Below are 72089 nucleotides of genomic sequence, written 5' to 3' on the forward strand. Positions count from 1 at the left end.
TGACATCCTACGTGCAATATTTCATAAATAATGCATCAACAACTAACATAATTCTAACAGACCTTTAGCATCGCTACGAGTGAGAAAGTCTCATCATAGTCAACTGTTTGATCTTGTCGAAAACATCTTTGTGACAAGTCGAGCTTTTCTTAATAGTGACTTATCACCATCATCGTCTGTTTTCCTTTAAAGATCCATCTTTACTCAATAGTCCTATGACCATCAAGTAATTCTTCCAAAGTCTACACTTTGTTTTCATACATGGATCCTCTCTCGGATTTCATGGCTTCCAGCCATTTGTCGGAATCTGGGCCCACCATCGCTTTCTCCATAACTCGTAGGTTCATTGTTGCTCAACAACATGACCTCCAAGACAGGGTTACCGTACTACTCTCCAGCAGTACGCGACCTTGTCGACCTACGAGGTTTGTAGTAACTTGATTCGAAGCTCAATGATCACCATCATCATCTTCCACTTCAATTGGTGTAGGCGCCACAGGAACAACTTCCTGCGCCCTGCTACACACTGGTTGAAGTGATGGTTCAATAACCTCATCAAGTTCTACTACCCTCCCACTCAATTCTTTCGAGAGAAACCTTTCCTCGAGAAAGGATCCGTTTCTAGAAACAAACACTTTGCTTTCGGATCTGAGATAGGAGATGTACCCAACTGTTTTGGATACCCTATGAAGAAGCATTTATCCGCTTTGGGTTCGAGCTTATCAGACTGAAACTTTTTCACATAAGTGTCGAAACCCCAAACTTTCAGGAAACGACAGTTTAGATTTCTCTAAACCTCAGTCTATACTGTGTCATCTCAACGGAAATACGCGGTGCCCTATTTAAAGTGAGTGCGGTTGTCTCTAATGCAAAACCCATAAACGATAGTGGTAATTCGATAAGAGACATCATAGTATGCACCATACCAAATAGTGCGTGGCTATGACGTTCAGACACATCATCACACTATGATGTTCCAGGTGGCATGAACTGCGAAACAATTTCCACATTGTCTTAACTGCGTACCAAAAACCCGTAACTCAGATTTTCATTTCCATGATCATATCGTAGACAGTTTATCCTCTTGTTACGATGAACTTCAGTCTGAAACGGAATTGAACTTTTCAACATTTCAGACTTGTGATTCATTAAGTAAATACTCCTGTATCTACTCAAATCGTCAGTGAAGTAAGAACATAATGATATCCACTGCGTGCCTCAGCACCCATTGGACTGCATACATCAAAATGTATCACTTCCAACAAGTTACTATCTTATTTCATCTCAATGAAAACAAGGCCTTGCTCATGTGGTATGATTTGCATGTCACTAGTGATTCGAAATCAGGTGAGTACAAAGATCCATCAGCATGGAGCCTCTTCATGCAATTTATACTAACATGACTCAAGCGGCAGTGCCACAAGTAAGTGGTACTATCATCATTAACTCGTATCTTTTGGCACCAATATCATGAACATGTGTAACACTACGATCGAGATTCAATAAACCATTGAAGGTGAATATTCAAGAAAATAGAGTAACCATTATTCTCCTTAAATGAATAATCGTATTGCAATAAACACGATACAATCATGTTCATGCTTAACGCAAGCACCAAATAACAATTATTTAGGTTTAACACCAATCCCGATGGTAGAGGGAGCGTGCGACGTTTGATCATATCAACCTTGGAAACACTTCCAACACGTATCGTCACCTCGCCTTTAGCTAGTCTCCGTTTATGCCGTAGCTTTCATTTCGTGTTACTAATCACTTAGCAACCGAACCGGCATCCAATACCCTCATGCTACTAGGAGTACTAGTAAAGTACACATCAACATCATGTATATCAAATACACTTCTTTCGACTTTTGCCAGCCTTCTTATCTACCAAGTATCTAGAGTTGCTCCGCCTCAGTGACTGTTCCCCTCATTACAGAAGCACTTAGTCTCGGGTTTGGGTTTAATCTTGGGTCTCTTCATTAGTGCAGCAACTGTTTTGCCGTTTCACGAAGTATCCCTTCTAGCCCTTGCCTTTCTTGAAACTTAGTGGTTTTACAAACCATCAACTATTGACGCTCCTTCTTGATTTCTACTTTCGCAGTGTCAAACATCACGAATCGCTCAAGGATCATTGTATCTATCCTTGATATGTTATAGTTCATCACGAAGCTCTCACAGCTTGGTGGCAGTGACTTTTGGAGAACCATCACTATGTCATCTGGAAGATTAACTCCCACTTGATTCAAGTGTTTGTCGTACTCAGACAATCTGAGCACACGCTCAACGATTGAGCTTTTCTCATTTACTTTGTGGACAAAGAATCTTGTTGGAGGTCTCGTACCTCTTAACAAGGGCACAAGCATGAAATCACAATTTCATCTCTTTAGAACATCACTTATGTTCCGTGACGTTTCAAAACGTCTTCGGCGCCTTGCTTCTGAGCCATTAAGTATTTTGCACTGAACTATCATGTAGTCATCAGAAACGTGTATGTCGGATGTTCACAGCATCCACAGACGACGCTCGAGGTGCAGCACACCAAGTGGTGCATTAAGGACATAAGCCTTCTGCGCAGCAACGAGGACAATCCTCTGCAAAGTTTGCTACTATCAACTTTCAACTAAATTTTCTCTAGGAACATATAAAAACAGTAGAGCTATAGCGCAAGCTACATCGTAATTCGCAAAGACCATTAGACTATGTTCATGACAATTAGTTCAATTAATCATATTACTTAAGAACTCCCACTCAAAAAGTACATCTCTCTAGTCATTTGAGTGGTACATGATCCAAATCCACTATCTCAAGTCCGATCATCACGTGAGTCGAGAATAGTTTCAGTGGTAAGCATCTCTATGCTAATCATATCAACTATACGATTCATGCTCGACCTTTCGGTCTCATGTGTTCCGAGGCCATGTCTGCACATGCTAGGCTCGTCAAGCTTAACCCGAGTGTTCTGCTTGTGCAACTGTTTTGCACCCGTTGTATGTGAACGTTGAGTCTATCACACCCGATCATCACGTGGTGTCTCGAAACGAAGAACTGTCGCAACGGTGCACAGTCGGGGAGAACACAATTTCGTCTTGAAATTTTAGTGAGAGATCACCTCATAATGCTACCGTCGTTCTAAGCAAAATAAGGTGCATAAAAGGATTAACATCACATGCAATTCATAAGTGACATGATATGGCCATCATCACGTGCTTCTTGATCTCCATCACCAAAGCACCGGCACGATCTTCTTGTCACCGGCGCCACACCAAGATCATCCATCAACGTGTTGCCATCGGGGTTGTCGTGCTACTTATGCTATTACTACTAAAGCTACATCCTAGCAAAATAGTAAACGCATCTGCAAGCACAAACGTTAGTATAAAGACAACCCTATGGCTCCTGCCGGTTGCCGTACCATCGACGTGCAAGTCGATATTTCTATTACAACATGATCATCTCATACATCCAATATATCACATCACATCGTTGGCCATATCACATCACAATCATACCCTGCAAAAACAAGTTAGACGTCCTCTAATTTTGTTGTTGCATGTTTTACGTGGTGACCGAGGGTATCTAGTAGGATCGCATCTTACTTACGCAAACACCACAACGGAGATATATGAGTTGCTATTTAACCTCATCCAAGGACCTCCTCGGTCAAATCCGATTCAACTAAAGTTGGAGAAACAGTCACTTGCCAGTCATCTTTGAGCAAAGGGGGTTACTCGTAATGATGAAACCAGTCTCTCGTAAGCGTACGAGTAATGTCGGTCCAAGCCGCTTCAATCCAACAATACCGCGGAATCAAGAAAAGACTAAGGAGGGCAGCAAAACGCACATCACCGCCCACAAAAACTTTTGTGTTCTACTCGAGAAGACATCTACGCATGAACCTAGCTCATGATGCCACTGTTGGGGAACGTCGCATGGGAAACAAAAATTTTCCTACGCGCACGAAGACCTATCATGGTGATGTCCATCTACGAGAGGGGATGAGTGATCTACGTACCCTTGTAGATCGTACAGCAGAAGCGATTAGAGATCGCGGTTGATGTAGTGGAACGTCCTCACGTCCCTCGATCCGCCCCGCGAACAATCCCGCGATCAGTCCCACGATCTAGTACCGAACGGACGGCACCTCCGCGTTCAGCACACGTACAACTCGACGATGATCTCGGCCTTCTTGATCCAGCAAGAGAGACGGAGAGGTAGAAGAGTTCTCCGGCAGCGTGACGGCGCTCCGGAGGTTGGTGATGATCTCGTCTCAGCAGGGCTCCGCCCGAGCTCCGCAGAAACGCGATCTAGAGGAAAAACTATGGAGGTATGTGGTCGGGCAGCCGTGAGAAAGTCGTCTCAAATCAGCCCTAAAACCTCCATATATATAGGTGGGAGGGAGGGGAGGAGGCAGCCTCAAAACCTAAAGGTTTGGCCGAAATTGGAGGTGGAGGAGTCCTACTCCAATCCTACTTGGAGTAGGATTCCACCTTCCCACTTGGAAACTCTTTCCACCTTGTGTTTTTTCCTTCTCAAACCTTATGGGCCTTAGTGGGAACTTATTCCAGCCCACTAGGGGCTGGTTTATCTCTTCCCATAGCCCATGAGACCCCTTGGGGCGTGACACCCCTCCCGATGGTCCCCGGCACCCCTCCCGGCACTCCCGGTACACTACCGATGAGCCCGAAACTTTTCCGGTAATGCACGAAAACCTTCCGGTAAACAAATGAGGTCATCCTATATATCAATCTTCGTTTCCGGACCATTGCAGAAACCCTCGTGACGTCCGTGATCTCATCCGGGACTCCGAACAACATTCGGTAACCAACCATATAACTCAAATACGCATAAAACAACGTCGAACCTTAAGTGTGCAGACCCTGCGGGTTCGAGAACTATGTAGACATGACCCGAGAGACTCCTCGGTCAATATCCAATAGCGGGACCTGGATGCCCATATTGGATCCTGCATATTCTACGAAGATCTTATCGGTTGAACCTCAGTGCCAAGGATTCATATAATCCCGTATGTCATTCCCTTTGTCCTTCGGTATGTTACTTGCCCGAGATTCGATCGTCAGTATCCGTATACCTATTTCAATCTCGTTTACTGGCAAGTCTCTTTACTCGTTCCGTAATACAAGATCCCGCAACTTACACTAAGTTACATTGCTTGCAAGGCTTGTGTGTGATGTTGTATTACCGAGTGGGCCCCGAGATACCTCTCCGTTCACACGGAGTGACAAATCCCAGTCTTGATCCATACTAACTCAACTAACACCTTCGGAGATACCTGTAGAGCATCTTTATAGTCACCCAGTTACGTTGCGACGTTTGATACACACAAAGCATTCCTCCGGTGTCAGTGAGTTATATGATCTCATGGTCATAGGAATAAATACTTGACACGCAGAAAACAGTAGCAACAAAATGACACGATCAACATGCTACGTCTATTAGTTTGGGTCTAGTCCATCACATGATTCTCCTAATGATGTGATCCCGTTATCAAGTGACAACACTTGCCTATGGCCAGGAAACCTTGACCATCTTTGATCAACGAGCTAGTCAACTAGAGGCTTACTAGGGACAGTGTTTTGTCTATGTATCCACACAAGTATTGTGTTTCCAATCAATACAATTATAGCATGGATAATAAACGATTATCATGAACTAAGAAATATAATAATAACTAATTTATTATTGCCTCTAGGGCATATTTCCAACAGAACGTTCTTAAGAATAGAATGCTCCACGTCAGCCGCTTCAGCTTCGGCGTCAAAGCAAAAATCTGCGACAATAGGATAAACAGACAATAAGCGCCGAGTGTTACGCGCATAGCACAACCACTCGGAAAAAGAAGGACTTACCAGCCAGACGCGTCATCATCTGCCGAGCCCAGTCGCTGACATATTTCTCTTGTGCTCTGCATCATTTGTTCAGCACATCCATCTGACTCATCAGCGCAGTCCTCTGTTTCCCCATCTTTTCCACTTCCTCAGTCAACACCTTGTTCACTTCACGCACCTGCTCCAATGACCTCTCCCATTCCGCCGGAGCATCCTTCATGCCGGCCATTGCACGGATGGCCGCATCAAGTTCACCAGCGAATTGATTCCTCTTCGCCTTGAGAGTCTCATAGGCCGTCCCCATTTCACAAGTTTTCTGGCAACAAGAAACAAGGGACAATCAGAAAGTTCAACAGTTAACAGTCTAAGTTCTTCAGACCCCCGCCGACGCAAGAAGTCGACAGCGGTCTCGGGGACTACACCGAGTGGGTTCACTAAGAGTGACCCCACTGGCATGCACCTCAAGCAGGCCTGCCCTATTGAGATGCATGTTATCACCTATGCCTCCGAGGCCAATACTACCCGACCTGAGTACAACTTACTCTTGGGGACTCTTACCGTAAGTGCACTCCGACTGCAACAACTACTCGCACTCGGTAATCCTATCTACAGACACAACCAAACTCAAGGCAAAATGTATAAAGACAACTGTCGGTGCAAGCACTCGACAGAAGTCCCGGGGACTACACCCACTAGGTTCACCCAGGGTGAACCCATTGCAAACAACAGCTGCTATTCAAGAACACCCAGTGGGTTACAGGGGAAAAGTAAATACTTACTAGACCACTTACTCGGATATCATCGCGCAGCTCCAAGCTCCGCTGGTACAAGGCCGCAATGGAGTCATAGGCTCTCTTGGCTTCTCCAGTCATCAGCTCCGCCTGCACCATAGCCCCCTTGGCCGCTCCCACCTGCTCCTCCGGAAGACGCTGGATGCTGAATTCAGCATTCGACGAACCTGGAATCGTCGGAGGTTCCTGAGGCATCCCAAGGTCCGCCCCAGTCGGCCCCTCCTCCACCAGCACTGGTTCAGTCGGTGGCGGCGCCTCTGTCGGCAGCACGTCGGCAGCGAGAGCGGCAGCCGGAGGAGCAGCCTCAAGAACAGGCTCCACAGTTGAGTCGGCTCTCCCCTGCTCGCCCTCATCCAGGCAGATCGCCCTTGACAGGCCGAATGACACGAGGTCTCAGAAAAAGAAAGAAGCACCTGGCTGGGACGCGATAGTATAAAACACTCGACGTTTCTACAACGCACCTGGCTGAGACGAGACGACGTTGTCCGTGTCCATGGGGTCGTCTTCCTGACGCGCCGGAGAGGTGGCAGAAGTAGCGACCCTGTCGAGTGAGATCCATTCGGCCAGTAAACAAAAGTTCACTCGGATATGAGAAAGAACTGAAAGCTGAGTACACTTACGTGGAGGTGACGGGGACAGCGACCCTCATTCGCGGCAGAGCCTTCCGAGGTTTAGGCCCACTCGGCTTGGGCGCCTTAGAAGATTGGCCCGCGGGCTCAGCGGCGGCATCCCTGGTCCTCTTAGTGCTTCGAACACTCGGGGCCACTGGAGCAGTAGGCGGAGCACTCGAAGACGCGGGAGGAGCTGAGGGGACAGCGGGCTCGTGTCGGCGCTTGGTCCGATGCTCCAGTTGCGGAGGTGGCGAGTCCTGCTCCTCGTCTTCTTCCTCTTCCTCGCTGTTCTCCTCCTCCGATTCTCCGCTGTCGGAGACGTACTCGGCGCTCTCCACACTGCCCTCCTGGCTGCCTTCCTCCTCTTCGTCCTCCGGATTCCCATTCGAGACGGGGGAGAACCAGTTGGTCCACGCCTGCATAAATTTCAGTCGGAAACATTGGACATCACACGGAGATATAAACAAACCACAGGAATTAAGACAGTTCAATGCACTCGACAAGTGCCACTCACCTGATTCGGTGGAGGATGATCCGCGCTGTAAGGCTTCACTCGCCGAGCTCCTTTGGGGTTCTCGCAGGGACCCGTGATTTGGAGCACCCACGAGGTCACCCTCTCCTCAGGCACGCCCACCACGTTGGTCCGAGTGGAGTCTTCGGGCCCCGTGTAATGCCACATGGCATGGTCGCGAGCCTGCAGAGGCTGGATCCGCCGACCAAGGAAGACTTCGAGCAGGTCTATACCGGTGACCCCCCTCCTGACGACGTCCACGAGTGCCTCAACCAAGGGCTGGAGGTCGTTCTTCTCCGCCTTCGAGAGCGCGAGCTGCTTAGGCGGGGCAGGCCGATCTAGACTAAAAGGAGGCAGCCCAGTCGACGCATTCGGACAGGCGATATCCTGGCAGTAGAACCACGTCGACTGCCAGTTCCTAACCGACTCACTTAACTGGAGAGCGGGATAGCTACTCCGACTCTTCTTCTGGAATCCTAAACCCCCGCAGAGCTAGAGGAGGTGCGTCTTATCATCCGACTGGCTAAGTCGTTTGATGGTTTGGGATCAGGCGGAGAAGATGTGTTTGAACAAACCCCAATGGGGAGGGCAGCCGATGAAACACTCGCACAAAACTATAAAGGCAGAAAGATGGGCGATGGCGTTCGAAGGAAAATGGTGAAGTTGGGCCCCGAAGTGATTCATGATGCCCTTGAAGAAAGGATGCGGGGGCAGAGAAAAACCTCGGTGGACATGGCTGAGGAGCAGGACGCGCTCCCCCTCCCGAGGCGCCGGCTCGACCTCGTCCTCCGCCGGTAGTCTCCAGGACTTATGCACGAGCATTCCGTGCTCCACCAGCTGCAGCAGATCTCCCTCCGTCACCGTGGAGGGGAGGAAGTCTCCTTGGATCCACCCCGCCGGCAGCGGCCGCTGCTGCCGCTGAGCAGGCGCCGCCGCCTTGCCCTTCTTCTTCCTCGCCTCCATCTTGCTGGTCTGACCCTTGGTCATGGAGGCGATGGCGAACCCTCGAGAGGAAGGAGAAGAAAGGAGTGTAGGAGCGTTGGAGGTGGCAAGGAAGACGGAGCAGGCGAGGGCGAAAGATTCGGCGAGCGTAACGAAGAGGCCTCGCCGCCCGGATTTAAATAAGGTTCCGACTGGGTCACTCGCGGGTGGCCCCAAAACCTTATCCGCCCGACCGGCCACGGCGATATCAGTGGAGGAGTTGAAGGCACGAAAATCGAGGCGTCAGGCGCTACTCGAGTGCGCTGGTGTCATCCTCGCTGAGCGTGCGGAACCCGAAATTTGAGATCCCGGAAAATCCGCCGCTGTCAGTTGACCGGTCGCGTCAAAAGATGTCGTAGAAACACTCGGCTCCCGACAGTCTGTTTCGCAAGCGCTTCCACTCGGATCGTTGGTCAGAAAAGATAAAATGGATAGAGGCAAGCAACGCCCAAGCCGAATCTAATCCAGTCGGATCCGAACTTCAAGCACCGCTTCGTCGTTTCAACCCCAATCCATTCGGGGACTAATGATGGGGTCATAGTCCTAGGATAGGGTCATAGGCCTGCCATACAGGTCCTACCCAAGGACTACCCCACACAAAGGACAGGGCCCCAAGTCTGCCCCGACTGAATTAAGGAGTCCCCATCATCCAGTCGGTAACAGGTCCTGAATCATCCAGTCGGAGACTAGCATTCGGAGGATACCAGGCTAACCGACTGGCTACACTCGGTACATCGTAACCTCTCTGGAGGGAAACTGCCGTACGTTTTCGGGTGTATTTTTTAGCATTTAGGGCATACATTACCTGTAACGTACGCATTCAAACCCCGTTACTCCACCCCTGTACCGGAACCGTTGCGGAGGGCAGCGCACTCTATATAAGCCGCCCTCCTCCACTGGTAGAGGGGTTAGCAAATCATTGTATTCCATATTACACTCGACAACAAGCTCCGAGAGCACTGAGACGTAGGGCTGTTACCTCCACCACAGAGGGGCCTGAACTCATACAACCTTGCCGTAGCTAGGACTCTGCCCATCTCATTCGTACCCTACACATCTACTATCAGGCTTATACCCACGACAGGAACCTCTTCTTATATACTTATGCCTTTTGATTTATCCAATGCACCAACTACCTTTCAAAGATGCATGACTGCTATATTCCCTGACTTTTATGAAAAGATTGTTGAGGTTTTCATGGACGATTTTTCAAATTTATGGGACTTATTTTGACGGTTGCTTGATAAACCTTGATCGCGTTTTGCACAGATGTGAAGAAACTAATCTTGTCTTGAATTGGGAGAAGTGCCACTTTATGGTGGATGAAGGTATAATACCCGGGCATAAAATTTCATGCTAGTTGATGCAATAGAGAAAATGCCATGTCCAAAATATATCAAAGGTATAAGAAGTTTCCACGGTCATGTTAGTTTTTATAGGCGTTTCATTAAAGATTTCTCAAAGATTTCTTAACCACTAAGTAATCTTCTTCAAAAAAATATTCCTTTTGTTTTTATGGTGATTGTGTAGAAGCCTTTGAAATACTTACGAAAGCCTTGATTTCCGCACCTATTGTCCAACCATCCGATTGGAATCTACCATTTGAAATTATGTGTGATGCTAGTTATTATGCCGTTGGTGCTGTTCTAGGGCAAAGAGTAGACAATAAGTTGAATTATATTCATCATGCTAATAAGACCCTAAACAATGCTCAAAGAAATTACGCTACCACTTAGATGGAATTTCTAGGAGTCGTGTTTGCACGTGATAAGTTTAGACCTTACATTGTTGATTCCAAACTTACTATTCACACTGTTCATGCTGCTATAAAATACCTTATGGAAAAGAAAGATACTAAACCTAAACTTATTAGGTGGGTGTTGTTACTTCAAGAGTTTCACTTGCATATCCTTGATAGGAAGGGAGCTGAAAACCATGTAGCAGATAACTTGTCCAGGATGGAAAATGTTCTTGATGACCCAGTGCATATTGACGATAGTTTTCTTGATGAACAACTTGCTGCTATAAACACTTCACATGATACTCCTTTGTATGCAGATTATGCTAACTATATTTTCACTAAATATATACCACCTAATTTCACCAATCAATAAAATAAAATAAATTCATTTATTATTTGCGACATTACTTTTGGGATGACCCACATCTTTATAAAGAAGGGGTGGATGATGTTATTATACATTGTGTGCCTCAGGATGAACATGGACAGATCCTATGGAAGTGCCACTCCGGAGCTTACGAAGGACACCATGCTAGTGACAGAACTGCACACAAGGAATTACAATCCGATTTTTTTACTGTCTACTCTTTTTAAAGATGCTCGTAAGTATGCCCTTTCCTGTAATGAATGTCAAAGAGTTGGTAACATTGATAGACGCCAGGAAATGCCTATGAATTATTCACTTGCTATTGAACCATTTGATGTTTGGGGCTTTGGTTATATGGGAGGTTTTCCTTCTTCTAATGGGTATACTCATATTCTAGTTTCTGTTGATGACGTTACTAAGTTGGTAGAAGCTATTCCAACTAGTAGCACTGATCATAATAGTTCTATTATAATGCTTAAAGCGATTATCTTTCCAAGGTTTGCAGTCCCTAGATATTTAATGACTGATGGTGGTTCACATTTTGTTCATCGTGCTTTCCGTGAACTGCTAACTAAATATGATCTTAACCATAGGATTGCATCATCTTATCATCCTCAGTCTAGTGGCCAAGTTGAATTAATCAATTGAGAAATCAAATTAAATTTGCAGAAGACTGTCAATAGATCTAGACAGAGCTGGTGTTAGAAACTTGATGATTCTTTATGGGCTTATAGAAGTGCTTATAAAAATCCCATGGGAATGTCCCCCTATAATATGGTCTATGGAAAAACCTGTCATTTACCTCTAGAGTTAGAACATAAAGTGTCGTGGTTTTGTCATGGCAGATGTCCTCGTGAGATAACTTAGGTGTTAGGTCATCACAACTAGGTGACGGCTTGAACGCGGTTGGTTGGAATCGAGAGAAGCGGGTTTTACCTAGGTTTGGCCCCTCCGATGGAGGTAAAAACATATGTCCTGCTTTGTTTTTATTGGTGAAGATCTCGATTACAAGGGTGCATAATTTCTACCTCTGATATCGAGGGTTTCTAATGTCTCTATCTCTAATAAATTGACCTCTCCCTCTTAGGGTGCCTTGCCCCTCCTTATATAACTTGAAGGGGTACGCTTGCATGTAGAGTCCTACTAGGACTAGGACTAGTATCTCTTCTATTACAAGCTGAATCCTAATAAGATCTCTTGCTTCTCTTGTGAGGTAATCTTTTCTATTGTTGGGCATTCTCTATGAGTCGGCCCTTCAGGTCTCTCCATGAGCCGCCTTTCATCGGGTTGCACACTAAGCCTTAAGCTTTGTCGTCCCGCCCGACCCGGTAAGTGAGGTGAACCATGAGCCGCCAAGTGATGGGCCGGATCATACCTCCTGGCCGAGTGAAACCGTGGGGAATATCCCCAACATAAAGATTATTGGGCAATTAAAGAAGTCAACTATGTTTTTAACTTGCTGGTGAAAAGTGACTATCTATTATATTATTAAAATGATAGTAAAGTAATGGCTTAGATCTTACGATAGAAAACGGGGTAGAAATGACGGTTGTGATTTGAATGAAAGAAGTATGCACACATATTTCCTTAACTCATATGTTTCTAACCGGACACCGCGATTTTGCATAAAAGAAGTCATAAGGCCCCTCCGAGTGCTCCACCTTGTCCACGTGCTAAGACTGCCACATAGGTAAAAAATCTGATGTGGCATGGTATTTAAGAGGAGAGAGATGGATATGGTGACCCCAGGAAGAAACGGTGCCAAGCGCGTGAACCTAGGCAAAATACTTAAATGAAAGAAAGCCCATCAATGCATGAAGAACTTTAGTAGCTAAATCATTAAATAAAATATGCTTAGCTACAACAAGTTAGAGGGTGCTTGGATACGTTTTAGTCCCGTGACTAAAAGTAATGAGACTAAAACTTGCTAGCCTCACCCATGCTTGGATCCAAATACTAAAGAGACTAAAATCAAGTTAATGGACATTTATTATCCTTCAAACCCTCCAATCCAGAACTTGCTTGGGGAGTTAAATGAAGAGAGAGATGACTAATGCACATTTTAATAGGGGTACCCTTGACTAAAATATTTTAGCCTCAAGACTAGTTTTAGCCTCTCTTTAGTCAGGGGTGCTTGGAACTTTAGCCTCTTAAAGAGACTAGTTTTAGTCAGACTAGTTTTAGTCCCTTGGATCCAAGCACCCACTTAAGCATCTATGCATTGAAGGTTTTGGTTGCTAAACTTTTAATTGTGCTTACCTCCTCTTAACATCAATGCATTAGAATGCATACGCCTCCATCCAGCGTAGGAAAGAGATGAGTCAGAGTAGGAGCCAATCCGATTTGTGCAGGCTAATTACTATTGACTTTGTCACGCAAAATTAAGAAAAGGCAGCGACCATTAACTTTTTTTTGCTCTCGGCTATGTGCACATGGGTCAATTTGTCACATAGTTTATCATTCGTGTGATGGATTATGAGCATGTACTTGAAAGAGCTAAGAAAATCTGGCTACACAATTAAAAATAATACATGAAAAAATTGAATAATTAATAACATGATAAAAGCACATCCAAATGTGTTTATTTTTACGGGAACACATACAAAGGCGTTTAACACTACATAACAATTAGAAGCAACACACTATGAAATGTTAGTGAACAAAATTCATGAACAGATGTTTATATCTAAATATGAAAAGACATATAATTAATTATAGAAAAATCAAAATGGATGAATCTATAAATATATCTATCTATTATATTATTAAAATGATAGAAAACGAACGGACAAGATTTAACTAGCAAAGAAGAATGGTTGAGATTTATGAATCTAAACATCTGTGCATAAAAGTCAAAATGTTTTTTCCAAGTGAAATTATATTATAGTGCTGTTGGAGTTGGGAAGGTCCACAAATACAATCCTATTACCCCTTTACACAAATTGATTAAGGAGCTGCACAAAGGTTTGGACAGAAAAACCTATTTTACACATAATTAGACTTCTTGGGTTTGTCATGCTTACACCAATGAGTGGCAAAAATTATTGGAAGAAAAAAAGAGGAGACACCCATAAGCAATCGACAGAATCCTCTACTTATCTGATCGAATTGTTTGTCCTAAAAAAGTAAAGAGATAAATCGTATATTTGCGTTCGTGTCCGATCTCTAAAAGCATCTTCAACAATCCGTATGTTCAATCGTTGGTTGAAGTGTCCACATCAACAACCAACTTCATATCATACAAGCTCTTCAATGGAGTGTATGTTAATCGTATGTAAAATAACTAAGCGGATCCACTAAACATGGAAGAAATAACCATGCTTGCCTCGGAGCTTGTGCATGAACCGTTGCTTCAAGTTTATACGATTTCATTCTCTTTCTTCTTTTATTATACGCCATGTCATGAAAATCATCTACGTGGCAATTTTTACCAACGATGATCATCCAGCCATTGAAAATGCCCTAAAGCGCTATAATTCGGCCAATACAGTGCGATCAGTATAAAAGTTGGTGCATCATTGCATGCAATGAAATCATCCTGATGTCATCAACTCAGTAAATAAATGTCTTCATACATTTATTGTTTTTGATCCGATTGGTACGAACAAGTGCATAGCATAATGTGTGACCCTATTGTGATACTACAACGAATTCACTAGCATAATATAATAATCTAATTACAAATTTTACTTATGAAGTCTTCAACTAAAACAAGGTTACTCGTTCCATTCAGCTAGACGGTAAGATAGTCTTTCATCCAATTTCTTGTTGGTTAACCCTTCGGGATGAAGAGAACGACATTCTCGCCGGACGGTATCTCGACGAAGGGGTTCAGATCTCGGCTGGAACCACTACAAGAAATATGTCAACTAAAGACCTTCAATATTGGTCACTGAATGGTCATTGATTTCCATTTGTGACCTTTTTATGACCAAAAACAAAAGGCCTAAAGCTGAGGGTCTTTAGTGAACTATAACGACCTTTTTTCTGGATTGGTCGTAGGATTTTATGACCAAACAGAAGGTCGTAGGTTTAACGACCAAATGATTTGGTCACTAGAAATCTGCCCACACCACGTCAGAGCCACCGTGGCAGGCTGACGTGGCAGAATTATAACCAAATGAAAAGGTCTTAAATAAGATTCAGCCCGGTCCATTCCGGTCGTCTACATGGGTCGGGCCCAATAATTTGGCCTTTTATTTTCTGGGATAAATCTTTTACTGAGCAGGTTTTTTATTAGTCCACTTTTCTTTTGGGCCTTGGCCTACTCTTTTTACTCCGGTTCTTGTTTGGGCCTTGGCCTACTCTTTTTTAGGCCCAAGCCTTTTTAGACAAATTCTAGTTTGGGCCTTGGCCTACTCTTTTTTAGGCTCAAGCCTTCTTAGTCTATTTCTTGTTTGGGCCTCGGCCTTTTTGCTGTCCAAACTAACTTTAGTGCCCAAACAAAATGGTCCAAACAAAACTTAAATAATTTACAACTTCACAAAATACTTCATCAGGTTCAAATAGAGCAAGACATTGTTTCATCACCAGAATGACCAATCACTTAAATAATTGACAACTTCACAAAAACTCATCACGCATTTCCACCAAGCTCTCAAAGTCCATGCCCAGCGGACTTTCCTGATGGTCCGTTGCAGCCGCCATAGTTGCTTTCTGCCTTGTGACTCTATCAGGTTCATCAGGTTCCAGGATCCTCTTTGTTTGTCCTGGAGGTGGGGCCATCACCCTTCCTGGAGGCATTGCAGCAGATGCTTCTGAGGTCTTCCTCTTCTTGCTGGCTGTCTTCAGTGCCTTGTGGTCGACACGACCACAACCGCTGTCGCCGCCGCTGCGGAAGAGAAGGAGGTGCCTGTGCCGAAGCAGGAGGACACGACCGCAACCGCTGTCGCCGTTGCGGAGGTGCCGAAGCAGGAGGACACGACCTCGAGCGGTGCTGCCGACGATGAGGTGGATTTTTTAGATAGGGTTTTCTGGTTTTTTTATAGTTGATTCGTGCTTGAATGCTACATAGATTTATATATTGAGACTTGGATTTATTTAATTTCAATCTTGATTTGTGCACGTGGATGTGGTAATGCTTCCCGTTCCCCTGCTTTCATAGTTATCGTTGATAAGCAGGAGATTATTTAGATAGGGTTTTCTGCTTTCATATATTTAGAGAGCAGAACCCACTTTGCTTTTGCATGTGTTGGCGAACTTTTGCATTTTGTTGGCTTGAATCAACAGAATCTTTCTCTTATTAGTAAAGATTTCACCTAAGTCATGTGCTTGATATATACGAACACCCATTATTCCTAAATTTCGCCTAGGTCTGCCCCCTCTCTTGCATTTTATTGGGATTATTAGTAAGGATTTAATAAGAGTTAGGTTTTGAATTGGGATCTTGATTGATGCATGTGCTTAGATTTTATTATGTGCCGGATATGTTGATAGATTTGTTGTGGTTATCCCCTCATCGGGGCACGGCAGGGGCTGAGCAGCCCAATAGTGCAATGTTCTACTATATAAAATGCAGAACACAGAGAATCGTCTTATGCAAACAGATAAGAAAACATAATGAAGTGATACTTTGAAATTGCTTGCAGACATCACATTTTGGATGAAAGCGCTCCTTGTAAGAAGTTTTATGGTATGGTGGTTTCCTGACATGGATAATTGCATGTTTTTGTTGGTAAAGTCAATACCAATGCAACATATAGTTACAGTATAGTCATATATGGGCTGATTACAAGCATATAGTTACAGTATAGTCATATATTGGCTGATTACGTCCATGGCCAATTTCATTGTGACATCCAGCATATGTCTTGACAAAAGAAGTGTATACATAACCTATAGTTACAGAGTACAGTTTGATTTTTTGAAAAGACATTTAAATCTTTGTATGAAGGATCGAAAGATTGTATAAGTGAAATGCACAAAGGACAGACCCAGTGCAGAGAATAGGGTGGCTGATGCAGCAGCACTATGAATGTAATTAGAAGCACATTGTTGAATGCTTAACCTTTTGAATACTGTGTTACATAGTTTGTACTAATAGAATTACTTATATTGTAGGAAAAGGAAGCTGCAGGCATGAAGAGGAAGCTCGCTAAGACTGGTTCAAGAGCCCGTATGACTCTGACTATGACAACAACGAACCGTATGAGGTAATCCCAACTATTTTAGTTCAGCGTAAGCACTATATGAATGCATGTTGGTGGGATTTTTAATGAAATTGATGTAGAGAGTGTTTTAATGTTGTTTGTTTAATTAGATTACTGTACATGACTTTTTTCTTTGTTTGTTCATTAAAATTTGGTGTTTGTTCATTGCATCATTCTGAATTAGAAGTGTGTGTTCTAGCTCCATAATGCCTATATGAATGCATAATGTGTGCGCAATTAATTTGTGTGTGCACTATAACTCTGGAGATGACGTGGAGGACGGCAACAAAGAGTCCTTCATTGAGAAGGAAGCCCAGAAGATCAGGGAGAAGGGGAAGGCGGCCTACTTCAAGAGGGGAATGTTCAGATGCCCATACTGCACCACAAAGCCAAAGCCCAGGGATGGTGTTTATGAACACCTGATGTCGCATGCACGCGGTTTATCGCGAAGTGCCGATCAAGACATCAAGACCAGGGCAGAGCATGCAGCCATCCTGAAGGCTCTAGGTCCCATTTAGTCGTCACCCTCTGTGATCCTTGGTTTATCATCGTCGTTGTCTGTTGTACTTTTGCGCACTGTGTTATCGGCCTGTTGTGTTCTGAACTGTGTTAGAATGTCTTATACTTTTGATGTTAATTATGGAAGGATGTTATGGCTGCTTCTATTTTGCTGCTTGATCTATTTTGCTGCTTCTATTTTGCTGCTTCACTGATGTTATGGCAGGATGTTATGGTCGACTGGTTAGCAAGAGGCAACATCTCAATTCAGCTCTCTGATGTAGATAGCAACAACAACAGCAACAACTGTCGATGGGTGAGGTGGCCGTGGCGTCAGCACCAGCACCGCTGGTCACCAGCCTAGTAACGACCATTCATATTGGTCATTATCACCTAGAAATAAGGCAGTGCCAGGTGCTGTCCGCTTTATGACCTTTTCCAGTAAGCAAGTGATGACCTTTCTGATGAAAATGGTCGTTGGTTTTTGGGGCTAGGACCCCTCCAGACAGCTTACGACCAAATGATGTCAAATGGTCATAGATTTATGACCATTCCTTCCAGGGTCAATGACAAAAGGTCGTTAGTTGACATATTTCTTGTAGTGAACTCGTATCCTAGTCGATGGGTATTCTGTTTGCTGTGTGTCTGTTATCGCGTAGGAACATACCGTAGACGAGGATCATCAGGTTTTCGACGTTTCTTCGGAGGAGGAACGGGATAGATCGCCGACGTTGAACCCAGCTTTTGGAGGTGGAAGATTTTGGGCGAATGGGATGGCGGGCGACGTCGATGATGAGATGCTGTCGCCACAGGAGAAGGTCAGGTATGTTCTTGATTATTGATTGGAGACGGGGCAGGTGATGACACCGGCCGTTACTTCTCCGGCCAGCCCAATACCGTCCATAGTCAACTTGCAGGAGCGTAAGCTACAGCGGGATTCTTTTCTTGAGAGATAAAGGAGGCAGGTGACGCCATCAAAGCCTTGGGTCGGGCCGATCCCAAAGTTAAACCTCCCTTCCCTTTCACTTTCGGATTTCTTCAAGCCCGATTGTTGGGTCTCGAGGAAGCAGCTGGCCAAGAAAGATCGTTCTGCTATGCGTTCATCAGGCGCGACAGTTCGTTCGTCTGGCTCGGCGGTATGTGTGCCGTCATCCAGGGAGTCGAGGGCCAGGTTTTTGAAAGCTGCGATCGATGCTAGTGGGCCGGTGGTGTTGTCGAAAGTGGATTCAGATCAATATGGGTATATAGCCCAATCCAAGTGTCCTGGTCCGGTTCCATCTGCTTCTTCCGATCGGGGTATAGATGCGGTCGAGTCCCAGGAATCGATTCCTAGGGTTATCGTGCACAGGGGCTTTCCGCGGCTGGGTGTTGGTCGGGTGGCTCGTGTTCCTCGACTTGTGACAGAGAGCATGTCGGGGAAGGGAGCTCCTCTGGCTGTGCCTCCGCTGGCCAAGGCTCCAGCAGTTAAGCCACCTTCGCAGTCCATGGCGTCGAAACAGCAGGCTTTGCAGCCGGGGAAGGTGACTGCCCAGGGGAGTCGGGCTCCGGCCTTGGTGGCAAAGTCGATGCTGAATCAGCAAAGTGCCGGGGGGACGGTGGGAGATGAGGCGAACCGTATGCAGCCACGAGGTCGTTGGGGAGACGATGGTGTCAACGCGTACGGTCATGTACATCATCGTGGTTCTTCTTCGTCTGGTGGCGGACGGGGGTACTCTTGGTAGGGTCCTCCGGGTAATTTTGTGCCAGGTGTTGCAGGACCATCGCATCACAAGATAGGTGGATTTCGGCAGAATTGGGGTGGTCGTGGCGGTGGTAGGAAGCCTAGACCTCCGCTGCCACCATCTGAAGATCTTGCGCCGCGTGAGCCCAATGTTGTGCAGGCAAAAGGGCAGTCCATGGCGCCTCGTGACGAGCAGCTGCCGGCTAATGGGGGTGTTGCAGAGTTGGTTGATCAAATGCTGGTCAAGGGTAATTCTAATGGTGATAGGCCAACTTAGTGGGCGCGCAAGAAGGAAAAGATGACATGTTATAGATGTGGGGAGAATGGCCACTTTGTGTCCGAATGTACGGCAGAACTATGTGAGTTTTGTCTCAAACCCGTACGTGGTTCGCTTCAGTGTCCTATCACAGTTGGACAAATGCATGTGGTGGCTATTTATTGGGCTTGCTGTCTTTTGAGCCCCCTTCTGTGATGACTGCGGTTCATGCACCGGATGTGGCCCTTACTGGTATGGTTACTGTTGCCAGCAGGTCTATGACTGCGGGCCAGGTGGCGCAGCAACTGCGTGAGTTGGTTTCCGCATCTTTTCGGTGGGAGCCTATTGCGATTGCTGATAATGTGTTCAAGGTGGTTTTCCCTTCTAAGGAAGATTTGGCTCGGTTGTTGAAATTTGGCATGTGCAGAGTGCCAAGCACATGCTGCATCTTAGAGTTTCATTCCTGGAAGAGTGAAGAGCCGCAAGGGGTCCCTCTGAATCAGATTTGGGTGCGTTTTTTGGGAGCTCCGTCTAAGGCTATTAAAGATTTCCATGTTGCTTGGAGCCTTGGGTCTTTTATATGAAATACGGAGAAGGTTGATATGGTGTTCTCTCGAGCCAAAGGTGTTGCATGGATGCTGGTCAGTGTTACTGATATAGGGCTCATGCCGGATGAGGTTCTTTGGGCATTTGCGGGTATGAGGTATACCCTCCGTATTGAGATTGAGATCCCACCGATGTTTGATGAGGAGGTAAAAGATCAAGATGCGGATATGTTTGATGGGGATGGTGAGTCCCGTGCTAAGGAATCAGACAACAAGGTTTTGTCGTCCAACCAGTCTACTATTCCAAAGACTCCTAAGGTATCGGCAGGAGGGGGGCTGGTATATCGGCACCGGTTGCGCAGCTGCGTTTTGGCTCGGTGGAGCCTGCTTCGGCCCCAGCCAGGTTGGCTGCTTCGGCGATAGGGACCGGCCTGGGAGGTCAGGTTTGGTTGTGTATTCTAGGGAAGCAAACTGCTAGTGTGGCGAGGCAGCCATCTTCTCCGGTAGATGGGTTGCCGGCGGTCTCTTTGGACCAATACCTTGCTAAGGCTAAGGGTGAGGTGGATTTGCAGCCGCAGGTCAGGCCATGTGTGGGTTCTCCTTATTGTGTGTCGGCTGAGGTGGGGGTACATATTGATGTCCTTGTTCCTATACAGGTTCCTGCTCAGGAGGGCGGAAGCCAGGGAGGGACTCCGCGTTCAGTTGAGGAGAGGCAAGGTCTGGGTTCTCCTCATTGTGGGACGGCTGATGTGGTGGCGGACGTTGATGTCCTTGCTCACCAGTAGAGGTTCTCGCTCAGGAGGGTGGCAGCCAGGGAGTAACAACACGTTTAGTTGAGGAGGTCATAGCTTTTGGTGGGATTCCAGATCCGTTGACATCAGGGAAGAGAGCCGGCCAGTGGATTCAGGACCAGCCAGATGTGGATGATCTGCAGTTGGGGCGGGCTATGCGTGCCGCAAGGATGAAGGATGCGGAACTCTCGACAGGTATGTCTTTTAATAAAGAAAATTCCATTCTTCATTTTTCTCCACAACAAATTATTGAGAATGCTGCTTCAGATGGAGTATCTTTAGGTAATTCGCATGCTCAAGTTTCGAAATCCATTAATGATCTACTAGATTTAGAGGTAGATAGGGCCCTTGATATTATTCGGAATTTGGCTGCGGTAAAACCTATGAAAGATTCTGAGATTAATGATCTGGGGGGTCTTAATTCATTATGTGATAATTTGATGCCCTTGGAGGAGGCGGACATAGGACAGGATGTTTGTATAGATATGAGTAATAGCAATGAAACTTTTGATCATGCCAAATCAAAGTTACCTGGTTATATGGACCAGGGACTTGGTGAAAAACCTAAACGGTCTGGGAAACGGAAAGTGTATCCGGTTTCGGCGGTCCGAAGGAGTGCTCGGTTTAGATCTGTTAAAAAATTTCATGATGAACGATGAGGGGCATGTTCTGGAATAGCAGAGGTCTACGTGACTTGGCTAAAACTAGATTTCTGGCTGAAGCAACCATAGAGTATCAGCTTGATTTTATTGCAATTATGGAGACCGGAAGAGACAATTTCACTTCTCAGTTCCTAAGTGCTTTATCAGCGGGTATCGATTTTGGTTGGCACGGTCTTCCTCCAAGAGGAAGATCCGGGGGGTCTTACTTGGAGTCCGGTGTGACACACTTCATGTTAGAGAAGTGGTGTTAGGAGACTATGCGGTTAAGTTCAGGATTACATCCAAAGAGGATGGTTTCCAATGGGCTTTGGTAGCTGTATATGGGGCTGCTCAACCAGAATTAAAATCTGAATTTCACGCCGATCTAGTTCGGATTTGAAATGAGAAATTACCGCTCTTAATAGGGGGTGATTTTAATATTATCAGGAGGGCTGATGAGAATAATAATGACAATTTTGATGGTAGATGGACATTCATGTTCAATACTATTATTGAGAGCCTAGACCTTCGGGAGATAGAACTCTTGGTTAGGAAGTTCACATGGGCAAATTCCCTGCCAAATCAAACTTTTGAAAAGTTGGATAGGGTGCTCACAAGTGCTGAATGGGAACATAAGTTTCGTTTAGTGACGGTGTGTGCACTTCAAAGAGCGATCTCAGATCACACGCCACTTTTACTAGACTCTGGCAGTGCGAAGCATTTAGGTAATAAAGATGGGTTCTCCTTTGAGTCTAGTTGGTTCTCAAGGGAGGGTTTCATGGATATGGTTGCCATGGAATGGAAAAAGAACTTGGGAGGGAAGTCCAGTGTGGATCGTTGGCAAAATAAGATTCGTCATCTTCACAGTACCTTCGTGGTTGGTCTAAGAATGTAGCAGGATCATATAAGGATGAGCAGGACAGGCTCATCAAACTTATAGACGATCTTGATCGAAAAGTTGAGACCATCTTGTTGGATGTGAACGAGAGAGAGCTCAAGATCGAGGCTGAGCAGAGGCTCCGTGTACTCCTTAGAGAGGAGGAATTGAAATGGGCAACTAGAGAAAAAGTTCGGGCTATTGTTCAAGGGGATAATAACACCAAATTTTTTCACTTGATTGCAAATGGAAAACATAGGAAAAAAGGATCTTACAGCTTGAGCAGGATGAGGGTACAATTGTAGGTCATGAGAACCTAAAATTGTATATCTCCAATTATTATAAACGTTTGTTTGGTGCTCCCGATCATAGTTTTGTATCAATGGATGAGAAGCAGGTGGTGGATATTCCTCAAGTTGGACAGACTGATAACGAGTTGCTATCCGCCCCTTTCACTGAGAAAGACGTGCTTGAGGCGATTGGGGGCATGAAGAGCGGTAAAGCCCCTGGGCCATGCGGGTTCCCGACGGAGTTTTACAAAATGTGTTGGCATATTATTAAGGAAGATCTTATGACAATGTTTGATAATCTGTTTGTTGGTCGGTTACAACTCTTCCGTTTGAATTTTGGTGCCATAACGTTGTTACCAAAAAAGAAGGGGCGACTCGCATTGAGCAGTTTCGTCCAATCTGTTTGCTGAACGTTAGCTTTAAAATTTTCACAAAGGTGGGAACAGACAGGCTAACTAGGATGGCACATTCTGTAGTGCAGGCTTGGCAAACTTCCTTCATGCCTGGCCGAAATATTCTGGAGGGAGTAGTTGTCTTGCATGAGACTTTACATGAAATCCACTTGAAGAAATTGGATGGGGTTATCTTCAAAGTGGATTTTGGGAAGGCATATGATAAAGTTAAATGGTCCTTCTTGCAACAAACACTGTGTATGAAGAGTTTCGACGAGCTGTGGCGAAAGCATGTTGACTGCTTTACTAAAAGAGGAAGTGTCGGGGTTAAGGTCAATGATGACATAGGACACTTCTTCCATACACTCAAGGGTCTCAGGCAAGGGGATCCGATGTCACCTATCTTATTTAATATTGTTGTTGATATGTTGGCGCTTATGATTAAGTGAGCTAACAAGAAGGATCTTGTAGGGGGACTTATTCCACATCTGGTAGATGGTGGGGTCTCTATTCTACAATATGCCGATGACACTATTCTCTTCATGGAGCATGATTTAAACAAGGCTAGAAATTTGAAACTTATCCTTTGCTTATTTGAGCAGCTATCTGGGCTGAAAATTAATTTTAATAAGAGTGAGTTGTTTTGTTTTGGTGAAGCCAAAAACCAACAAGACACTTACAATCAACTTTTTGGATGTGCAACTGGGAATCTTCCTTTTACGTATTTAGGTATTCCCATTCACCATCGGAAATTATCAAATAAGGAACGGAAATGTATTGAGGACCGATTCGAAAAGAAATTAAGTTGCCGGAATGGAAAGTTATTATCTTATGGAGGAAGGTTGGTTCTTGTTAATTCAGTTTTAACAAGTATGTCTATGTTCCTTCTATCCTTCTTTGAAGTACCTGTAGGGGTACGGAAAAGATTGGATTTCTATCGGTCCCGTTTCTTCTGGCAGAGTGATGAGGGTCGGACGAAATATAGGCTTACTAAATGGGATATTATTTGTCGTCCTAAAGATCAAGGAGGTTTAGGAATTGAAAATTTAGAAACCAAAAATAGATGTCTACTCAGCAAGTGGTTGTTTGGATTATCTAGGGAATCCGAAGGGATGTGGGTATAGATTCTGACGAATAAGTACTTACACTCTAAAACCCTTTCGAAGGTCACAGCTAGACCTATTGATTCCCCCTTCTGGAAGGGTTTGATGCGGGTAAAAACTTCTTTCTTCAACAGAACTAGGTTTATTCTAGGTAATGGTGAATTGACTAGATTTTGGGAAGATTCATGGCTAGGGAATAGTCCTCTAGCTATTCAATACCCGCAGTTGTACCATATTGCTCAACGTCGACAAGCGTCTGTTGTTGCAATATTGCGTGAGGTGCCTCTAATTATTCAATTTCGTCGTTCTTTAGCGGGGGATAGGTGGACTAATTGGTTGCATCTTGTTCGAAGGCTAATGGATGTTAACCTCTCAAATAGACCCGATCGTGTTCTCGGTCAAATCTATGTATGTCGATCTCATAGATTCTTCACCTATTCCTAAATCTGTGCATATCTGGAAGATCAAAGTCCCTCTTAGAATTAAGATCTTTATGTGGTTTGTTCATAAAGAAATTATTCTTACAAAGGATAATCTTGCCAAGCGAAATTGGAATGGTAATCTTAGATGTAGCTTTTGTCCGAGGGAAGAAACTATACAACACCTCTTTCTTGACATAGCTTTCAAAATCAGTCCTCCCAATAGTATTAACTCGTTATTTGGGACGTGGTTAAAGGGAGTGGATGTTCATTCTGCTAAACTTATTCGTGTTGGAACATGTGCTCTTTTGTGGGCTCTTTGGAATAGCAGAAATGACTTAGTTTTTAACAGATTACGCGATATTCACTTTCTGCAGGTTATCTTCAGGGCTACCGCACTGATCCGCACGTGGTCATTACTCACTCCTGTGGCAGCCAGGGAGCTTTTGGATACTAGGTGTGTTCGATGGGAGATGGTAGCACAAGGTATCTTCAACCGGTTTGGATGGCGTCATATTAATTGAATAGGTGTTTAGTCATCTTGATCTTTCCGTCATCCCCAGTTTGGGCGTGTATATCGCCTTGTATCTTTTTGTTTTACCACCTCGTGGCTGCATTATGACTTGTACTATGCCGAATTTAGGATTTATTTAATATATGGCTGCATGCATCACTCGATGCAGAGGCCGGGGCTAAGCCTCCTTTTCGAAAAATAATAATATGGCGCATGGCCGAGGGTAACCATTAGGATGAACATAGATGTCTTTGTCTCCCAAAATAAAATGTGCATGTGTTTGAAGTAAGCGAAAAGAGTTAAAAACAAGTAGAATATAGATGTGATGTTAATCTAATTGTCATTTACGGAGATCACATCGCTAAACAATATGCTAGGGTGGTAAGATTAAAATTATCAAAGAGTATGGGCATATATAAATACCATTTAAGGTGAACATGACATCGTGTAAAAATAATTCATAAATCACTACCAAACATATGAATTTTCAATTATAACGACATAAAATATTGGTTTTTTGTTCATTCTGTAAAGTACATCTAAAAATGATATTTTGGAAAATCCAACACTTTTGTTCATTCTGTAAAGTACATCTAAAATATTAGCATTTGCAAGTAAAAAGATTTTGAAAAAATACGAGCAATTTTTATTTATTTTTGAGCATGAAATATATAGTGACTGAGGACCATCGTAATAAGTAGGAGCTCACGAACAAATACATGCATGAGTTGCATGGATGTATCAACATTGAGGAAATGGGCCGACGAAAGATACGTCACTCACAAAGCTGAAGTCCATAAGAAGAAGTCGTTAAGAGTTAGACGAAGGAGAATAGAAATCCCTAGAGACGCGGAATCATTTAGAGTCGCTCAGTATGAAATGTGTTCCTCCAAATGGTGAGGCGGACTGGGCGAGAATGCAAGATTTAAGGTACAAGAAGTGCCTTGGGCTGAATGAGTTTAAAACAAATTGATGGCAAGTACAAACACAGAAAAATAAGGACTATGGGAGAAACAAAACTATAGGTTAGTATGAAAGCTTAATTTTGCATGGCATTTGTTGTTGATCTTTAATTATAAGAACATATAATATTTTACTAATACCTTTCACGTGTAATATATTTGGAATAAACTCCAACCAAGTAGTGTAAAAATAGAGTATAACTCTATGACAACGCTGATAATGGATAGAGATAATAAAACAAAATAATTTATAAGATGATAAAATGGACAACATGTTATTCTCTAATTCTAAAAAAGTCTTTCATGTCGGGCATACTTAAAAATATGTAAAAATACGAATATAATAATACCTATCACCTCTAGCCGCGCAAATGCGCGGGTCACCCAACTAGTTTTATATTAGTTCATTAGACGAATGGAGGACACAAGATTATAAAAATTCTAATTGTTTAGGGAAAAAGTTAAAAGATGGCATGGCAAGAGAATCCAAAAACGGAAATTCAATATAGGGGACCTAGTTCTTTTGTACAATTCTCGTTTTTGATTTTTTGCATGTAAGATTCTCTCCAAATGGGAAGGCCCTTATGTCATTGAGGAGGTCTATCGCTCTAGTGCCATAAAGAAGGCAAAAGCCTGAGAGTGGTAAATGAGCAAAGATTAAACACTATATCTCAGGTATGCCCCTTAAAGTTGAAACTATCATTATCCAAGTTATGACTCCTGAAGAACACATAAGAGATACCATCTAGAACACCCTAGAACGCTGAAAAGGGTAGGTATGTGATATAGTAAGTATACTGACTCCCAAAATTCCAAAAATATATTTTTTGTTGGTTTTGATATTCTAAGAAATTCCAAAAATAAAAAGGAGTTAGGGGGACCCACGAGGGGATAACGAGCCAATAGGGCGTGGCCTCCCCGTGGGCATGCTTTGTCGCCTCATGGGGCCCTTGTGTGCCTCACTCCATTTTATTCCTAGACACGTATTCTAACCTAGAAAAATCATTATATATACTCTCGTATGTTTTAACCACCACATCGCGAGTTTCTCCTCTGTTCTTGTTTCGAGCTGTTTTCTTGACAGGTTGCCAAAGGAGTGGGAGCTATGTCTTCGTCCTCCTCCAAGAACATTGTGGACAAAGCATTGCTGTTACATATGGAACTGGAACGATAAGGATCTGAGGAAGTTATCTCGGGATAAGCATGTGGGGACTCCATGGAAGTGCTTCCCCCGGCCTCAGAACATGGAACGCTAGGTGGCATATCCAATTCTCCGAATCCTTGCCCACGAGTGGGGAGGATAGCTCAGTTAGCTTAGCAATCGCAAGGTGAATCTATGCCGAGGAGGCCCCTTGGCGGGTTACATGCAAATAACTTCCACAATTTGATTCACAATTATGGAGTTGAGAATATTTGCCACTCGTATATAACGTCCAACTAGGACATCTCTCGTCGAAGTGAAAGTGATGCTGGAAAAAACTCTTGGTGGCCACATAATAAACATATCATGGTGGAAGTACAAAAGAACATTGCAATGATTCAACTGCTACTTCATGATATGAGGAAGTTAAAGGCTGCCCTACTAACCTTTACACATGACAAACCTGCTACAACATCACCACCATCACCCAAGAAGGACATGTGAGTGCATGGGTATTGGCACCACCCTTAGCTTGTTCCAAGCTCGCGAGAGGTGCCCCAGTATCGTATCACAATCACTCTTATCATTACCATCTATCTTAGTCCGATCCTTAGTTATATAGTGATTTGGAGGGGAAAATCATATTTGCTTTGCTTATAATTTTTTGCTTTAAGCTATATCTATCCTTGTAATCGAGTGTGAGAGTTATATAATAAAGATTAGCTGCATTTGTGTGCTTTACTCTCATGCATCTGTCATCATAGCAATGAAATAAAAGATACATAAAATCTCATATGCTCGTCCCGTGGGAAGTAATGACTTCACATATAAAAGATATAAGTGATAAAAGTTGTTGAGTATAAAAAACATAGCATTAGTCATATTTACATACAAATACACTATCTTGGACATCTTTTATGACTATGAGCCACCATCAAATATTATATAATGACCAAGTGTTGATGTTGGACATGGAAGACAAAGTAATGATCATGATAGTTTACATTCACTAGAAGTTATATGGTCTTGGATCCCTTAACTTGTGGTGCTTGCTTTAGATCTTTTGCTAGCCAAAATTTTCTGCACTAAGTAGGGATATACTTGTGCAATCATAACCCCTTAAACCAAGTTTCTTTCCATGAGATTCCATCATACCTACCTTATTGAATAAGATCCTTCAAGTATTTTGTCATCGATGCATCAAGCAATAAAAATTGCTCTTAAATATGTATGATCTTTTATTGCAAGGGAAAATAATCTTTGTATGATCTTGTGATGGAAAATACACAAAAGCGACATAGTACATAATAAAGTTTGTTATCATAAGGGGCAATATAAAGTGACATTCCTTTGCATTAAGAGTTTGCACATCCAAAAACTTAAAAGCACATGAGAACCTCTGCTTCCCTCTACGAAGGGCCTATCTTTTTATCTTCTCGAATACACTTCTGTGCAAGAGTCAATAAAGTTTATCCTTTTTACAACCTATTAACTCTCTAGATAGCAAGCATCATGTGTTGAGGATAGATCTGAATAAATATATGCAGTTGAATGTAGGTGATCATGAAACATTATTATACATTATCCTCGAGGTCAATAAGTTGGGTGCAAAAAACAATCAAGCCCCCATCTTCCATATGTGCCCAAGGGAAACACTAGCTCCAAAAATATGCAATGAGTGTCAGCAATCATAGAAGACTAAATGATAGTTGAGCATGTGAACTTGCTACAATGAAAAACTCTTACATAGACTCTTCCGTGGAATATGATGAATTATGATTGTCTCAATAACTAAGAACTTAGTTTCTTGACTGTCAATTATGATTATGCCTTATACTTCAAATATTGTGGATGGATTAATACTTACTTATGATAAGCTATATGATGAAAAACTTTCTGCTATGTCAATATGCATGATACCCTCATTTCTGTATTCTCTTTTTGTCGACACCTCTATCTCAAATCATGTGGTAATTATTATCTAGTTTGGCTTTCACTTGAGGACAAGCGAGGTCTAAGCTTGGGGGATATCGGGACCCCGATCCTAAGTCATAGGAATCCAGCCTGTAACACATCGCATCTCTTTGCAGTCTCACGCACGGTTAACTCCACGACTGCAGCCTTACCTTAGCCGGGACCGTTTGCGTGTTTTGACTCACGTATGCAATAGTATCGCTCGCATCCCAATGTCAAAGAACCCGGATCGACAAGTCTAGTCACAAACCAAAGTGGCAGTACCGCACAAGGACAGGCATACATGACCCAACAAAGCAGGTGTCGGTCACCAGCGAGTGTAGACGAGTCGTAGCAAGCTACAAGGACTCCATTACATCGCGTGACATTTCCCCAAAGGGGACAGACACAACAGCTAAGAAGGACACATGCCGGTCAACCAATGTGTCCGGAGCAGTAGCGAACTACCAAGGCTCGTTGGATTACAAAGGGGCATTTCCTTGTAAGGAGTGCTACTAAAGTTGACGACTAGGTAATCGAACCCCATACATATCAAGTACGATACACGTACGCATGGCATACCGATATGTATAGATACATCGATGGCATCACAACATAACCATAAACATACAAGCTTTATTTAAGAGGCTCGGAAGAGCCACACACATAATATTACACATTAAGGGTCTCACGACCCATAATAGCAGTCATTCAGTTACAAGCCAGCGGAAGAGTTTAAAACTGTCTGAGTACAGACAGGTGCAACTAGAAGGCACATGGCCTGACTATACTACAGACCCATCGTAGGGCCAGATGTCGGGACCCCGATCCTAAGCCATAGGAATCCAGCCTGTAACACATCGCATCCCTTTGTGGTCTCACGCACGGTTAACTCCACGGCTGCAGCCTTACCTTAGCCGGGACCGTTTGCGTATTTTGACTCACGTATGCGAAGGTGTCGCTAGCAATCCAATGTCAAAGAACCCGGATCGACATGTCTAGTCATAAACCAAAGTGGCAGTACCGCACAAGGACAGGCATACATGACCCAACAAAGTAGGTGTCGGTCATCAGCTAATGTAGACGAGTCGTAGCAAGCTACAAGGACTCCATTACATCGCGTGACATTTCCCCAAAGGGGACAGACACAGCAGCTAAGAAGGACACATGCCGGTCAACCAATGTGTCCGGAGCAGTAGCGAACTACCAAGGCTCATTGGATCACAAAGGGGCATTTCCTTGTAAGGAGTGCTACTAAAGTTCACGACTAGGTAATCGAACCCCATACATACCAAGTACGACACACGTACGCATGGCATACCGATATGTATAGATACATCGATGGCATCACAACATAACCATAAACATACAACCTTTATTTAAGAGGCTCGGAAGAGCCACACACATAATATTACACATTAAGGGTCTCACGACCCATAATAGCAGTCATACAATTACAAGCAAGCGGAAGAGTTATAAACTGTCTAGGTACAGACAGGGCAACTACAAGGCACATGGCCTGACTATACTACAGAGCCGACGTAGGGCCAGATCGTAGCTGGGACACCAGCTACTCATCGTCGTCGATGTCTACGAAGAACCCTCCATTAGGGTCATTAGCAACCTCTACAACATTTATTAAGCAAACATGAGTACGAAGGTACTCAGCAAGACTTTAGGATGACTAACTAATCATGCAAGGTATCAAAAGGTATTGTGGGGTTTCATGCGGAAAGCCAGGATTTGACTCGTGGCTAGACAACTTGCATTTTTTAAATAATTTTGACAACTTGATTTCTCGCACACGAGTCCACTAACACCACAACAATACACTATCGTGGAATCATTCCGTCTTCGTACGGAAATGCCGTCCACGACACTCACGCTTATCTTGGCAATTTTATGAGTAGCCATTGAAATTATCTATGAACAACATATGTCTCCAAGTAGTCCATATCCGCGGACGCGGCTATTCAAATAGATCATAACCCTGCAGGGGTGTACTTCGTCACACATACTCTCGCCACTTATCGCCATGTGCACGTCATGCACCTCGGCAACCTTCAAGCGGAAGCCCAGCGAGGGAGTCGGCCACGACCGTTAACCACACTAGTACCTAGTCCAGGTTTATCGCCTATCTGAGAGTAACCCGTACGGAAGTCCGGCCGAGGTTTCCGCCACGGCCTCAAACGATGTGCGCAGGGTTCCCAAGCCCACCATCCGGGTGCCACTTGGTACACCGTGCCACTGCCTACCGCATCACGGCCCACCTCTTAGGTCAGCACCATGCACGGCCTCCAGCATTACTATAAACACCAGAAACTACTTGCAACTCCTGGACCGGGTACTACGCGATTAATAGGCCGAGCGGGGTCATATTTCAGGGCCCAGCATGTGGTAGTATCTAGTCTTGGAATACATACACGGAACTCAGTTCCTAAGGACGGTTCCAATGAAACAACCCGCCATGTACTCCTACACAGCCTTTCACCGGTACCTTTACCAAATCAAGTTCAACACACAACCTTTGCTCATCGAACACATTCTCACAATTCTGTTCATCTCCCAGATGACAGACCATACACAACTCTAAGCATAGCATGCATAGCAGGATAAGGCACATCATAGCTCAAGCAACTACCAGGTATGCTATGTTGCAAGGTTCGGCTATTTACTGTGACAAGGTTAGGTCATGCAAAGGAAGTGGGTTCAACTAATGTGGCAAAAGCAGTTGAAGCATTTGATCCTAATGCAATAATAAGTGCAGGAGCAAGAACATGGGAATTATCGGGATGATCAAAAGGGTTGCTTGCCTTGTTGCTCAAAGGAGGAACGATATCCATCAGACAGATATTCGGTGGAATCCGGGGGTGCGGAGCCTACCGAAATGAATGGCAACATTCAATAACAATCATATGCACTCAAAATGATGCATGAGCATGGCATGAGAATGCAAGGTGATAAGTTATTATTTTCAACATGTATTAGGTTTAGAGTTGATTTGAATCACATTCGAATAGCAATTCAAACGGGTATTCTCGGATACCGGTTTAATTGATTCGACCTGATGCTCAGATCAACTTGATGTTAACATGCATGAAATGTCATGTTATGATACTTATTTGTAATTAGGACAGTGGTGAACATTGTATATATAATGGAATTTGAATATTTTTGCAATTTCCATTTAAAAAGTGATTATAAGAATTGAATTATTCCTTATTCCACAATTTAGGGTTTTGTAACTTTTTCAAACATAGTTCAAAATAGCATAATCAGAATCCTTGAGTTTTTCTGATACTTTTTCATATATAAATTATTTTCATTGGAGTTACAGATTAATTTCTATGATTTTTACAAGTTTTAGCAATTTCCTGGAATTAGTTTTATACTGGAAATTCTAATTATTGCATCAGACTGACGTCAGCAGATCAGCCGACCTGTTCAGGTCAAACCTGACAGGGGGGCCCCACTGGTCAGCCTCTGTGGGACTAATCCCGCGCTGACTAGCCCTAATTGAGGTTTGACTTGGCCTTTGGCCCACTTGTCAGCGAGTGATTAAGTCCTGAGCTGCTGGGTTAGCTTTGCCACGTCGACCCCCACCGGAGGGTGGTCGCCGGCGACCAGGCCCGCGGCGGAGGGCTCGCCGGAGGCGACCTAAACGACGCTGCACAACACCAAAACGCACGCGGTTTGCACCTACGGCACGCTGGCGAAGTGGCCGATCTGGCAGGAGCATCAGGGGAGGCTAGGGTCACCGGAAAGGGCGCCGGCGACGAGCCGGAGCAGTGGCCGAAGCTCGGCCTTCTATGAGAGACGGCTCTAGGGCACGGGGAGGGCAGCTGGAGGGCTCTACACGCTCCTGGAGGCTCCAGGAGCTCGAATCCTAGCTCGAGCGAGTGGATCGGACATCACAGTGACGGCGACGACATGACCGGCGGCGAGAAGCTCTCGGCCTTGGTGGGGAACTAGGCTACGATGCATGGGAGAGCCTGGGGCGAGAGGGGAAACGACGACGAGCTCATGGCGGTTCCGATGGTGCTGAAGAGGGGCTCGGGGATGCGTCGGAGGAAGCGAATCGACGGGAGAGGTCCATCGGCCGGAGGTGGAAGACGACGGCGTTGGGGGCGATGCAGAGCTTGGGGAAGCTTCGGCTTCTGCAGAGATGACCAGGGCGACGAGGCGGAGCTAACAGACTACTCGGAGGCGGGATCCCATGGCTAGAGGTGCTGCGGCTCGAGCTCGAGCTCGGCTCCAATGGCGGCAGCAAGGAGGAGGAAGAGATCCGGGAGGAGGGAGAAAGCCGATGCGGGGAATGGATAGGGGAGGCCTCAGGGGGCTTATCCCCGGCCTTGCCAGCGCGAGGCGGCGGCCAGGCAGGCGCACAGGTGCGTGGCCGCGCCGGAGCAGGCGGCGGCCACCTCCTGCTGCCTACTGGCGCGAGGGAGGGGACGAGCGAGGGAGATGGGCCGGGCCAGGCTAGGCGACAGGTAAGGGTTTCCCATTTTTTTGTTTTGTTTTTGTTTTTCTGTTTTGCTAACTATTGTTTTTCTAATTATTTCAGCTCCAAAACAAAAAGTAAAAACTATTTTAGACCTCCTGGAATATTGTTATAACATTCCCAACCATTTCCAAAGTTTTCAACATTTTTGGAAATTTATAGATTCTGATTTCAAATTTAAAATATGAAACCAGTGGCTTTTTGCGTTAATTTAAAATGCTTAAAGTGTCAAGAAAATAGTTTTCTCCAATGCTCATTTACTTTCATGATTTATCAGAAAGTTTGAACATTTCTTGAGGCCATTTTGGGTTCATTGATTTGAACTAGTTTGAGATTTTCTTTAATTGAAATGGTGGCTAGGGTTTTGAGTTTTTCCTTTGCCACTTTGTTGTTTTTGTTGAAACTTCTTAGATGCAAATGCAAAGAAGACATGGGCACAAGACTAACTTGCTTAAAGTGTCAGGGATGTGACAACTCACCCCCACTCAAAAGAATCTCGTCCCGAGATTTAGAAGTCGTCGGGAATAACGCAGGGTATTCAAGTCGGAGACGATCCTCTCTTTCCCAAGTTGCCTCCTTTTCAGAATGATTTGACCATTGAATTTTAAGAAACTTGAGGTTTCGACGTCGAGTGGTACGCTCAGCTTGATCAAGAATTCGCACGGGGTATTCTCGGTATGAAAGGTTATGTTGTAGATCAAGCGTTTCGTGGTCCACTTCATGGATAGGATCCGAAAAGCAACGCCTCAGTTGCGAGACGTGGAAAACATCATGAACCTTGGAAAGATGCGGAGGAAGTTCCAACTGGTAGGCAACTTCTCCTCGTTTGGCAACAATGCGAAAAGGACCAATGTAACGAGGAGCCAACTTGCCCTTGATACCGAAACGATGGGTACCCTTCAAAGGTGTAACCCGAAGGTAAGCCTTCTCGTCAACTTCAAAGGTCACAGCCTTATGATGACGATCATATTGTCTCTTTTGACGAGACTGGGCTGTTTTCAACTTTTCACGAATAATGCGAACCTGCTCTTCTGCATCCTGGATCATATCCGGGCCAAAGAGTTGCCTCTCTCCGGTTTCTGACCAATTAAGAGGTGTTCGACATCTTCGTCCATAGAGAACTTCAAAAGGGGCTTTGCCAAAGCTTGATTGATAACTATTGTTATAAGCGAATTCGGCGAATGGAAGGCACTTCTCCCAATTCATACCGAACGAAATAACACAAGCTCGGAGCATATCTTCTAGGATTTGATTCACTCTTTCTACTTGACCACTTGATTGAGGATGGAAAGCAGTGCTAAAAGATAAGTGAGTCCCCATGGCATTCTGAAAACTTTCCCAGAAGCGAGAAGTAAAGATACTTCCACGGTCCGAGTTAATTTCTAGGGGAACACCATGAAGAGACACTATTCGAGAGATATATAACTCTGCTAGCTGGCTAGCTGTTATACTCTCACAAACAGGAAGAAAATGAGCCACTTTGGAAAGACGGTCAATGACCACAAAGATAGCATTATTTCCTTTCTTGGTCTTGGGAAATCCGGTAATGAAATCCATGCTAACTTTATCCCATTTCCATTCAGGAATAGCTAAAGGTTGAATATTTTCCAAATTCCATTTATAAAATATTTATAAGAATTGACTTATTCATTAATCTACATGTTTGGGTTCTGTAAATTTTTCAAACATGAATGAAAATAGCATATTCAGATTCCTTGAATTTTTCTGATACTTTTTCATATATAAATTATTTTCATTGGAGTTACAGATTAATTTCTACGAATTTTTGAAGTTTCGAACATTTCTGGAATTATTTTTATACTGGAAATCCCTTTACTGCATCTGCATGACATCAGCAGGTCCAACTGGCCGTTGAAAGTCAAACCTGACCAGTGGGACCCACTGGTCAGTGTCTCTGGTCAGTTTTAGATTAAAATTAAACTTAATTAGCTGATTAATCTTACTGGACCCACATGTCAGTGTCTTATTAACTTATTTAATTTTGTTTTTGTTATTCTTAAACTCCGAGAGGCTGGCCCAACACGTTAGTGGCTCAGGCCAGCTGAGATCCACCGGCGGCGAGGTCGTCCTTGCTGGCGGGGAGCCTTCGGCGAGCACCAGTACGTCGGAGGGGCTCGGAAACGGAAACAGGGGGCAAAACTCGGCGCGGAGAGCACCAGAGGAACGACACTTCTCCCGCGGGTTCATTTTTGCACTTGGCTGGGGCTGATCTGGCCGGAGATGACGCCGGCGACGAGCTTGGCGGCGGCCAAGGTTCGGGCGTCATCGGGGTCTTCGATACAGAGGGATCTACGCACGGGACTCAGCTCCTACGGCATCTACGCGACGGCCTGAAGCTGCTGGTGGCCTCAGAAGGACGAGCTGATCACCGGAGGGCTACCGGCGACGAGCTCCCGCGGCAGATCTCGTCGGGCTCCGATGAAACTAGGCTTAGAGGAGGGGATCGACGGGGAGATCTTAGGGGAAAGATGCGCAAGCTCACGAGGAGTGAAGTGGTGGCACTAGCTTGCTCGGGGACGACCTGGAGAGGAAGAACGCCGGCGACGAACTTCGGTGACCCGAGGAAGAAGACGACCTTGTCTCGTTGTTTCACTGCGTCTCGGCGTCGGGCTCGTGGCTAGGAAGCTTCAGGGAGTTGCAGCAGACCTATTACGTGGCTCAGGAGGGAGAAGGGTAGGCTAGAACGACGGCGAGCTCGAGCTCTGCTCGGGATCCAATGGCGGCAGAAAGAAACGAGGCAGAGGGGGGAGAATGAGCACGGGGATGGATAGCTACGAGCTCGGGGAGGTTATCCCCGTGCTTGCCATCGCGAAGCGGCGGCCAGGCAGGCGCACATGTGTGTGGCCACGCCGGAGTACGCGGCGGCCACCTCCTGCTACCCACTAGCGGGGGAGGAAGACGACAGAAGAAGATGGGCCGGGCCAGGTGAGCAACAGATAGACTTTTCTCATTTTTCTTTCTGTTTTGTTTCTATTTTAATTACTGACATTGATTTCCTATTTATTTCAGCTACCAAAAGTTTGTAAAAACTATGTTGAACCCCCCAGAATATTTGTTGGAATATTTCCAACCATTCCTAAAGTTTTCAACATTTTTGAAAGCTTAAAGTTTCTGATTTCAAATTTTAAACTTGAAACCAGTAGCTTTTTGCATTTAATTAGAATGCTTAAAGTGTCAAGAAAATGGTTTTCCTCATTGCTTATATACTTTCATGATTTATCAGAAAGATTGAACTTTTCTTGAGGCCATTTTGGATTCATTGATTTTAACTAGTTTGAATTTTCCTTCATTTTGAGAAGTGGCTAGGGTTTTAGCATTTTCCTTAATCACTTGCTTTATTCTTGTTGAGAATTTCCTAGATGCAATGCAAAGAAAACATGAGCACAAAGCTAACTTGCTTAAGATGTTAGGGATGTCACAGGGGAGTTGATACGTCCATTATGCATCATGAATTCTTATTGATGTTTATGTTATTCTTGTCCATTATTCCTCATTATGATACAATTCTTATGCCTTTTTTTCTGAATGTGCAAGGTACACCACGAAGAGGGAAACTGTGGGAAACTGGAATTCTGGAGATGAGAACCAAGAAAAAGGTTGAAAAATCACTAGATACTAAATGACCTAAAATTTCAAGGAAATTTTTTATGGAATATATAAGAATTATTGGGCTAAAAATATACCAGAGGGGGTCCATCTGCCGGGCACGATCCAACACGGCACGACCACCCCCCTACCCGCGACCTGTTGCCTCGTGGGAGCCCAGCAGGTCTCCCGAAACCCCTCTTCTCCTAGATGGTGTGTTTTTACCTGAAAAAATCATAACCATACTTTTGTAATGAAGTGCCGCCCTCTCGTGGCGGAAACCTAGGCCGAGGCCCTTTTGCTCTCCGGCAAAGAGATTCTGTGGGCGGGAATTCCTCTCCAGGAGGGGTAGGCCGAAGCTATCGTCGTCACGAAAACGCTTCCTCCTTCGTGGGAGGATCAATCTTCATCAACATATTTGCGATAACCATCTCATATCCAAGCCTAGTTCATCTCTTGTATTCAATCTTTGTCTCAAAACCTCAGATTGGTACGCGTGGGTTACTAGTAGTGTTAATTACAACTCGTAGTTGATGCTTGTTGGAATACTTGGTGGAAGATATTATGTTCAGATCCTTGATCAACATTATTATACCTATGATATTGAACATGTCGATGAGTTGTGAGTAGTTAATATTGTTCATGGGGATATGGGAGAAGTATTGTTATAAGTAATGATGTGAAGTTGGTATTCATTCGATATTTTGATGATGTGTGTGTTCATGCTTCTCTTAGTGGTGTCGTGTGAACTTCGACTACATGAAACTTCACCATGTTTTGGACTAAGGGAAGACATTGTGGAGTAACAAGTATATTATGTGTTGCGAGAGTGACAGAAGCTTAAACCCTAGTTTATGTGTTGCTTCATAAGGGGTTGATTTGGATCCACATGTTTCATGTTATGGTTAGAAATATCTTAATTCTTCTTTCGTAGTTGTGGATGCTTGCGATAGGGGTAATCATAAGTAGGTTGTTAGTTCAAGTAAGAACAACACCTTAGCACCGGTACACCCACATATCAAATTATCAAAGTAACGAACGCTAATCAACTTAACATGATGAACATGACTAGACAGTAATTCCCATGTGTCCTCGGGTGTGTTTGTTTTATATAAGAGTACTTTTAGGCTTGTCCTTTGCTATAAAAAGGATTGTGCTACTTTGCTGCAACCTTGCGATTATTATTACTTGTCACTTGTTACGAATTATCTTGCTACAAAACTATCTATCACGGTTACTTATAACATTTGCAAAGAATACCTTGCTGAAATCTGCTTGTCTTTTCCTTCTGCTCCTCGTTGGGTTCAACACTCTTACTTATCGAAAGGACTATGATTGATCCATATACATGTGGGTCATAAAACAAGGATATTTTCTTCTATCCCTATCAAGGCTTTGGGCCTGTATGAGGATAACACCGCATCTTGGGCGTTACAAGTTGGTACCGAGAGCCATACCGACCATAGGAGCCCCTTGCTTGATCGAACATGGCTGCGTCAAGTCTAGTGAAAACTATTTTGAGTCTAGTTATATCAGAGATTAGGGTTCTTTTTACTCCTATTCTCTTCTATGGTGAGGAATCACGACTTAGGAATTTTAATTCTACCCCTCTTATCACTCAGATTTCTTTAGGATCACAAGGGTATTTTAGAATCTCTATGATGTCGATGTGACATAACTCTGTAATTGGTCCCTGATGTCTGAATTGACTTTTGCTTCAGGGAGTAGATATCTAGGGGGTTCTTTACACACCGTTATCGTTCGGTTTTCTTAGTATCTCAGGACGAGGATGTTCGAAATGCTACAATACTTTGCTTGGTGGCAAATAGTGTCGTGACTTTTCCCTAGTACTTGTTGAGATAGCCGATACTTGTGATCTACGTTGGGTTTTGTGTGAAGAGGAACTAGTTACAGCAGCACAGTGTGGTTAAGTATTTCCCTCAGTTATGAAACCAATGTTTACTGAACCAATAGGAATATCAACCACATCCGTCTTCAGCGGCTGCACACAAAAGAACAAACAACTTGCACCCAACGTGGGCAAGAGGGTTGTCAATCCTCTAGTTCTCGTTATTTGCAAGCGAGTGAGGTGTATAGATAGCAAGATAAAATAAAAACCAGTAAATGGCAGCAAGGTATTGAAGTTGTTGTAAATATGTTTTGAATAGACCCAGGGTCCATAGTTTTTCCTAATGGCATCTCTCATGAAAAATAGTATACGGCGGGTAAACAAATTATTGGTTGGCAATTGACAGAAAAGCGGATAGTTATGCGATATTCACGGCAATGATCATGTGTATATAGGCATCACCTCCATATATAAACAAATAGGCTGACTCCTGCGTGCACCTATTACTGTTACTCCACTCATCGACCGCTATCCAACATGCATCTAGAGTATTAAGTAAAACAGAGTAATGCATGGAGAACAATGACATGATGTACACAAAGTAAACTCAAGCAATATGAATAAACCCCATCGTTTTATCCTTAGTAGCAGCAACACAAAGATGCATCTTGTCCCCTTTTGTCACTAGGATATAGAAATTCGCCAGGTTGAACCTACTACAGGGCACCTCTCTCACCGAAGAAATATCAATCTAGTTGGCCAAACAATTTCAATAGATCGATGAGAATTACAAAGCTATCATAATCATGCACATAATAATAATATAAGTATTCAGAGGAGACTCAAATATTTATCATGAATAATCTGAACATAAACCCACAATTCATCGATCACAACAAACGCATCGTACAAAAGGAATTACATCATGTGGATCAAAGCAAAGATGTGATGATCATTGTATTGAAGATCAAGAGAGAGAGATTGTCATCTAGGTACTAGCTATGGACCCATAGGTCCATGGTGAACTACTCACACATCATCGTGAGGGAAACAAGGTTGAAGAAGAGGCCCTCTATGATCGACCCCCCTCCTAAAGGGTACCGGAATGGAGCTCCAGATGGCCTCCCATTGGAACAATGGCTTGGGCGGTGTAAAAACTGTTTCGAGACTCCTTCTGATGTTTTTAGGGTATAAGAGAATTTATGAGCGAGAGAACGGAGCGAGGAGGGCCTCAAGGGTCCCACAAGACAACACGGCGCACTGCCGAGGCTGCGCCGGGTTCGTTTGTGTGGCCCCGAGCCTTCCTTCGATACTTGTTGCTATTCTTTTGGTCCAGAAAAAATCAACAAAAAGTTGCAGGTCAATTGGACTTTGTTTGATTTGGAAAATCTAAAAAGTGGAAAACATGCAGAAAACAGGAACTCGCACTGGGCACTAGGTCAATAGGTTAGTGCTAAAAAATAATAGAAATTGGTAAATAAACACCCCAAAAGTATTCCCATCCCCTTTGTACATTCTAAATTTTTCTTGTACATACTGCTCTTATATATGGGAATAAAAGAAAAAAAAAGGCTGTGGGGGGTTTTCCCTACAGTAACCGGTCAAAAAAAATTATAGATACATTGGAGACGTATCAAGCATCCCCAAGCTTAATTCCTGCTCGTCCTTGAGTAGATAATTGATAAAAAAAACAGATTTTTTTTGTGACATGCTAGCCATGACGTAACCTTATAAATGTATGCTCATTGAGAAATGGTTAGCTAACAAATATTAACACAACAATACTTATAGTATAAGCAACAAAATCATTAATCTTTCAAAGTATACGAACTCAAAGATTATTTTAACCCATTCATCCTATTATATTAGCAAGGCATGGCTCCATCTTCCCCACATTAATACAAATGTCAAGCACCACGGTGTCCAAGTCAGGCAATTGGATGTACTTTTTCAATATGCATAAACTTTATATTCTTCACGCAATACATGAGCGTGAAACATTGGACATAGCATAAAGGAGGAATAGAATATGGTGGTAGGTTTCAAAGGGGTAAAAAGTGGAGAAGATAGTTTCACATCAACAAGGCGTACCAACGGGCTATGGAGATGCCCATCTATAGATATCTATGCAAAGAGTAGGGATTGCCATGCAAATGATGCACTAGAGCTATAAGTGTATGAAAGCTCCACTGAAGCTAATTGGGGTGTGCATCCAACTTGCTTGCTCATGAATACCTCGGGCATTTGAGGAAGCCCGTCATCAAAATATAGAAGCCAAGTTTATGAAAAAGTGATTCCCACTAGCATATGAATGATATAACATGAGATTCTCTATATGAAGAACAAGGTGCCACTTTGAGGCACAAGTGTGGTAAATGATAGTAGTGAAGTCCCTTCTCTCTTTTTCTGTCATTCATTTTTTTTCTCTTTTCGTTTTTACTATGATGGCTCATTTGGTCTCCCCCATTTTTATTTCCTCACTGGGAAAATGCTCTACTAATGATGATCATCACACTTTTATTTACTTACAACTCAACATGAAAAACTGATAGGATGATATGACTTTATATGAATGCCTGTGACAGTTTACTAGGATGTGCAAAGATCTAGCATGACATGTATAAAAAATATGATGAATGGTGGCTTTGCCACAAATACTATGTCAGCTCTATATGATCATGCAAAGCATTATGATGATGAACAAACTGGTCATGTGAAATGACGATGGCATTTGCATGGCAACATATCTCGGAATGGTATGGAAATGCCATGATAGGTAGGTATGGTGGATGTTTTGAGGAGGATATAAAAAGGCTTATGTGCAAGATAGCGTGTCATGTCATGGGTTTTCGATGCAGCGGTGGAAGTTGCACCAATCCTCAAGGTGAGAACAGGTGATGCACGATACCAAAGAAGCTAGAAAATATGAGGAGGTGAGATTGCGTATGTCCATGGTGTCACATTAGTCATGAAGAACTCATGTACTTATTGTAAAGTTTTATTAGTTTTATCACAAATCTAAGTACTACTTGCATGCCCCAAGGGAGAGGGTTGGTAGGAATTAACCATCGCGCGACTCCGACTCAAAACAACACTAGGATTTCAACGAGGAATAGAAATGCTCACACGTCATCACCATGCCCTTTTAACTTTTAGATGAACAAGAAGTTTAACATCTCGTAATATCGACACCTCTCCATATTAATAATAATGCACTCACACCTTTTTCATATCACCACATCAATATCATTAACCCATAATTTCTCTATATGTGCTACATGATGGTTTTAATTATCACTCATTGAATACCCATTAATTTTTATCTAGTCTTATGACCCATGCAAATTACCGTCACTATTTATCTAACTCTCAATCAAATATAAGTGAAGAATGACAACATAATATTTCTATAAAATCCACACGCCACCGTGCTAAAAAAGATATAAGTGAAGTACTAGAAAAACTGCTAAGCTCAAACGATATAAGTGAAGCAACTAGAGTATTCTAACAAATTGTGATGATGTGGTAACTCTCTCAAGTAGGTGTGTCCAGCAAACAATGATTGTCGAAAACTGAAAGGAAAAGAAAACAAAAGCAAATGACGCTCGAAGCAAAACTCATATCACCTTGAGTCTTCCGGGATTGGGCATACCGATGGATTGAGGAGAAAAGAGGGGAAAAGAGATAATACCTGATCATGTGTATTCATTGCATTCGCGACAATATAGGCAATATAGACAAAAAGAGGGGAAAAGAGACGAAAAGCAAATGACGCTCAAAGCAAAACTCACATCACCTTGAGTCTTCCGAGATAGTTATGCGATATTCACGGCAATGATCATGTGTATATAGGTCTCACGTACATAAACAAATAGGCCAATGATACATCTCCAATGTATCAATAATTTATGAAGTATTCATGCCATGTTTGCCTATGTTTACGATACTTTTATATGGTTTTCTGCACTTTATATGATTTACTTAGAACTAACCTGGACTGACGTTGTTTTCAGCAGAACTACGATGGTGTTGTTTTTTGTGTAGAAATAAAAGTTCTGGAATTTGACAAAAAAAATTGACGTTTTTTGGAGGAAAAGAGAAGTACTGGAGCAAAGAACCACCGGAAGGGGGCCCATTAGTGCCCACTAGACACCAGGCCAGGCATATGGGTTCTATATTGCCTCTGGTGGGCTCATGTCTAGTGGGCACCTCGTGGACCATCTTCGCATGATTCCAACGCCCAAAAATCCAATAAATATAGAAACCTCCAAAAATTACCCTAGACGATAAGTTACGCCGCCGTAGGACTGTGTATCCATGATAAAACGATTTGGAGATGTTCTAGTACCCTACTCGAGAGGGGAAATCATCTCCGCTGGCCATCTTCATCATCCCAACGGCCATCGTGATGAGGAGGGAGTAGTCCACCCTCGGGGCTGAGAGTTTGTAAAAGTAGCTATGTGTTTAATCGCTCTCTCTCTCTCTCTCTCGTGTTCTTGAGATGTCATTATCTTGATTTATCACGGGCCTTGTTAATATAGTTGAATCATATGGTGTTTATCCCATGCTATTGTTGTGATGAATTGAGTCTTTCACTTTAAGATTTCATTATATTGGATTGAGTATTCAGGTTTGAGAGCACATGATATATGTCTTGCATGCGGATACCCGTAGTGACATTGGGGTATTCAAGTGATTCACTAGATATATGTTGTGGCATGAAATCGCGGATTCCCGAGGTGACAATGGGGCAATCTAGGCATATGGGTTGTTTGCATGTTTTCATACTATGTTCTCTGATAGAAATCTTGGTGTGCTCCTTGAAGTTTTTTGTGTTAGATTGATTATTATGAATCTGAATTTTTATGGTGTTATTTTAGTATGAACACTTGAATAGATCGATCGGTAAGGATAACTTGTTATCTTAGTACGAAATCTTGGAAAGATTGATCGGAAAGAATAACTGTGAGGTGGTTTCGTACCATACAAACAATTTATTCTTATGTTCCGCTAGATAGGAACTTTGGAGTGATTCTTCATCGCATGTTGAGGGATTGTTATCTGATCTAATTATATTAGCATTGTTGAGATATTGCACTAGCGGAAGTACGAACCTTAGGCCTCGTTTTCAAGCATTGCAGTAATGTTTATGCTCACTTTTGTTACTTGCTACCTTGTTGTTTTATATTTTTAGGTTACAAAAATCAATATCTACTATCATTACTACACTTGTATCACCATCTCTTCGCCGAACTAGTGCACCTATACAATTTACCATTGTATTTGGTGTGTTGGGGACACAAGAGACATTTTATTATTTGGTTGCAGGGTTGTTTGAGAGAGACCATCTTCATACTATGCCTCCCACAGATTGATAAACCTTAGGTCATCCACTTGAGGGTAATTTTCTACTGTCCTACAAAACTCTGCTCTTGGAGGCCCAACATGAGTCTACAAGAACAAGTTGTGTACTAGACATCAAGCACTTTTGTGGCACCGTTGCCGGGGAGATGAGTGCTTGAAGGTATATCTTCATATCTTGCAATTGAATATTTTAGTTTCTTGTTTTTCACTAGTTTGGTTTTATAAAAGAAAATTACAAAAAATGGAATTAAGGTGGTACCATATTGTTCATCTTTATCATGTCTTTCTTGAAAATGATTGAAAGGAAAATTGCGCTCAATTGCTAGAGGAAGAATTTATGGAAGTGCTTAATTTGAATTCCTTGAATGATGAGAATGGTAGCAATATTATTAGTATGAATTCTCTGAATATCAATGATGCTAATGATATGCAAAGCCAAAAGCTTGAGGATGCTATGTTTGAGGAAGACGATATTTTTAGTCCCCCAAGTTTTGATGAGCAAATTTGTTATGATGAAAGCATGCCTCCTGTTTATGATGATTATATTGATGAAATTGGGTTTGGAAGAGTGTCAACTCTAGATACTAATGATCCCACTATTTGGAGGGTTTTGAATATTGTCATAATAATAAAAGTGGATATGGAGAGGTCATGACTTTATTTAGTGATGAGCCCACTATTTTGAAAGAGGTTTCAATTGACTCTAACAAAGTTGCTATCTATGATGATTATTGTAAAATTTATGCTAGGAATAACTAGCTGGGTGACCCGCGCATTTGCGCGGCTAGATTTCCTATGTATTTCCTATATTTATAAATATATATAAAAGTATAACAAAACCTGTAGTCAAATACACATGTAGAAACTCATCATTTTCAGTAAGTTATCTGTTGGCAGGATAATTGTTTTATTTTACTTAGAAATCTATATGGCGATTATCCAGATTTACATTTCAAAATAAAAATATTTAGTCAATATGTATATCATGAGGAAATAATTTTTGTGTGGGGTCATGAGGAAATAGTGTGTTGTTGTTTTATTGTGTATAGGAAGTTGTTGGCAAAATTTTGGAATGCGAGAAGAAAAAAAGCACTATACTCCGAGAAAAAAGGCACTTTTCTTAGCTTCCATTTTCGTATTTTTCTGTCCAATTGGTGTTTATCTTTTATCCGAAAAATAAAGAAGTTTTCCAACTAAATTTAACATCACTGTACAATACAAAAGTAACCATATGCATTTATCCAAAACTACCAAACACATACTTTTTGTTATGTGGATGTATCTCGTGAAGGACCTACGTAAAGTATGTACGTTGTGGTGCTTTATTTTGTAAATATTTGACTGCATATTATTTTGTAAATCATATCAGCCGGTTTCTTAACTTTAGTTATGAATATAATTCTTCTATATATTGAAAGGGTAGCTTGTGTAAAAAAATTCACTGTTATTTTTTTCTTCCTTTGTCATCCTTATATGATAAATATTTGGACTGATATAGTGTGGTATGTATTATACAATACAATTGAAAGCAATACATTATATTATCAATCTTTGTTTTTATTTAATTATATGAATCACAGTAAAAAGGATACTTATATGGACGATATTACAGTACATGCATCGATCTGACGTTTATAGTTTAATCAACCGGCTCACCTTATCTTTTTGATTGGTTTTGAGATAGCTTATCGCTTGTGGCGGAGCGGTAACTCTCTCCTTGTTTATTCTAGCTATGAGTATTTTGAAACAAAGAGAGTATAAAATTTCTATGGTTTCTTGTGTGAACAAATATATTACTTAACCTTTTTCTAAAAAAAACTTGTATAAACATTGTGTGACTATGTGAAAAATGGTGTGAGTGTGCTTGTCTTTTGGTGTGTTTGAAGAATGTCATGCCATGCAAGAAATAAGTAATAAATATATACTCCCTCCGTCCCATAATATAAGAGTGTTTTTTGACACTAACATAGTCTCAAAAACGCTCTTATATGATGGGACGGAAGTACTTTTCATGTAAAAAAATTGCCAATACTTTCAATCGTGTGCATTCTTAACTGTTGATCGACACATTCGATCGATCAACCATGATTTTTTAACAGGCGGTAAACATCATATTTCTAAAAATAGTCTTGCTTTCCTTGACTACTTACATCGATGTACTCATCTGTTTCAAAAAAGGAAAAACATCAGTGTTCTCCTGTTGAGTTTCTTGTTGCAATCCACACACATGCACGTATGAGCTACATCATGCCTTCCTTATGCGTTCACAGGAAATCATGCAAAGGAGTGAAACTGAAGTATTTTATTTCGATAATAAAATAAAGACATGCACTCAGATGTTATGTGGCCCTAGTAATAAAAAAACATGGCACCCTGGTGATGTAAGAACATGACTCGACTACTAATATGCGTGGACTCCTTTTGCCTATGTGCTGGCCTTTACGATAGAATAGGTAGACGTGGTAGCCGTATTGACTATGGACTTTTTTAACAGATTATGGGTTTCCTTTTGCCTATACGATGTTGCCATACCAAATCTAGGTCAACGGCGAATAGGTAGCCGTATGGACTGTGGACTCTCTTTTTAACTGATTATGGATCTCTTTTGCCTATTCGTTGTTGCCTTGCCAAGTTGATGACAATGGATCATTGTCGTTCATTTTTCATAACTTTGTAATATTAAATCTTCATCGTTCGTTTTCTATCGTTTTAATAATATAATAGATTATAAAAATGAAACCAGTCATCATGATTTTAATTTTCATTTGGACTATATGAATCAAGTATCTCATGATATCTATTTTGTTGAGATTGCTTCCACTACTATGAATGAGAAGAATTTTGCTTATGTGGGTAGTAATAAAATTCTATGATTGTGCATCATGAAAAGAATGTTGTATGTGATAGTTATATTGTTTAATTCATTCATGATTCTACTGAAAATTATTATGAGGGAGGAACATATGCTTGTAGGAATTGCAATAATAACAAGTTTCCTCCCTATGTGTTCAAAGTTTTGAAGTCGTGCTTGTTTTGCCTTCCTATGCAAATTGATTCTCGCTTCCATAAATTGTTTGCTTGCAGAATCCCTATGCATGGGAAGTGGGTTAGACTTAAATGTTCTTGTCATGTGCTTCATGATTCTCTCTTGCATGCTTCAATTACTACTTTTTATGTGAGCATCATTGAAATCGTCATGTCTAGCTAAAAGGCATTAAAGAAAAGCGCTTGTTTGGAGACAACCCAATATTTATCCTTTATGTTTTTCAGTGTTAACATGATTAAGCTATTGTACTAATCATGTTTTATAACTTTTATTTGAATGAACTGCCAAGTAAAGCCTTTGGGATAGTGTGGATATTTGCTTGTTTGATTCTGTGCAAAAACAGAACTTTTTATGCCTCTCCAGAATTTCACTGATTTTACTAGAGCGCCAAAAAATTCTGAAATGTTTTCACAGTTTTGGTATGCAAATTCTCTGTGTTGTCCTAATTTTAAATAATTTTTAGAGGGATGGAACTACGGATTGCATGCAGATCTTCACAGATTGTTCTGTTTTTGCCTGATTCTATTTTTCATGCATAGTTTGCTTGTTTTAGTGTTTCCATAGCTTATACCGAGTGATACAAATTATAGAAATGATATAATATAGTAGGCATTATGTGAGAACAATTATGAATCTTTTCTTTGACAGTACCTAAGTGAATGGTCTATATTTATCATACTAACCCATCTCATGAAGTTCCGTTAAGTTTTGTGTTATTGAAGTTTTCAAGTTTTGGGTGAGATATCAATATGAGGACAATAAGGATCAGAAATAACCTAAGCTTGGGGATTACCAGAGCACCCCAAGGTAATATCCAAGGAAGACTCAACCATCTAAGCTTGGGGATGCCCCGGAAGGCATCCCCTCTTTCATCTCCAACATTATCGGTATATCTTACCTGGAGCTATATTTCTATTCATCACATGATATGTGTTTTGCTTGGAGGGGCATCCCCTCTTTCATCTCCAACATTATCGGTATATCTTACCTGGAGCTATAATTTTATTCATCACATGATATGTGTTTTGCTTGGAGCATCATTTTATTTTGTTTTTCTCTGTTATATATCATTTATAATCTTGTTTTTCAATAAAAATTTCCAATAATGGCCTTTAGAATGATTGAATTGCATGTATGATGTGTGTTGTACAAAAACAGAAACTTTTGTTGTAGTATTAGAATTGTCATATTTTACTTGAAGATGGAAAGTTTCTGAAATTTGTACACGGTACTGTAATACAAATTATTTATCACTTCATTAATTTCTAGAATCTTTGGTGATACGTAAGTACATGTTTTAAATATATTTCTACAGACTATTATGGTTAGACAAATTGTTGTCATAGTTTTGTTATCTACTTATCCTATAGTTTCCATAGCCTATATTGATAGATATAAATTGTGCAAATGATAGTAAACAGTAGATAATGTTTGAAAATTATTATGCAACTTGTTTTGGCAGTACACAAAGTTTTGATTTACTTTTATGTGTACTAACCTATGTCACGAGTTCTTTTCATGTTTTGTGTGGATGAAGTTTTTGGGACTTAGGTGAAACCGGGATATGAGAGGATTGAATGAGATACAAAAGTGCAAGCTTGGGGATGCATAAGGCACCCCAAGTAAATAGTTCAATAAGTCTCAAGTATCTAAGCTTGGGTATGCTACGCACCCCACCTCTCTTCATCAAACAAATATTGCTTAGCCTATGTCTAGCCTAAATTTTTATTTGTCCACATTAATGTGCTATTATTGGAGTGTATTTTGTTTTATTTGCTGTTTGAAATAAAATATCATATCTGAAAATATTTATTGAGAGAGAGTCCTCACATAGATACTTAATTGTTTGATTACTCATTAATATTCACTTATATCTTTTGAGAGTAGTTTGATTGTTTTATCTTGTGCTTCACTTATCTCCTATGAGTAAATTGTTGAATGAATTGAATACCATGAAGTTGAAATTATATGTTCATGTCATGCCTAGTAGTAGCTTCACATTGGGTTTAGAAACTGAAATCTTTTGAAGCTTGGCAATCACAATATTGGTCATACAAGCAATTCATGAATGATTGGTATAAGTAGCATAACTTTCACATATAACTATATTATCTTGGTCATCTTCTATTATTGTGAATACCCATTAATTATTTTCACACCTGAGCAGATTAGTTGAAGTTGGACAAGGAAGTAAACGTAATGAGTTATGGTTGTGTATATTTGGATAGAAGTTATATTGTTATGGATCCTCCAACATGTGGTGTTTGCTTAGGATCTTTTGCTAGCCAAAATTTTGTACTAAGTAGAGATAGTACGTATGCATCCAAAAATCCTTAAACCTAGATTCTTGCCATGAGTGTCCACCATACCTACCTATGGATTGAATAAGGTCCTTCAAGTAAGTTTTCATTGGTGCAAAAAGGCAATACAAATTGCTTCTAAATGTGTTTGATCATTTAGTGTAAGTGAAAATTGAGCGTAGTACGAACTTGTGATGGCAAAGTAATAAAAGCGACGAACTGCATAATAAAGGTTGCTGTCGTAAGGGGCAATATAACATGACATTCTTTTGCATTAGGGGATTGTGCATACAAAACCAAAAAGCGCATGACAACCTCTGCTTCCGTCTGCGAAGGGCCTATCTTTTACCTTTTAGTATTTACTTTTATGTAAAAGTCAATAGTATGCACTCTCATTTCAACCTCAGTTATTCTCTAGTTGCCAAGCATCATGTGGTGGGGAAAGATCTAGGCACACATGGCCGGTCAAATATATTTAATCATGACTTATTACTTTTGAAAATTATCTGTATGATAAATGAGTTGGGAGGTGAAACATTAAGCCCCTATCTTTCTCTGTGGTTGATGGATGCCATTTGTTCTAAAATATGCTTTGAGTACTAGCAATCATAGAAGACTATATGATGATTGAGTATGTAGAGCTCTTACTTAGACTTGGTTGAGAATAAGTTGAATTGCAGTTGTTTGGTGACTAAGAACATGGGTTGTTAAGTTTCAGGAGAGTTCATTGTTTGAACCATAACATGTGAATTGGTTGCTACTTTATCATGATGAGTTTTCCGAGAAAGTTGTTGTTGCGATGATAGGAAAAATGATTGAAATCATCATTGATCAAACTTATGCACTATGGTAGCATTAACACTTCATAAATTATTTCTTTTATCACTTACCTACTCGAGGACGAGTAGGAATTAAGCTTGGGGATGCTGATACATCTATAATGTATCAATAATTTATGAAGTATTCATGCCATGTTTGCCTATGTTTGCAAAACTTTTATATGGTTTTTCTGCACATTATATGATTTATTTAGAACTAACCCAGATTGACGTTGTTTTCATCACAACTACCATGGTATTGTTTTTTGTGCGGAAATAAAAGTTCTTGGAATTGGATGAAACTTTTTGATGATTTTTTTGGAGCAAAAGAGAAGTACAGGAGCAAAGAACAACGAGAGGGGCCCACCTGGTGCACACTAGAAACCAGGCCGCGCCAACCCCCCTCTCATGGGCTAATGTCTAGTGGACACCTCGTTGCCCATCTGGGCATGATTTCAATGCCCAAAAATCCTATAAATATAGAAACCTCTAGAAAGTACCCTAGACGATAAGGTATGTTTCCACAGGCATGTGTATCCACAAAAAACCAATCTGGAGACGTTCCAGTCCCCTACCAGAGAGGGGAAATCATCTCTGATGTCCATCTTCATCATCCTGGCGGCCACCATGATGAGGAGGGAGTAGTCCACCCTTGGGGCAAGGCTTTGTACCAGTAGCCATGTGTTTAATCTCTCTCTCTCTCTCTCTCTCTCGTGTTCTTGAGATTTCATGATCTTGATATATCACGGGACTTGTTAACATAGTTGGATCATATGGTGTTTGTCCCATGCTATAGTTGTGATGAATTAAGTCTTTCACTTTAAGATGTCGTTATATTTGATTGAGTATTCAAGTTTGAGAGCACGTGATATATGTCTTGCATGCGGATACCCGTAGTAACATTGAGCTATTAAAGTGATTCACTTGATATATGTTGTGGCATCAACTCACGGATTCCCTAGGTGACAATCGGGTAATCTAGGCATAGGGGTTGATTGCATGTTTTCATACTATGTTCTCCAATAGATATCTTGGTGTGCTCCTTGAAGTTATTTGTGTTGGAGTGTGTATTATGAATATGAATTTACTATGGTGTTATTTTAGTATAAACTCTTGAATAGATCGATCGGGAAGTATAACTTGTTAGCTTAGTACGAACTCTTGGAAAGATTGATCAAGAAGAATAACTTTGAGGTGGTTTCGTACACTACAAACACATTCTTCTTATGTTCTTCACTTGATAGGAGTTTTGGAGTGATTGTTGCACGTTGAGGGATTGTTATGTGATCCAATTATATTAGCATTGTTGAGAGATTGCACTAACGAAAGTACGGACCCTGGGCCTCATTTTCAAGCATTGCAATACCGTTTATGCTCACTTTTGTTACTTGCTACCTTGAAGTTTTTATATTTTCAGATTACGAAAATCAATATCTACTATCATTACTACACTTGTATCACCATCTCTTCGCCGAACTAGTGCACCTATACAATTTACCATTGTATTAGGTGTGCCGGGGACACAAGAGACTTTTTATTATTTGGTTGCAGGATTGTTTGAGAGAGACCATCTTCATCCTACACCTCCCACGGATTGATAAACCTTAGGTCATCACTTTAGGTAAATTTGCTACTGTCCTACAAAACTCTGTGCTTGGAGGCGCAACACGAGTCTACAAGAACAAGTTGTGTAGTACACATGAGTCGATTCCTGCCCGCACCTATTACTATTAATCCACTCATCAACCGCTATCCAATATGCATCTAGAGTATTAAGTAAAACAGAGCGATGCTTGGAGAAAAATGACATGATGTAGAAAAAGTAAACTCAAGCAATATGTATAAACCCCATCGTTTTATCCTGAGTAGCAGAAACACAAAGACACATCTTGTCCCCTTCTGACACTGGGATATAGAAATTCGCCATGTTGAATCTACTACAATGCACCTCTCTCATCGAAGAAATATCAATCTAGTTGGCCAAACTATTCCAATAGACCGGAGAGAATTACAAAGGTATCATATTCATACACTTAAGAATCATATAAGTATTCATAGGAGTCTCAAATATTTATCATGGATAATCTGAACATAAACCCACAATTTACTGGCTCCCAACAGACGCACCGTGCAAAAGGAATCACATCATGTGCATCAAAGCGATGATTCGATAATCATTGTATTGAAGATCAAGAGAGAGAGAGATTTCCATCTAGGTACTAGCTATGGACCCATAGGTGTGTAGTGCACTACTTACACATCATCGTGAGGGCAACAAGGTTGATGAAGAAGCCCTTCGTGATCGATACCCGCTCCGGCAGGGTGCCGAAATAGAGCTTCACATCGCCTCCCATTGGAACAACGACTTGTGGCGGTGTAAACAGTGTGTTGGGACTCCTTATGATGTTTTTAGGGTATAAGAGAATTTATAAGCCTGGGAATAGAGTCGGGACGGCCTTAAGGGGCCCACAAGCCAATAGGGCCCCCCCGAGGCTGTGCCAGTTTGACTTGTGGAGCCCTCGTGCGGCTCCAGCCTTCCTTCGATGCTTGTTGCTATTATTTTGGCCAAAAAAACACCAAAAAGTTTCAGGTCAATTGGACTTGGTTTGGTATAGAAAAACTGAAAAGTGAAAAACATGCAGAAAAAACAACTAGCACTGGACACTGATCAATAGGTAGTACTCAAAATTAATATAAATTGATAAATAAATACCCCAAAAGTATTCTAGAATGATAATATATCGGCATGGAACAATAAAAAAATTATAGATACATTAGAGACGTATCAGTAGCTCGCATGATCTACTAGGTCTAGTACCATTGTTTTCTGAATGTATGATGGCCCACAAGTATAGGGGGTCAATCGTAGTCCTTTCGGTAAGTAAGAGTGTCGAACCCAACAAGGAGCGGAAGGAAATGACAAGCAGTTTTCAGCAGGGTAATTTCTGCAAACACTGAAATAGCGGTAACAAGTTGTTTGATAGCAAGATAACTATAACAAGTGACAAGTAGCAATAGTAACAATAGGTGTACCAAGGTATGCCAATCCTTTTGTGGCTAAGGACAGGCCGAAACATATTCTTATAATAGGCAAAGCATTCTTGAGGGCACACGGGAATTTCATCTAGTCACTTTGGTCATGTTGAGTTAATTCGCGTTCGGCATTTTGATAATTTGATGTGTGGCTGGACCGGTGCTTGGGTGTTGTTCTTACTTGAACAAACCTCCCACCTGTGATTAACCGTCCCGCAAGCATCTGCAACTATGAGATTTTCTTAAGAATAAATTCTAACCATAGCATTAAACATAGGGATCCAAATTAGCCCCTTAGGGAGTAGTTCATAAACTGAGGTTTAAGTCTCTATCACTCTCGCAACCCACCCTATAATTACTACTCCACAGAGCATTCCATTAGGCCCAAAGATGATGAAGTGTTATGTAGTTGATGTTCACATAACACCACAGTCTAACAATATATTACTTCACTTTTTCCTAAAAAAATTATTTTATAAACATTGTGTGAGTATGTGAAAAGTGGTGTGACTGTGCTTGTGTTTCGTTGTGTTTGAAGAATGTCATGCCATGCAAGAAAAAAGTAATAAATATATACTCCCTCCATCACATAATATTGTGGGGACCCCGACTTACGAGTCGAGATCGCTGAATGAACGCGCTTAGTGATCCCAGAGATCAATGCTCACCGGACACACAGATGTTGAATATTAAGAGTCTTACATCCAAGTACTGAAATATTACAACACATGACCGATAAGGTCAAGTTCACATGGTAGGGCCTATAAGGCCAAATCACACGAATACAACTAGTAGCGGAAATCTTAGGGCTAAGTGGGTGCCCATGCCATCAGCCTACACCAACACGCATTCTGACTAGGAAGCGTCCTAGTTCGCAGAACCGTCTCCGATGACGTACTCTTCTCCAAACTCCAGTCCTTCCATGTCTGGTCAATAATATAACTAGTGGCAAGCCAATGAGTACTTTGAATGTACTCGCAAACAGCCCATGATATGAACAATGCAATTGGTATTATAACAAGTAATATGCAGTTTTGGTGGATAGCAGTTTAACTGTAAATAAACATGTTCATGGATGTGCAACATAAGCTAGATGGTGTTTAGAAGAACAGGTTAGAGATATCAACATATCTTTTATGGGTTGAACACTCAGGGTTCACCCGATATGCTAGTCACCAAACTTGGTCATATCAACTCTTTCTCAGATAACACAATTACACACACACACACACACTTGGTTTATGCGGACACGACTGCACGTAGTTTAAGCAGCACCACCCAACTTCCCTTCACCGTGGACACGGCTATTCGAATAGTTTTACACTCGGCATAGGTTGTACGATGTACCCACGAGATCCAAAAAACTTCTGTGTCATCCACGACTCGCGGTATATAACATACCCGAGGTAAGTACCCGATCAATGCCTTTCCCTTGACGATACTAGACAAAGAGGTCCACTTGATTGGTACCCAACCCACATGATGTACGTCTTACAAGCACCAACTCTGGACAATATCATCCATGCGGGGACCAAGGGTGTGCCCAGAACACGTAAAAACGGCATAGTCACCCTACCTGGCACAACCCCGTCACGAGAGTGACCACACATCACTCCTGTCACTACTAATGTAGCTCTTTGCTAGCACCGACCAGAGTAATCAACAAATACCCATCCCATAAAGGGGTAACGTGGTCGCACATGTAAGGTTGGGATGGCCAACACATCATAAATCTATTCCCATTTCCGAAACCACTCACACCAAAATACACTCGGTGCACCACTTCACCAAAAGTGGCCACCTATCTCATCATCACCCTCGGGCATTAGTGGCACCCGACGGGGTTTTCGTAAACCTTTGATATTTACCATCATCATGCTCATGCTGCCACTATGCTTAGCTCTACTTGTCAACATGATATTAGTGTGACCCTCATAGGTGGTAGGATCATGCTCAAAATGCAAGTGCTCTGGAGGAGCCATAGGAAAGATCATACCGATGATTTACCGATACTTTATATCATATGCAACGGAAATGTTTGCTCTACTAGCATGCAATATAACATACGCTCAAACATGGTCAAAGGGCTGCTTGCCTTGATCAGCTAAGTATCCGGGGTCTTCAGGGTCTTCAAGTCCAACTCCTTCGTCAAACCTGGTTTCTATCGTCGTAATAAATAAAAAGCAATAAGTAGCTCACTCAACAATAGATGATAAAGTCACTTTAAAAATGTTGTTTAATTCTGATAAATCTATATTGTTATTTAAAAAATATTTGTCTCCGGTTTTAGTGAAAGGATTATTTTTTAAATCAATTTAACAGAAGCAAAATTATTCCAAATAGCGTTTTTAATTATTATAAAACAGAAGGTTGTCTCAAAAATTGTTCAAAAGGCTCTATTAAATACTAATCATTTTTAGAAGAATTATGGTGGAAGAATAATAAAAATATATTGAATAAATATTTTTATAAAAATCTTTCAAAAACAGATTAACAGAAAAAGGAAAAGAGGCTAGGCTTAGGCCTAGCTTGGCCCGGCCCAGCTAGCTAGCAAGCCAGCCAGCCCAGGCGCGTGCGCGGCCAGGTTCAAACCTGACGCGCGTGCCTGTGAGGTCAGTGGCAGAGAGGAGAGAGAGGGGGAGACAGGAGCCACCGATAGGTGAGCCCACTTGTCGGGGTTGTCTTCCAACTCGGGCCAGAGAGGAGGGGAGGCTCGCCGACGATGCTACCGATGGCCTCGAGCCCAACCAAGGGCAGAAATGGAACTAGCCTATCGTTGCCTACCTTCGGGTGGTCGAGAGGTCAACGCGGAGGCCCTGCTTCACCGGGGGCGAGGTGCTACGGTAGAGCAGTTTCGGGAGGTTGATGAACTGGGTGCTACCGGCGAGGATAAGCTCGGGGAGTTGATGGGGAAGCTCCCTGACTTTGCTAGGAACCCGTAGGACGTGAAAGGAGCACCGGAGCTGGCCCGTAGCCGGAGATCGACGGAGCTCCAAAGCGATGGGGCCTCGGTCAATCTCGAGCACAGGAGCTCGCTGTGCTCAAATGGAGAGGCTAGGGGTGGAATTCAGGCTCTCGAGAGGTGGGATGGAGGTGCTAGAGCGAGGGGGAGGCCCTATTTATAGGCTCCCGACGGTTGATACGTCCATTTTGTATCATGCTTTCATGTTGATATTTATCTCTTTATGGGCTGTTATTACACTTCACGGTACAATACTTATGCCTTTTCTCTCTTATTTTGCAAGGTTTACATGAAGAGGGAGAATGCCGGCAGTTGAAATTCTGGCCTGAAAAAGGAGCAAGTTTCAGATACCTATTCTTCGCAACTCCAAAAGCCGTGAAAATGAACGAGGATTTATTTTGGAATTTATAAAAAATACTGGGCCGAAGAAGTACCGGAGGGGAGCCAGCAGGAGGGCACAAGTCTGCTAGGCGCGGCCTACCCCCTGGCCGCGCCTAGGGGGCTTGTGGGCTCCCTGCTGGCCCTCTGGCCCCCTCTTTTGCTATAAGGAGGGTTTTGTTCCAGAAAAAATCAAGAGGATGCTTTCGGGATGAATCACCGCCGCCACGAGGCGGGACTTGAGCAGAACCAATTTAGAGCTCCGACGGGGTCGTCCTGCCGGGGAAACTTCCCTCACGGAGGGGGAAATCGTTGCCATCGTCATCACCAACACTCCTCTCATCGGAGGGGACTCATCATCATCAACATCTTCATCAGCACCATCTCATCTCCAAACCCTAGTTCATCTCTTGTAACCAATCTCCGTCTCGCGACTCCGATTGGTACTTGTAAGGTTGCTAGTAGTGTTAATTACTCTTTGTAGTTGATGCTAGTTGGATTACTTGGTGGAAGTTTATATGTTCAGATCCTTGATGCTATTCAATACCTCTCTGGTCATGAATATTATTATGCTTTGTGAGTAGTTACTTCTGTTCCTGAGGACATGGGATAAGTCATGCTATAAGTAGTCATGTGAATTTGGTATTCGTTCGATATTTTGTTGTGTTGTATGTTGTCTCTCCCCTAGTGGTGTTATGTGAATGTCGACTACATAACACTTCACCATTATTTGGGCCTAGAGGAAGTCATTGGGAAGTAGTAAGTAGATGATGGGTTGCTAGAGTGACACAAGCTTAAACCCTAGTTTATGCGTTGCTTCGTAAGGGGCTGATTTGGACCCACTAGTTTAATGCTATCGTTAGACTTTGTATTAATTCTTATTTCGTAGTTGCGGATGCTTGCGAGAGGGGTTAATCATAAGTGGGATGCTTGCCCAAGTAAGGGCAGTACCCAAGCGCCGGTCCACCCACATATCAAACTATCAAAATAGCGAACGCGAATCATATGAACATGATGAAAACTAGCTTGACAGAAATTCCCATGTGTCCTCGGGAGCGCTTTACCTCCTATAAGATTTTGTCCAGGTTGTCCCTTGCTACAAAAGGGATTGGGCCACTTTGCTGCACCTTTGTTACGTTTGGTACTTGCTACTTGCTACGAATCATCTTATCACACAATTATCTGTTACCGATAATTTCAGTGCTTGGAGAGAATACCTTGTTGAAAACCACTTGTCAGATCGTTCTGCTCCTCGTTGGGTTCGACACTCTTACTTATCGAAAGGACTACGATAGATCCCCTATACTTGTGGGTCATCAACGGTGTACCAAGCCGGTGGCGCCGGTGGTTTCACCGTAGCTCCCAGGAGGAGCAGTGAGCCTTCGGGGTCGAAACCATGGTGTGCGGACGTTGTTTACGACCTGCGTGACCCACTGAGAGGGATAGGGAGAGCAAGGAAGAGCGTGCACGCGTGGCCACGGTCTTCTGGTGGATCTGTCACATGTGGGCACGCATCGCTCCGGTCAATAGAGCGGGGGAGGAGGGGCTGTGGAGCTGCCTTGATGAAGAGAGGTGGTCGGGGACTCGAAATGGCAACAGGGGGAGGCTTGAACCATCCGGGCTGGCCACCTTAGCTTCGGGTGTGCCCAGCAGCGTGCCCAGAGCACAGTTTCGCATGCGACGGCATGCTGATGCGCTCTCGAGCGCTTTGGACTTGTCTGGGCTGTCCTGGGCACGGCTTGGAGATGCCTAGCCGTTTGTGAGCCGAGGGGCTCACTGTTGCCCATGGGAGGAGAGGAAAGAAAGGATGGCAGTGCTAGATCAAAAAGTAGAATGAGGATTTGGGGGCTTTCTGCTTGGATTCAAAGAGGGGCCACTCTCCTGCAGTTGGGGAGTGGTGCTGGCTACTTGGTCCAAGAGTTTGGAGGGAAGAGCTTAAGTGTGGAGTGGGGCAGGAGCTGTTTTGCTATTATGGCAGTAGGTGTTCGACAGGTGTTTGGAGTAGCAACACCTCACCACTGGTGGTGAGAGTTAACAGGATTAGCTTGGGTTCAAAAATAAGATACTCCACCAAATTTGAGCCTCATTGGATGAGTTTGGCAATGGAAACTTGAAATCACCCCCCCCCAAATGGCAGTTTTGTCCCTTCCAAAGGGAATGTGGGTATATTACCTCCTGCAAATCCCATTTTTGGCAGAGACTCCTCATTTTGGGTGTTGAATACTCCTGCAAAGTTTCAACCCAATTGGATAAACTTTGCAATGTAGAGATGTTTCAACTTGGTTCTGGACAGAAAGGGTTTTGGAATTATTTAGTGAACCAAACCACCTTGGAATGAGGTGAAACTTGGTGTGGCCACTAAAAATAGCTTTGGAAGGATGCTAGAATTTTTTGGGATTTTATTGGAAATATTTCCTTTGGAAATATTCCAAAAGATCAAAACAAATAGAATAGGTTTTCAAGAATTTACTCAAATATTTTGAATATAAATAGTGGTTCAAAATCTTATGTATGGAAAATATATATCCTCTGAGTATCTCCAAATTTTCTCAGATTTTTCTAAGGCAGAAAAGTATTTTTCCATTTAGGAATATCATTTCTGGCCTTCAAAATGGACATGCAAATAAAATAGGAAAATTTATAAAATAATTATTTTATGGTTTTGGTAAGATAAAATAGTTTTCGAACTTGACCACCATCTTTGGGTGAAAGCACTCCCTTGCTGCCAAGGACTTGTAGTGCAACCCAAAGCAGGGTTTTGAAATAATCAGAAATAAGAAAAAGGATTTTGAGAATATTTAGGTTATGAAAAATATGGTTTTGATAATACACAATCAAGCATACAAGCATACAATTATAACCACGACACTCAAATCATTTGTTTTTGAAAAGTTTTAATAAACTCAGATTTTTGAAGTACAGGAAAAGTGAAGAGAAAATAGGGTGTGACAGACCTACCCCCCTTACAAGAATCTCATCCCCGAGATTCCTAAGCTAGGTGCTAAAAAGGTATGGAACTTCGGGCCAGAGATAGTCTTCACGTTCCCATGTTGCTTCTACTTCGGTGTGGTTGCTTCACTGAACCTTGAAGTACTTGATGGTGCGGTTTAGGGTGCAACGCTTTGCTTCATCCAAGATGTGGATCGGCCTCTCATTATAAGTGAGATCTGGCTGGAGGTCGATGGCCTAATGGTCAATGTCATTATAAAGATCTGGACGCTTTGGCACTTGTAGACACTTCCGGAGTTGTGACACGTGAAAGACGGTGTGCACTCTGGAAAGTTCTGGAGGTAGCTCCAACTGGTATGCAACTTCTCCATGCCTTGTCATGATCTTAAAAGGTCCAATGATCCTTGGAGCAAGTTTCCCTTGACGTGGAAACGCTTGGTTCCCTTGAGAGGTGTGACACGGAGGTACACCTAGTCTTCGAGGTTGAACTTCAATTCTCTGCACTGAGAATCCGCATAGCTCTTTTGTCGCGACTTGGCTGCCTTCATGTTTTCTCGGACAAGCTGCACCTTATCTTCTGCCTCTTGTAGAACTTCCGGCATAAAAATAAATTCTTCGCCGGTTTTGGACCAGTTGAGCAGGGTGCGGCACTTCCGTCCGTATAGCACTTCAAATGGGGCCATCTAGAGACTGGACTGGTAGTTCTTTGATACGTCCATTTTGCATCATGCTTTCATGTTGATATTTATTGCTTTTTGGGCTGTTATATTACTTGTGGTACCATATTTATGACTTTTCTCTCTTATTTTGCAAGGATTATTAGAAGAGGGAGAATTCAGGCAGCTGGAATTCTAGACGGGAAAAGGAGCAAATCCTAGTCCACTATTCTGCACATCTCCAAATGCCCTGAAAATTTACGTGGATTTTTTCTGCAATATATTAAAAATACTGGGCGAAAGAACTACCGGAGGGGGGCCACCAGGGCCCCACAAGCTTGCCCACCGCCACCACCCCCCCTGGTGGCGCAGGGCAGGCTTGTGGGCTGCCAGAAGGCCCACTAGCCACCCTCTTTTGCTATACGAAGCGTCCTGGTCAGGAAAAAATCATACGGGAGCTTTTTCTTGGTTTCTCCGCCGCCACAAGGCGGAACTTGAGCAGATCCAATCTAGAGCTCCGGCAGGACGATCCTGCCGGGGAAACTTCCCTCCCGGAGGGGGAAATCGTTGCCATCGTCATCACCAACACTCCTCTCGTCGGAGGGGAGGCATCTTCATCAACATCTTCATCAGCACCATATCCTCTCCAATCCCTAGTTCATCTCTTGTAATCAATCTTCGTCTCGCGACTCCGATTGGTACTTGTAAGGTTGCTAGTAGTGTTGATTACTCTTTGTAGTTGATGCTAGTTGGATTATTTGGTGGAAGAGTTTATGTTCAGATCCTTGATGCTATTCATTACACCTCTGGTCATGATTATGATTATGTCTTGTGAGTAGTTACTTTTGTTCCTGAGGACATGGGATAAGTCATGCTGATAATAGTCATGTGAATTTGATATTCGTTCGGTATTTTGATATGATGTATGTTGTTTTTCCTCTAGTGGTGTTATGTGAATGTCGACTACATAACACTTCCCCATATTTGGGCCTAGGGGAAGGCATTGGGAAGTAGTAAGTAGATGATGGGTTGCTGGAGTGACAGAAGCTTAAACCCCAGTCTATGCGTTGCTTCGTGAGGGGCTGATTTGGATCCACTAGTTTAATGCTATGGTTAGACTTTGTCTTAGTTCTTCTTTTGTAGTTGCGGATGCTTGCGAGAGAGGTTAATCATAAGTGGGATGCTTGTCCAAGTAAGGGCAGTACCCAAGCGCCGGTCCACCCACATATCAAACTATCAAAGTAACGAACGTGAATCATATGAACATGATGAAACTAGCATGACAGAAATTCCCGTGTGTCCTCGGGAGCGTTTTTCCTCCTATAAGACTTTGTTCAGGCTTGTCCCTTGCTACAAAAGGGATTGGGCCACTTGCTGCACCGTTTCTACTACTTGTTACTTGTTACTCTTTGCTTGCTACGTTTCACCTCGCTACACAATCACCTGTTACCGCTACTTTCAGTGCATGCAGTTATTACCTTGCCGAAATCCGTTTATCAGAGCCTTGTGCTCCTCGTTGGGTTCGACGCTCTTACTTATCGAAAGGACTATGATTGATTGCCTATACGTGTGGGTCATCAAGACTCTTTTATGGCGCCGTTGCTGGGGAGTGAAGCGCCTTTGGTAAGTGGAAATCGGTAAGCAAACATTTATATACTGTGCTAAAATTTATTATCACTTGTCACTATGGAAACTCTTCCATTGAGGAGTTTGTTCGGGGTATCTTCTCCACGAACGGAAGCACGAGGAGTTGCTCCTCAACCTGAGGTACCTACTGAAAATATCTTTTATGAAATTCCTTTGGGTATGCTTGATAAACTGCTGGCTAATCCTTTTACAGGAGATGGATCTTCACATCCAGACTTTCATCTAATTTATGTAGATGAAGTTTGTGGTTTATTTAAGCTTGCAGGTTTGCCCGAGGATGAGGTAAAGAAGAAAGTCTTTCCTTTATCTTTGAAGGATAAGGTGTTGACATGGTATTGGCTATGTGATGATGCTGGATCATGGGGCTACAATCGGTTGAAATTGGAATTTCATTAAAAGTTCTATCCTATGCATTTAGTACATCGTGATCGGAACTTTATTTATAACTTTTGGCCTCGTGACAGGGAAAGCATAGCTCAAGCTTGGGGGAGGCTTAAATCAATGGTATATTCATGCCCCAATCATGAGCTCTCGAGTGAAATCATCACTCAAAACTTTTATGCTCGGCTTTCTCATGAAGATCGTACCATGCTTGACACTTCTTGTGCCGGTTCTTTTATGAAGAAGGATATTGATCACAAGTGGAATTTATTGGATAGAATCAAACACAACTCTAAAGATTGGGATCTAGAGGAAGGTAAGGACTCAGGTATGAATTTCCAGTTTGATTGCGTTAAATCTTTTGTTGAGACAAACACTTTAGAGATTTTAGCGCTAAGTATGGACTTGACTCTGAGATAGTAGCTTCTCTATGTGAATCTTTTGCTGCTCATGTTGATCTTCCCAAAGAGAAGTGGTTTAAATGTAATCCTCCTGTAGAAATTAACATAGCTAAAACCAATCTAGTTGAGGAGAAAATCGTAGATTTTAGTGATCCTGTTGTTCCTTGTGCTTACACTGAGAAACCACCATACCCTGCTAGGATAAAGGATTATTCTAAAGCTCCAACTATGATACATAGGGGTTACATTAGACCACTTGCACCCCCTGAGGAGATTAGAGTTGAACCTAGTGTTGCTATTATCAAAGATCTCTTAGCCGAAGACATAGATGGGCATGTTATTAAATTTTGTGAGGACTCTGCTAGAATTGCTAAACCTCGCGCGAAAGACAAGCATGGACCTGTAGTTGGCATGCCCGTTGTTTCTATTAAGATAGGAGATCACTGTTACCATGGTTTATGTGATATGGGAGCTAGTGTTAGTGCAATACCCCGTTCTCTCTATGATGAAATCAAAGATGAGATTGCACCTGTTGAGTTAGAACCCATTGATGTCACTATTACGCTAGCTAATAGAGACACTATCTACCCTTTGGGAATTGTGAGAGACGTAGAAGTCCTGTGTGGTAAGACGAAGTATCCTACTGATTTCCTCATCCTTGGTACTGCACAAGATAGCTTTTGTGCCATCATATTTGGTAGACCCTTTCTCAACACTGTCAATGCTCACACTGATTGCATTAAGCAGACTGTCAGAGTAAGTTTCGGGGGTGTGTCTCATGAATTTAACTTCTCCAAGTTTGGAAGACAAACCCATGAAAGAGAGTCGTCTGGTAGAGATGAAATCATTGCTCTTGCCTCTATTGCCGTACCTCCTACGGATCCTTTAGAGCAATATCTGCTTGAGCATGAAAATGATATGCATATGGAGGAGAGAGATGAGATAGATAGAATTGTCTTAGAACAACATCCTATTCTCAAGAATAATCTGCGTGTTGAACTACTTGGGGATCCTCCCCCAGCAAAGGGTGATCCTGTGTTCGAGCTTAAACAGTTGCCTGATACTCTTAAGTATGCCTATCTTGATGAGAAGGAGATATATCCTGTTATTATTAATGCTCTCTTCTCAAAGCGCGAAGAGAAGATGTTACTAAAAACTCTCAGGAAGCACCGTGCTGCTATTGGATATACTCTTGACGATCTTAAGGGTATTATTCCTACTCTATGTCAGCACAAGATTAAAACCGATCCTGACTTTAAACCAGTTGCTGATCATCAAAGGAGATTAAATACTAAGATGAAAGAGGTCGTTAGAAAAGAAACACTACTAGAATCTGCTGGTTTGCCGACAGCCAGAGCTGACGGCAAAGAACAGTTTAAGTGATGGCAATGGCTTTGCCGTCAGTGTGCTGTCGGCAAAGGTACCGGCCAAGATTTTATCGGCAATCACCTTCTTTGCCGACAACCGGAGCTCGACCGACGGCAAAGACTTTGCCATCAGCTTTCTGGCACGGGCTGACGGCAAAGAGCAGTGGCGGCAACGGCGCAGGCCGAGCTCCGTTAGAAGGTTAACGACAGGCTTTGCCCACAGCCGTAGCAAAGCTGACGGCAAAGCCTCCCCTCTTTGCCCACAGCCGTAGCAGAGCTGACGGCAAAGCCGAAACCCCTGGGTCCACTTGGCCGCCTCTTTGCCGACAGCTGGAGCCCAGCTGACGGCAAAGTCGAAAATTTGGTATTCCCAGAGTTGCCAGAATACAGAGGTTGCCGCCACGTGTCTTCTTTGCCGTCAGTCCACCGACGGCAAAGCCTTTGCCGTCAGTAAGCTGTAGGCAAAGACCCTCTCTGCTTTTTTTTCATATTTGTTTTCTGTAATTCCCTGCATTTGCAAAACATAGATACAAACAGCAACATATATATATTGAATCTGCCCCTAAACAGCACCACAAGTGCATCACAAAGTGCAAACAACACAACACAAGTGCAAACAACACGAATATATGTCATTAAAGTGCAAACAAGATCACAAAGTATTACAAAGCATCACAAGTGCATCCACAAATACAATTGCATTACAAAGTTCATCTAGGACTACACAAGTGCATTACAAAGTCTCGAGCATCCATCCATATGCCATGCTGCTTTATCAAAATCTGCATAATGAGAAAGAATTTAGAAGAAGAATACAATAAGAAAGAAGTTATCTAAATTAAGCTAAGCAATTAGAAGAAGAAGAAGTGGAAGAAGAAGAAGAAGTGGAAGAAGTGGAAGAAGAAGAAGAAGATAGAGAAAAAGAAAGAAGAGAAGTTATATTTTTCTCCTCTTTCTTCTTCTCTTATTTCTTCATCTCTTGTTTGTTCTTCTCTTCTGGTTTCTTTTAAAACTTTCTAAACTAATTATGTCATTTTTGAGCTCTAATATCAACTAGAATTTACTAAGCTAACTAAACCATGGCTAATATCAACTAGAATTTACTAAGCTAACTAAAGCCTGGCATAATCTAAGTTGATCTAAACAATAAGAAGAATAAGAAGGAGAGGAATAACTTACCGAATGCCAAGAAACGAAGGACAAGCTGCATCTCCATTGGTCGCTGGGTTGCTAGGGCTCTCACCAGGAGAAGTAAAGGGATCGTGGGATTCAACTCTTGAATGATGCTGCAACAAGGCAAGAGTTAAAATATGTGGTTAGCACGGCGACAGACAATGGTATAAGACCGTGCAAGGTTGGTCATTGAAAGGGAACTCACCGTTCCCACCGGAGAAGGCATCGGCGGAGGGGGCGGCAAACCTTGCTTCTCACACATAGCCTGCAAATTAGTTTTCGAGGAGTCAAAGAAATAACCTTGTTGCGTCTCACAGATAGCCTTCCTTCTCACACAACTGACTTACCGCAACGAAGTCGTGCATGGCCTTCGCATGGGCATTATTGCATGCCCTCTCCTCGTCAAGCAACCTCTGTGTATTCCGGTCCCTCTCCTCCAACAAGAGCCTGGTGGCCTCCCTCTCCTTCATAAGTGCGGCCTGCAACCACTCCTCAAAAGGAATTTTCATCATCCATCAAGGGACAAAAGAACGAAAGAAATAATGAAGAAAACTAACCTCGATGGCAAGATCAACTGGCCTCGCGCGTTGCCGTATTGCAGGAGCGGAGCTCGTTTGCGTCGACTTGATCTGAGATAGAGTCTTAGTGATAGGGACGAAGCCATCACACATGGCCAGCATGCCATGACTCTTACCGCCACCAGAAATCATTAACGCCTCTGGATCGATAGGATTCTGGCTCGGGTCAAAGTCAGGCCCGCGCAGCTGTTTGACCACCTCAGAATAAGACGTCATCTTGTTGTAGGCGGACAGGCTTGTGTACGCCGATGGCCCGTCCCCCTCAGAATATGCCTTCGCCGTCTTGTACGAGCCCTTATGGGCCATGCTAAACACGGCGTATCCTTCAGGCTCGGGCTGGTTATTGTGTTTGGCCTACATGAAAAGACAGAATTAGTACAACAAAAATCATGAACGAACGAATTATTGATGAAACAAAACAAGGCACACATACCCATTTTTGGCATATTGCTTGATGTTGGCATTGCCTTGGTGGTGTGGAACACCAACCAATTGGGCACGACGGTCCTTGGCCATAGTGTGGGTGCTCAACCAAGCCTCTGTGCACCACCTACCCGCTATCATCTCCCAACAATCCATCTTATCGGCCAACCATCTCGGGGGCACCTATGTATGTAAGTTAATGAAGAATGAAACTAAGTATTATAACTAAATAGACCTAACTAGCCCTAAGAATTGATCTTTGGAATGTACATACCTCCATGTACTCGGTCTTATCAAGGAAAATCTTTCGACATTCAGTCTTTGTCTTCGGCTCCCCTTGCTTGGCGTACCAATCTCAAATAGCCTGAACACGCAGCTCGTGCCTCGTGTTATTCAATAAACTCTTGCACTCTTTCACGAGGTTCTTCTTGGCCGCCTCCTCCGTCCCCTCCTCGACCCTAAAGTAACTCTGCAATTATGCCAAATAGATGCATAGATGAATAGTGAAATGATTTGGAAGCAAATAACAATATATAACATTGTATACTTTTTATTGGGTAAAATAATAGTTACCCAAAAATCAGCCAACACCTTGTCGGCCACGCTCACGCAAACAACATCATTGACATGTGTGTTTTCCGGGAGCAGAGCGGCTTGGTAGTGCTCCCACTTGAGTCCTGGCTCGGGAACCATACCCTCACTGGGCAACTGCACTATCCCGGGGAAGTGCTCCCTAAGTAAAGCACCAAGGAGGCAGTTTGGATTCCGGGTATTCTGCGGGTAATCCCACCCCCTACATAATGATAAGGCAAAGACATTAGCTACTTGGTGAAATATAATGATATAAGGTACACAATATATATCAACTTAATTCTCGCCATCTGGCTTAATTAACGGCCTGTGCTGCAAGTCCAATCGGTCTCGAACTCGTGTCATACCACGTTGGTAGACCGACTTGCTGGCAGCCCCCTCAGCCTCTGCCTCAGCCCCCCCCCTCAGCCTCCGCCTCAGCACCCTCCGCCTCAGCCTCCACCTCAGCACCCTCCGCCTCAGCACCCTTCGCCTCAGCACCCTCTGCCTCAGCCCCCTCCGCCTCAGCCTCCGCCTCAGCACCCTCTGCCTCAGCCTCCGCCTCAGCCCCCTGCATCGGTGTCTACTCCTGGACGGTAGGATTCCGCACCGGTGACACCCTCGTCTGCAAGGGTGAAGTGGCTGAGACAGAAGTAGCCGAGGGTGGTGGCGACTGGCTCCTATCATGCAGCCTCCCTCTCCCACGACCACGTCCTCTGCCTCTCTTCATTCCTACGCCTCTCCCACGGGGCTCCTCGGCAAAGCTCTGCAACAAAGTTCTCCGTAGCTGCCCAGGTGCTATCCTCAACTTATCCCCCCCTGCCATGTCTCACCACCTGTAACGATAAATAGTTAAATAATTAGTACAAATTCAAGGACAATAATTAAATGAACAATAATAAATACATGAATAATTCAACTAATAATTGAATAATTAAACAACAATGTTTGGATGCATACAAAGTACTAATAGTCTGGATCATCTGTCTCTTCTCCATGGTCAATTGAAGCAAAATCATCATCAGTATCACACGTGTCGTCATGACTGATATCGTCATCGGGTTCAGGGACATCATGTGGAAGGCCTTTTTGTAACCGATCAAGCATTGATAGCTCATCGGCATTGGTAACTTCTTCTACTTCCACTTCTTCCTCATCATCACGTGAGTCTTGTTCCTCCGTGTTCAGGGTGGACGTAGAGCTGTTTCGGGTACAACGTCTGACACCACGTGATTCTTGGAAAAATTCTCCATCATATGTTATTGGGTCAATTTGAGGTTCATAATCGTCTTCATTTGGGGGAGGTGGTCTAAGATGTGGCGGCACATCGAACACGACATACCAACCTTCTAGGTTCTTAACACTTTGTCGACTGTATGGCAGATAGAAAACTTGGGTGGCCTGTTGAGCCACAATATAGACATCGGCACCGCTTAACTGCCTGTCTTGTCGAATTTCGACAATCCCAAGATGTTCATGAGTCCGTCTTGTCTTAGTAGGATCGAACCAATGACATTTGAACACAACAACGTTCGGAGGATTTTCACCATAATAATGAAGTTCGTAGACTTCTTCAAGTCTTCGATAATACTCGACACCTCCCTCACCTATAGCAGAGACACCGGAATTGTTTGTTTTTCGACCGGGCATTGAAAGCTCTTTGTTAGCAGTACGAAAGCGATACCCGTTGATGTCGTACTTCTGAAATGTACGAACCTTAAAGTCAAAACCATTAGCTATTTGTCTCAATTCATCGTCGACTTGCTCATTTGAATTAGCCTAGAAGTTAAGAAAAGATAGAGTTTGGTGTGTTACTCATGAGTAATAGCAACAAAGGAAATCACTTATTATATATAAGGGAGGTACCTTTTTTTGAACCAAGAGATGAAACCGGGATAGCCGCCTCCTGTCTTTTCAAGAAGTTCATACTCGAGAATGGATTCTTTTTCGATTGCAACACCATTCGAGAATTGTTCGATGTATCGACTGTATGAATTAATAATAGTTGTTAGACACAAAACTTGTTAAAAGTTGCGAAACAATGTACAAAGCACTTACTCGATGTATGGCCGAACTTCTGTTAAATTGTTCAATATATACATCGTTAGTGTGCGCCACTCCTCGACGCACAGCAACTTTGGTTTTCCCACACCAGAAGGTGCGAGCTTCCCTTTGAAAAGGCTGAGATTGGATTCACGTCATTTGGGGTCGCCCAGATTGTACCGAGGCTTTGGATTATGCAAGCTGTGCATAGTGGCATCATAGTGTGTTGTTACGAAGTTTGCCGCCTCCTCGGTAATGAACGCCTCGGCCATCGATGCTTCAATTCTACGTTTATTTTTACATTTTCCTCGAAGTGTCTTCTGCATTCTTTCAGTTGCGTAGCACCAAAGATTTTGCACAGGGCCACCCAATCTTGCCTCGGTTGGGAGATGCAAAATCATGTGTTGCATCGGATTAAAGAAGCCCGGTGGAAAAATCTTCTCTAACTTGCAGAGCAACTCAGGCGCCAACTCTTCCATGTCATCTATCAAGGCACGCGACAACTCTTTAGCACAAACAACACGGAAGAAATAGCTCAACTCGTCCAATACTAGCCATTCAGCCTCGGGGATATAGCCATGCAACATCACCGACATTATCCACTCAAGCCATATGTGCCAATCATGACTCTTGAGCCCAAATTTTTTCATTTTTTCAATGCTCTCTCCCCTCGCTAGATTCGCAGCACACCCATCGGGGAACAACAACTTTTTTTGCACCCACAAGAGGATTTCCCTTATTGCTCCCTTCTCAAGATTTTACCAGGCAGGTGGTTTGGACCAATTTTTTCTTCCTTTCGGTTCTCGCATGTTTAGTGATGGCCTATCACAAGAGTCTCCTGGTCAACTCTAGCCTTTGTATTATCTTTGCCCTTATCAGTGCCGAAAAATGTGCCAAGAAGGGCCTCGGCGATATTCTTTTCAGTGTGCATCATGTCAATGTTGTGTGGAAGTAAGAGGTCTTCGAAGTAGGGGAGATCCCAGATGCATGGCTTGTGGGTACAGGCGTGTTCCTCATTATAACCCAAGAAATACCCTGAACGGTTTGGATCAGGCTCCATATATTTTAACTGTTCATTAATTTGTGCCCCCGTCAACGCAGGTGGTGCAGAGTGTTTGCCAACTTTACCTTTCATGAAATTCTTCTTGTCTTTTCTAAATGGATGGTCCATAGGCAAGAACTGTCTATGCAAGTCAAAGCAGGAATACTTCCCACCCGCCGGCAACCAATGAAACTTAAGAGCTGCCTTGCATTGTGGGCATGGGAACCTTCCATGCACACACCAGACAACGAAAAGCGCAAATGCTGGCAGATCATGCAACGAGTATTGGTACCAAACATACATTTGAAAGTTCTCTTTCTTAGCTGCGTCGTATGTGTTGACCCCATTCACCCAAGCTTCTTTCAAGTCATCCATCAGCGGTTGCATTTACACACTCATATTCTTCCCCGGGTATTTTGGCCCTGGAACTATCAACGTAGAAATATGTGCTTTCTTTGCATAATGGATGATGGTGGAAGATTGAGGGGAATGACAAATACAGGCCAACGACTATATTGGGTAGCCGTCATACCAAAAGGATTGAACCCATCGAGGCTGATGGCGATTCGACAATTCCTTGGTTCTTTAGCTTTTTCCTTATGTATACTATCGAATGCCTTCCATGCGTCACCATCTGAAGGGTGTACCAACATCGGAACTCCGTGTTCATCTAATTCTTTTCTAATTCCATGTTTGTGCCATGTCATCTGTTTTGCTGTTTCTTCGAGCATGTAAAGTGATTGAAGTCTTGGTAGGATCTGCAGATACCGTAGGACACTCACGGGGATTTTGCTCTGCTTCTTCTCACCTTCACCGTTTTCTACCTCGACATATCTAGAGGACTTGCAAAATGGACAATATGTTTCGTCCGCATACTCTTTCATAAATAAGGCACATCCCTTCTCACAAGCATGTATCTGCTCATACGGCATCTTGAGTGCACTAAGGATTTTGTCTGACTCATATAGGTTTGAAGGCATAATATGACCTTCTGGTAGAAAGCGCCCAAATAGGGTCATCACTGAGTCAAAAAGATCTCGTCCAATGTTGAACTGGGCTTTCAGAGCCATTACTTGTGCGATGGCATCTAGCTGAGAAATCTTAGTGTGCTCGTGAAGAGGATGTTTTGAAGACTCCAACATGGCATAGAAGGCTTTCGCGGATTCCTCCATCTCTTCGTCCTTGTTCCGAGCATCATCAAAGTCATTCACCATGTCTTCAATCCCTGTACCATGATCATCGGTGCGCCGACGCAACACCTCGTCTCTGTTACGTTGGGCCGACTCACCATGAAATGTCTACAAGGTATAGCCGGGAGTAAAACCACGCATCTGCAGGTGTTTACCCATTACATCCTTTGTCTGTCGCGAATAATTCTTGCACTTAGTGCAGGGGCACCATGTTTTTGGCTGGCCTTTAGAAAACGCCGTTTCCACGAATTCATAGGTTTTGCTCAACCATTCATCGGTCATATCTCTCTAACTATGGTGACCGGTGTACATCCATTCACGATCAGTCATTCTGGCAAGCTAGCTACATAGTATCCACATATAAAACAATATAAATTATCAATTCATCAAGTATGTTAAATTAATTATGGCCATTTTTTAATCATGGTTAATACATTGGGATGCACGGCATGCACGCCTACCAGCTACTAGGTAAAGATGCGTCCTAATCCCACCCGACTATGTGTAGATTGGGTCATTTCCCACTGCTCTGCTCCCGACCCAATGCAAAATTTCGGCAGCACCTCCCCGCTGTTCTCCTGATACACGTCTCGGCAACTAACCGAGAGGATGTGTACCCGGAGAACAACAAGGAGGAGCTGTCGAAACTCTGCATGGGATCCGGAGAAAAGTGTGGGAAACGACCCAATCTACACATACCCGGGCTGTCC

This window comes from Hordeum vulgare, chromosome 7H (assembly GCF_904849725.1).
Source record: "Hordeum vulgare subsp. vulgare chromosome 7H, MorexV3_pseudomolecules_assembly, whole genome shotgun sequence".
NCBI lineage: Eukaryota > Viridiplantae > Streptophyta > Magnoliopsida > Poales > Poaceae > Hordeum > Hordeum vulgare.